Source organism: Pantherophis guttatus, chromosome 2, assembly GCF_059756535.1.
Source record: "Pantherophis guttatus breed Tessera chromosome 2, ASM5975653v1, whole genome shotgun sequence".
In the NCBI taxonomy this organism is placed as follows: domain Eukaryota; kingdom Metazoa; phylum Chordata; class Lepidosauria; order Squamata; family Colubridae; genus Pantherophis; species Pantherophis guttatus.
Window position 1 is genome coordinate 115083727 of NC_142064.1, and position 60197 is coordinate 115143923.

Sequence of the window (60197 nt, forward strand, 5' to 3'; positions counted from 1 at the left end):
TTCCCCAAACAACTGTTCTACACATGAATGGGGAATTCTTGGTGATATAATCCCAACACATCTCAAAGTCCTCAGAAAGGAGAAAACTGATCAAAGCTGCTGGCTATTATAACTGGAGTGATATTCCACAGTTTGTTCAGCTATGATCTGTTCCTGAAGAACTTTCTTTTAGTTTTTTCTTGCCCCTCTATTTCACCCAAATTCCTTTTGCTTTCATTTCTAATTGTTGGCATTCTCCAAATGGGCTACATATCCCGCTTGGGATAAGGGGAGCTGTAGTCTATTTGAATGACAAAACAGTTTGGGAAAAACCGTTTTGGGGAAACTGAAGAGAGGAATGAAAAAAGGATCACCTGCTTGCTTTGATTCCTCAACTCAAAGCCAAGCATGTGATCCTTTTTCATTTTTCTCTTCACCCCACTTTTCCCCTACTACAGTACTTACCTGGTGGGGAGGGAACTTCCTCATTGGAGTCTTCTGCTGGGTGGCAAGGCAATGATGAGCCATACAGGGCGAGCCTCTGCCTCTGCAGCTCCCGTTCTCGTTCCTGGACCTCCCGGACCTCCTGATCCAACAGAGACTGAGAGCTTTTGGCACGCAAGCAGAAAAAGGGGCTAGCCAAGGAGGCTCTCCCTGGCGTATGCTGCTTTGGTTCTGCTAAAACACCAGAGTCCAGGATGATCATATTGGACATCCGATTGAGCTCAGCAAAAGATGGTCCCCTTGCATTTTCTGTGCAGCTGTTGCTGCCGCTGCTATGCACCACCTTTTTGAAGTCTGGTGTCTCAGGGTGGGAATATTGCTCAAAAATCATCTTCTTCTCCTGCAGTTCTTGGGGTGTACCACGGTCATAGGTACCTCTCACCTTGCCCAACTGCACTAGGTCCTCTTCACGCCGACACTCCCGTTGAATCTCCCTCTGCATCTGGACACCAGCCCACTGACGCTCCTTCTCCTTCGGTTTTATGGAGGATGCCATACTTTGGTTCAAGATAGGTTTGATGCACACTTCCACATATTCCTGGGTACCTCGAGAACTGCCCAGGCCTCTCTCCCTTCGTAGAAGTTCTTCCCTTTCCAGATGTACCCGGATCTCTCGCTCAATTGGGGTCTCAGTAGTGTGAGAAGGGTTCTCAGGCTCATAGGTATTATTTCCCATCAGGTCTGTGGGGCAATCTGATTCTTCAGTCACCAAGTGTTCCTCAGCAGGAGGTGCAGCAAGAGTTGGATCTTCTGGGCTCACCAGATCTCTGCTACTGGCGGGGTCTGCAACATCAAGAAGTAATCCCTTTCTTGGTGTTGGATTCAAGCCAGAATTCTCTGTAGTAATATCTAACCCATTAGCTAAAGAGGCATTAGCTAAACCTCGAGAGTCTGCTCTGTTCCTGGTATCTAGCAGATCTTCAACACTGGCTAAAACCATTGCACCAGCTGCCTCTCTGGGACAAGTTGGATTACTTGTACCCGTCAGGCTTTGTGAGTCAGGAAATGCTTTGTCCAGTTTGTTGGCACCAGTCAGATTCTCTGCTTCCTCTGGCTGGCTGGTATTTTCTCCAGGCTCAGAGTCCCTGGTCGCTTCTTTTTGCCTCTCAGATTCCAGCACACACTCTGCTCCAACCTCACCCTGGGACTGATTATTATTGCCGGCTCCTCTTGACTCATGAATAGCCAATCCTTCCCTGTCTTGCCCGTCACATACAGGAGCCAGGCCCTGGTGGGCAGGTCCACAGGAGTCATTGGTTGCCACAGGAGACCGTGCCGACTGTTTCTGAGGTAGAGTGTCACAACCTGTACCTGATGCCCTCTGCTGGCAGCAGATGTCAACGTCTAGCTTGGAGCCTGCTAATGCCAGGGAAGATGAATTTGGACTGGAGGAAGAATCTTGGGTGACTTGCTCATCAGTTGCCTGAGTATTATCTTCCAAAGCTTTTCTCAAAAACTTCTCATTGACATGATTCTGGTAGTTTTCTGAAGGTAAAAGGTCATTCTCTCTATTGGGCATTATTTCTTCATTACCTGTTTCTGTAATTTTTTGGCAACTTGACTTTATTTCTTCATGAATGTTGGTAGGATGAAAGGTTCCCTGAAGTTCACCTGTCAAATCAAAATTAGAATGACTGGAGATAAAACACTCTCCCTCCCCTGTTTGGTTTTGACAATTGGTCTCCAGACACAACAAATTGAGAGATTTAGGTGAAGTGAGACCTTCGCTTTTCTCTTCACAGGCAGGAATTTGTTTGAGGCTACTGGAAAGTTCTGGTTTCTCTGGTGAATCTGAATACACATCAAAAGATTGGACAGAATGATCTACAGTGTCATCTTCTATCTTTTGATCTGGTTGATTAGAGATGTCTTTGGAGGTCTGTTGCTCTGAAGCAACATCTGAAATAGTTCCATCATAAACAAGAGGATTCTTTTTAGCCTTTTGGACACATTCCAAAGGTTTCAGGAAATCAGCAGGCACAACAGGAACTTTATCAGAGCAGTGATACAGGTTGGTCTCCACTCCTTGGACCTCTTGTATTGAGGTTCCATTTGAGTGCTTGAATTCTGGAAAAACATTTAAAATATTGTCATGACACTCAAGACAACTGCCAGTCTCTCCTTGTGCCAGCTGACATGAAGTACTTTCTTCTTTCTGCTGCTCTGAGCAGACATTTGGCATCTTGATCCGGCTAGCCTCTTGCCCTTGGTCTAGTTGGTTGTAGACAGGTGCCATATCCATTCCTTGTGAAAGCATGACTGGAGATGAGGTTTTCTCCACAGGGGCATCCTTTTGTATTAAATTGGATAATTCTTCTACTGTATTTTTTTTGGCAATGAGACTGCTGGCATCTTCAAGTGGGGGTATCAATGGATTACTGGGTTCAGAGGTTATGGAAACATCCTCAACCACATTCTTGGTTCCCACCATCTGCCTGAATTCATCCACTTCTGAGCTCTCCTGGCTGATGTGCTTCAGCCCAGAGCCAAGAGGGGGCAGGAATAATGCTTCTGTGGTCATATGGAAAATGGTTCTTTCTCCAACAGATCTAGAACAAAGAACATTAATCTATTTAATGTGACTTGTTGCTTTTCTGATATTCCCTTCATCTTATGGGCTTCAACTGTCAAATTAGTGCCTTATAATTTTATTGTTGTATATATTTCATGTTAATAATTTAGGTAATAACCTATTCATAGAAGACATAGAATCATAGGGCAGGAAGGAATCTCGGAGGTCTGCTAGTCCAACCCTCTATTCAAGGCAGGACCCTTGAGGCAAGATTGGGAGCTATACTGCCAAGCATCGGCACTTATGTTGGTGAAGGAGTGGATTAATTTGAGGAATATAAGATCACTAACACTGGAGGGTCATGATTTGCAATTGGGATGGCATGCCTTTCTATGGTACAAGAAGGGTGAGATACATACCGTAGCTACTTCCAGAGGCACTACATTAAGGAAGGCATTACTGTTAGTATGGACTAAAATCAAAGAGCTACATTATCAGAAAATACCAATTTGGTTATCTACAATGGAGGCGGTGATACACCCAAATCTCATAAATATGGAAAAAATCATAAGATATAAGGACATACTAAATGAAAGGGGAGAACTAAAAACTAAACAAGAACTAAACAGATCAGGGATTGACCTATCAGTCCAGATACGAAAAAGACAGGAAGGCATATGGGTTTTATAAAGAACCAAATGAGCTAGATCAGATGCTAATGGGAACCGATGAAAAATTAATTAAGAGGATATGTAACCATTAAATTGGAGGAAGAAAAAGTAAAAGAAACTATGATAATTTGTGCTAAGAATTTTGGCTATACAATTGAATTAGACACATGGCAGAAATTATGGAATAGAAACTACAAGCTTACAATGTCAACAGTGTATAAAGAAAATCTCTATAAAATGTTTTTAGATGGCACTTGTCACCTGCAAGAATAGTGAATATGTACATAGATAAATCTGTCAAATGTTGGAAATGTAACCAAACACCAGGTTCATATTATCACATGTGGTGGACATGCCCCAAAGCAAAAAAAATATTGGAAGAAAATTCACATATGGCTAGAAGTTATGATAAAACAATACATAGACTTGAAACCTGAGATATTCCTGTTAGGCATGCTACCAGAAAAGTATAATAAGGGTAATACATATTTAATTTTACATATTTTAACAGCAGCCAGGATTGAATATGCACAATATTGGAAAAATGAACAAACCCCCACAGATGAGAATATAATAAAAAGAAATAATGGAATGTGCAGAAATGGATAGGTTAATGCTAAAAATTACAGAAGAAGAAGATTCTGAATATTTTATGACATGGGAACTTTTTAACAAATGGTTAGGCGATAGATTCAGAGATCAGATGGATGGGTTTATAGGAAATATGGATTATATGAGAAAGAAAAATTGATTAGTAAACAATTTGATGCTTATATAATTGATGTTAATATGGAAGATAGTATACTTTATAACAATGATTGATAGTATCTACTATATGTTTGTATGTTGATAGGATCATAATGATTATGAGGATGTTTAAATTTTAACACTTTTGTACCTAGAAAACACACTGTTCAATTTAGAAATGGAATTTGTGATATAAAAACAATAAAAACAAATTTTTTAAAAAAGGCAGGACCCTTGGACTATCCCAAATGGTTGTCCATTCTTTTTTTTAAGAAAACCTCCACTTTTCAAAATTTGTCAGCCTTTCTGGCGGTCCTACACTTTTTAAGGAAATGAGAAATTTAAATGAGACAATGGCTCCCCCTTCTGACAGTAAAAGAAAAGAATATCGAAGGGCAAAAGACAGGTTTGCAAAATGTTGGTAGGGAAATATTCTGGACAGGATATGTGGACAGCAGAGCAAGAATAAATATTTTCTGCATTCCCTTATATTTTGGATACCCCTTGGATATTTATGCCTACATTGTTGTATGTTGCTTTTAATATTTGCCTGTCCACATCAGTAGAGGTTGAATAAGAAAGGGTCTTCCAGTTCACCTAATCTAATTTTCAATTATTGGCCGGGGCTGCCCTTCAGAGTAATAAAATGGGCACAGTTCTCCTGAAAACCACACCAAAAGCATGTCAGGCTAAGCACCGTAACACTTTGTTCGTTCAAATTACAAATATTTGCATTATAGTGGTCATATTTCTGGCATTCCCCCAAAAACCATCAATTAATTACCACCAATTAGCATTAGAAACTGTATGCCTCTTTTTCAGGTTCAATTCTAATACAATTCCTTCAGTGTTGACTCCAAACTTAAGAAAGAGCAGTTCCTCTCGAAGTATTTTCTGATCCTTTGTTTTCTATGCAGTTGAATAGAACTTTACAGCAAAATATTAGACCTATCACTTAAAAGGTTGCAGTTTTAATGAAAAGCCTCAAATACTCACCCAGCCTCAGAAAAACCAAAAAAAAAAAAAAAAAAAGAGTAGATGGACATCTTTGGCTTCCCTGGAACCAGACCAATTTTAAACTTCTCTCCTGGTTAGGAACTGGGCTTAGTGAACCATGTATAATAAATTTCCCTTGGATTTAAAAAGGCTGGTAAGTACCAACTGGTCTCCCCCTTTACCCAAATCTTTCTTCCCTCATACTATATACTTGGATACAAAAAACTTCCAACACTTGCCTGGAAAACTGAATGAAAAATCCATCACCTGACCTGTTTTTGGAATAAGATGCCAAACTTTAAACAAGCCATCTCTGACCATTCTAGAACTGTGCATGAAACAAAATGTTCCCACGAAAAGCAGATGTACCATTGATCAAGACTTGCCTTCCATAAAAACAGACCACGGTTCAGGAGAATGTTCTGCTAGCACTTGAGGAAATGCTCTTCCACCATCTCTTTCCTCCTCTGTCTCCTGGAATTGGGGAAAAAGGAGTTTGGAAAGTTCCTTCTTCAGCTATCCTCAACAGGCATTTAGCTTATCTTCAGAGTCTCCCAGAGCCTCACTTCATTTCATTACCCCCTGCAGTTACTGGCTTTATGGATTTTAGGCAGCCAAGGGGTAGAGCAGATGCTTTGCATAGCTAATCCAGTTTCAACTCCTTCCACTGATACAATTAAAAGCTTGCAACTGTATAATTAAGGAAATTCTCCATCTGCCAGCATAGATCTTGGTTTGGTTTTGTGAAAATCAGGTACAACAACATTTCTGTTCTTAACAGGCAGCAAGTGAAGTTCAGATGTAGGCGTTGGGGAAGAAAAAGCTCAGGAAAAGGGAGTGGAAAGCCTGTTCTTAGAAACAGACAAAATTAGATGCTAAGCCACTATTTTTAAAAATCCACTATTTTAAAATCCACTATTTTTTTTAAAAAAATTCTTTCCTATCTTTTAGTGACAAAAGCATTTTGCCTGAGAGCAATGGCTGTCAAAGAGAGGTGACCCACAATTGGATGCTTTGATGTACTTTCCTCCTGGCCAACAAGTTGTAAATTCATGAATGGTGAATAGATAAAGAGACAATGGTTTGGGGGATGACACAACTCCAATGTCTGCAATATCACACCTGAGTCAGTCTGGAATAATGGTTAAGGCACTGAAACTGGAAACTGGGAAACCGTGAGTTCCAGTTCTCCCTTAGACATGGAGTACAACTTTGGGTGAGTTGCGTTTTCTCAGCCCAGCAGAGTGGTTGTCGTGGGGAAACCAAACTTAATTACAGAAAATAAAGGCAGGCTATACATCTAATAAATAAATACGTTCTTAACAATCTTCTTTCTCTCACTCCTTTCTTCTCGTGATTCTCAGAATAATTACACAGTATGTAATTGCCTACATAGCAACCACCCTTTCTTTCTTCATCCTTTCTTTCCTGCAGCAATGCCCAGCAGGGGTTTCTTAGCAGCCCAGCTGGGATTTGTCTTACCTGCCTCTGGTGCTTTCGATCTCGCCCGGCCAGACTCCTAGACCCTTACTCTGTCCCAGCCAGCCAAAAATGCATCCAGTGCTTTGTGCTAAGTGCTTAGTGCCTCCCAGTGTTTTATGCTCAGCCACTCAGCCAATTACACGCCTGAGGCTAATCTGCTGGCAAGACTCCCTCAGCCAAGACTACAAAAAGAATTGCCAAGGAAATACATAACTCTGAAGCCCAAAACGCAGGTGTACAACCAAGCTCAGGCAGCTGGCCAGTGTTAAAGCTCAATCTTATGAAAGAACACATCTAGGATTCTTTAAAAAGCCAAGATGAACCCTTGCTTGTCAAAAGTTCTTCGCTATGAGATGAATGGAGCTTCCATGTACAGAAATAGTACAGCTCCTGATACTAAGCAAGCACTGCCTTCACAAGGGGGAGACCCTTGTCTTCCTATTGTGATTATGGATTTGGAGGCATTTGTCTGGTCACCCTTGGAACTGGGTAGCTAAAGTAGCGAGCCTGTCTCTGACCCAGCAAAATATTTGTTTGGGCAGGAAGGACTGCATTTGTTCACAAGCTAATAATTTGAGAAGAAGAAGGATTTATGCAGATAAACATTCCTGGCCAATTTTCTTAGACAGAGGAATGGGGAGGGGGGAAAGGGGGGAATAAAGTTTTCAGTGCAAAGTAGTTTTTTGTTTTCCTGTTCTATCCTTCCACAGGTAAAATTATTCCTCCTTGACTACAGCATTCCCCAGGGGGAAATGCCATGCCCCAATAAATTGGGAATCCCATCTGAAGACTTACTGACCCATGATATGAAGACAATGGATGGATAGAAAAGGCGTCACTCGCCTCCCAAAATAATGATTTGTGATCACCCTTATAGATCAAGAGCTTTCTATTTTTATTCTTTTATTCTTTTCTATTATTGTATTCTTTTGGTATTTTCTTATTTCTGCATAAAATGTCATGGCATGAGAGGTAACTCACTTGAAAAGTCAATCAATGCTGGAAGTGATCAGCAGAAAAAGGAGAAGGGGCTGCTCTAGTACCCAGTCTGAATACTATAAAGGATGATCCCAGGATGGCCATGGCAGATCTGAAGGAGTCAGTGAGAGACGGAGGGGCATGGAGAGTGCTGATCCATAGAGTTGCCAAAAATAAGTCATCACCGAATGGCTGACAATGATGACAACATATAAAATGTGCTACTTGTTTCCACCACAATCTAACTGTCAAAAGTCCAGGGGGCATTTGGGAGGCAAATAACAAAATGTACAGTATGTCATAAATGTACATTGAGACATCACAAGTCAAACCCACAGCTTACATACTTCCATCAAATATCTGGATGCAAGTAGATAAGGGTGGAGTTTGAGTCATGATGTTAGCCTGCATATATTATTTTGATACTATCTTGATTTGCCCAGATGTCTATAAGGGATGTAGTCCAATAACATCTGAAAGGCCACAAGTCTACACCACAGGTCAGTCTTAGTTGGATATTACCAGCAGTGCTTTCATTAACAAGCATTCCCAAGTATTTCCTTCTCTCCATTGAATTATTTTTCTGTTACTCAATTATAGCATCTACATGGTTAGCATAGATCAGCTGTGCTAAAAACAGCCATGCTCATGGCTTGAGAAAATGCAGAACAGAAGACAACTGGAAGAGAAAAGCTGAGCCATGAAATGTTTGCATGCTTAAATGAGCTTAGAGGCAAACCATCAAGTCATGGGACATCCAGGTTAGCAATCTGAACTGGGGATGTTCCCATGCTGAGAACTATGGCAGGAAAGTGGGAATAAATACAAAGAATTCAAGCTGTCTTAGAAATCCACTAATTCTAAGAAGCTCCATTCTGTGGTTTAAGAGCTGGGCGCCAATTCTTCTGCATCTTACAGAGTCCCGAGATGCTTCTGTTGGACCATGGAGGCTGCTTGACACCTTGCCGCTTAAAGGACCTGCTTGGATTAGTTGTCCTCTGGGACATTCCTCTCCCCTCTGTTTGGAGGTGGGACAGAAAGACTGAAAGAGAGAAAGATCAAATTCTGTTGTTTGGTAGGATTAGAGGACATTCAAGGGCTTGATTAACTAACACTCAGACTAGAGACTTTCCTGAGTCACCCTTTGCTGCCTGGCACAGACTGGATCCATCTGGAGGGGAGGGGAGAGGGCAGAGGGGAAGGCAAGGGCATGGCAGGCACAATCTATGGAGGTACCAAGCTCCATAGAGCTCTTTCCAGGGATTTGAGGTATAGCAAAGTCACCTCCTGTCCCAAATACGTTATTATTATCTATGCTGAAACCTGAGCAATCCAGATTCTAGAGCCTGTAGCAATGAGAAGGAAATGTTCCTTCAAAATGTTTCACGTCACCCTGGGGAGATTAGGATCAATTTGATGAATGGAAAAGAAGAAAAAAAAGCACTAAAGGAAGGAGAGAGTGCAAGGTCAACTATACACAGGGTAAACCTGACTACACCAAGCTCTCCAGCTATGCTGAAGAACTGATAGAGAACAAAATAGCGAGGGTGCCAATGAAGCCATAAGTGGGTTTAGATGTTCCCATACGCAGAAAGCTTGGATATACACAACGGCTGGCTTCGCACAATTTATGGGATCTGGGCCACAGAGTGCTGCAAGAGATCTTGGGATAGTCTCCTGAAGTAAAGCATAGCTATTAGACATGACTAATTTTTTGGATCTACATTGAGAATCAGATAAGACAGCCGGTTTGATTTAGTGGTGAATTCTATCAATCAGAAAACTGAATTCTACTTCCATTTTAAGCATGAAAGCCAGCTGGGTGATTTTGTGCTAGTCACCCTGAGATTATGATGTCAAGGTCAGGTAATAAGCCAATCAGTCAATTCCTGTTGCAACCAATGGATCAACACTCGACTGATTAAAAAAAAAAGTCAATCCTGCACTTGTGGGAAAACACTAGGAAGGAAATAATTGAGAACCACATGGCAGAAAAATTGCTGCTCCCAGCAACATGCCTTAGGATTCAATCCATGTACCATAACCACCCTATAATTCACAAATGAAAACATTCAGGTATTTGTAGCATCTATATATCTTTAATCATGGGTTGGTTTATAAATCACATTAAGCAACAACTTGCTTTAATCATGTTGTATTTATTAAACCTCAGTGGGTGTATTCAAGTGTTGCACTAGGGCTATAACTTCAGCACAATGGATGGATTCAAATGTTGTGCCAAGATAAAATTTAACACTCTACAATCTACAGGCTGGCCTCACTACACCACCATGCTAAGCCATAATAAGATGATGACCACCTCTTTTTCCTCCTCTATTTTGCCTTCAAATCTGTTTAAACTCCTGTAGGCAATATGTTCAGAAATGCTTTGCTATAGCCCAGTGGCCCCCAACCTTTTGGGCACCAGGGACTGGTTCTGTGGAGAGAGGTTTTTCCATGGACCAGAGCGGGTTTGGCTTCATGTGCTGCCTGCATCCCATAGATGGGGCTTCGCTTGTTTGCGTGGCCCAGTTTCTGGCATGCCCTGGACTGGCACCAATCCATGGACGAGAGGTTGGGGACCCATTCTATAGCCAACAAGAAACACATAGTTGGACAGTGAATTTCACAAAGCAGCAATTAAAATATGAAAAGATGATATGCAGCAGAGAAAGTGCTCTACGCATTCTACCACCTGCTTTGAAATGGGTAGTCCAGCTGTTTGTCAGACCCCTGTTGATGTCATTCTCTTCACCTGCTACATCCCCCAAAGTTAGAATCCCCCCAGTTCATTCAGTTCTTTTCATCTGAGAAATCCCATTCTCTATCCATGCCCATCCAAAGAGGCAGGCAGGCATGTAGGCAAGTGGCAAAATGACACAACCAACTCTCTGCAAAAGTCTAGGTTATATTCTGGGTTGAAATGAGAACATAGTAGTATTCTATGATGTAGCAAGCAGAAATAGGTTGGCATCACAAAACACAGTGAAAGCTCCAGAGAGGAAAATGAACTGAGCTTCAAAAACAATGCTGACATTTTGACTTGCAAATTATCCAACACATTCTGCATTTTTCTCTGACTGGACATGAAATTATGCTGTGATCCAAAACAACTGGAGGGCACCAGGTTAATTGCCTCCCACATACTGGATTGTGCTGGTAACAATCCTGCACAAAATTATTCATCAAGAATGTGTATATGGAGATTGAGGGAAGAATACAAAGAATATCGGAAAATTAAAAGGAAACAGTCTGCTTGTAATTAGTCTTGGATATTAATGGCCAGAGAGCAAGATACACAGTTATGGAGATATTAATAGAATTCATTCCATGTTAGAAGGGTAAAGAGGATAATAAGGCCTCCTTGCCAAAGTGCATTCACAAATGATGGTGCAAGTTGGGACTCAGTACATACACTGCAAGAGAGAATATTATCATCACCAGGGCTCTAAAATTAAAAAAAAGACCCAATAATTTTACAAATCCAATTTTGTATACAGCTTGAGTGTTAACACACCAACATCCACCAAGCAAGGATGTTTGCAAAGATTCTGGGGACCATGTCTTGAGCATGTATTCTAGTTGTGTGCAGGAAACTTATCTTCTTGCATACCGTGTCTATGGGATCTCCCTTCTTCCCAACACCCTGTAAATTAGCCTACATCAATGTATTTCTATTTCTGTCTTGCTAATCACCAAACCTTTCCTGGTGGGGCAGTGTTTGGTATACAGCTGTCTTTAGAAGACTAAGCTGCTTAATACTCCTGAGAGATGAACTTGAAGGTGTCAAAGGCATGTTAGGCAAACACAAAAAAATGCTTTTGATAGTTAAAAATAAAAACAGGTAACCAAGTGCCTTTAATGGTGGGGGAATGGAGAGAGACTCTGTCAGGAGCCAGATCTTCTGTTCTTTCTCATCTGGATGCTCTTCTCTTCTCCTTGAAGCCAGGACTGGCACCCAGGACGTTCACAGGCATATTTTACATTCTGAGGCTCAAATACACTGACATGGAAATAATTTGTGTGGTTATAGTGTATTGTAAAATGCTGCTGAAATCAAGAGTGAAAGAGCAACAATGGCATTCCATTGAATGCCTGAATATAAACATTTTTAACTACTTAAACATTTAATGAAAATGCAAATACCTCTGTTGGATTGCAGGGCAGGGAAAACTAGAGAAAAATACAAGATTTAGAAGAAGTTGTTCTGTCTCATAATATATGAAATACATAGAGAAGTAGATAGAAGAACATAAAACAGGCTGCACAGAAATCTTAACCAATTTTATTAATAAGTTTATTTTTAATGTAAGTTCCACCTGTTTCTTATGGCTAAAGATATTTTGGAAGAGAAGCTAATATTTAATTATTGGTTTGGAAAAGGAAGAATAGTACACCTTTTGTTTGGCATGCTTATCTAAACTTTGAGTCAAAAGAAAAACTGATATCAGAGATAGGAGTGTAAACTTTCTTGGTTGGAAACAGTGTGACTCAGTAGTCACAGAACCACATTTTCTTCTGAAAGATCAGATCCCACAGCAGTTTTCCCACTAAAGAGCTATGGAAAATAGTGAGAATGGGGAAGAGCAGGGTGTGTGCTCTGGAGAAAACTTTTGAAATATGGAGATAGCAGCAGTTGAAATGTGGAAAGAAGGCAAGTACTGTAACTAGGGAACTACATTTCTTTGCCAGCAGGGGTTGCAAGAGGATTACCGGTAATCACAAGAGAAATATTCCTGATTGCTATTAGAATCATAGGGCTGGAAGGATCCTTTGAGATTTTTCTAATCCAACTGCCTGCCTAAGGCAGGAGTCATTTATAGATAAGGAAGACAGATACATAAATGAGGAGGGTGACAGCATCAGGTTTAATGCTGCTGGTTCCAGCCCACGGTTGCACTGGGTTGGTTCAGTTTTATGAGCAGAACCTGCAGACCTTATAATAATAAATAACAGCTTAACTGATTCATGACTTACTGTGTGATTATGAAGGACTTCATTTGTGGTTTTATTTCTTCTTCACAGAATGCAGGTTAAAATTATTTCATGGTAAGCTTGCCAGATGTCCCAGGACCATAAAAAGACAGTAACAAAAATGCCATTGGCCCTCCATCTCAGTAGGACATTGTCTTGGCCACAGTTCCCCAAGGGTTCAGATGTTCTTTCCAGCACTACCTTGAGGCACTGGCGACTGAATTTAGAGCCTGCTATATACAAAACACATGACTTTCCCACCAGTAGGACAGGGGAATCTGTGATCTTATCAGTGTTGCTGAATTACAATTCCTAGCTCCTTCATCATTACCCTTACTGATTTCCCACCCTCAACTTGAGATCAGGTAAATAGCCAGGCAAACTGGTTCATAACCCTTCTGGTTACCTGAAATTGGATTTACACTTCAAACCACATTATATGGGTTTAAAGTATATCTATCACACATGGGCTGCAAAACCCTGGATGACCACTAGATGACAATGAGGCGTTAAAGGAATGTTTGCCTTCTTAGTTTGTTCGTCATAATGTCTTCGCTGCATGGAATTAACATGACAGCATTAATAAATCATATCTTCCAAACTGATGTAATCCATTAACTCCTTATTTCACTGATCATTTGATCCACATCTATTCTTTTTCTCTTCAAGTGCTGTCCCCATAAAACTGCATCAGCATGAAATTTGCTGTCCTGATTACTAATCCTTATTCTGCCACTGTTATATTGTTTCATGACAGAACAGTCAACTGACTTCTCTCTAGCATATAAGCATGATCACATCTATGAAATTTATACATCTGAGAGCTGCCTTAGATGGTGGCACAATAAACAGTAAAATACTACTGGTAACATTATGGATAATTAACATAATGCCACTTGTGGGTTAAGGTCTAGATGACATTATATGAATACAGCAGAAGAAAAGATGTCTTATTTGTGTGCTGATTTGATGCAAAGAAAGGCTTTAAGATTTGAAAGTGCTGTTCTAGACAAATGACAGGAAATATAAAAAACCTCAAGCCTACATGTTACGTTAGCTTCATAAAACCGCACACTAAACAGAATTAGAGTACCAGGAAGAGGAGGTAAAATGTAATTCAGGAGGAATATCTCATCATTTCTCAGATTATGATTGGTGATAAGACATTGTGTTTTGCTGATTCCCTCCAGTGATCTTTGGGAGCTTTAATAAAAGTTTCTTTAGATCACCATAAAAATCACAAAGGCTTTTGGCTTTTCTGCTTTTTAATGATAGCTGATTTGTAAGAATTAGATGAAAATGGAATCTGTGTTATGACAACTTTAACTTTTAATCGGTATAGAGACATCTGTCACTTTCTAGCTACATAAACTTTGTGAAATTGTTTAAGAAAATGCTAAAAATGAGTTCTTCCAAAAAAAGTGTAGGAATGACACTACCAAGGTTGAATATGTTGAATTGATGGGAATAGGCCATATGTGGTTGTGGTTGCTATTATTTACTGTAATACGGATATTTTGCTGTTGCTGTGAATGTTTTAATATTGTATACCTATTCTTGACTGCTAGGAATCTTGACAGAATTATAGCAGATTAAAACAAAATGAATGCATGAATGCATGAACAAATGCATTACAAACAAACAAACAAACAAACAAACTTATGGATGTTGAAAACCAGAATATTTGGGTGCAAGGTATGACGTTGGATCTATCAAGAATCACCAACATGTTCCCAAGATATGCACTTTTTCTTGTTCAGTTTTAGGAATTTAAGGTGACATACACAGCCATCATTTCTCATATTTTAATTCATAACCACAACCCTACTTTCTCCACCCACCTACTAACACAAAATAAATGGGTGAAGAGAGTAAGTGGTCCAAAATGAGTCACTGAGCTTCCATGGCTAAGGGAAGACCTGAATCTGGGTCTCCCTGGTCCTAGTCCGCATCTTATTGATTACACCAAAGAGAGTCCTAAAACAAAAATAACAAAGCCAATTTTGCTAATTACATGTTACCCCTGTATACTATATGAATTCAGCCAGCATGGCTTTCATATTTGGGGGGGGGGGGAAACAGATTTTTAGTATGCTACAAAAATCCAGGGACCAGTAAGATGGCAGCAAAGGTATCCCTTTGCTAACATCTAATAGTGATCCACATTGTTGCAGTCAGATCATGTAAACCCAGAAAAATGAGATAATTTTGAAAAACATGAGTGTGTTTCTGAAAACCCAATTGCAGAGTCTTCTGATAGCTGAACAGCTTTTGAAAAGAGAAATGATTGTAACATAAGCCCTTTGCCACACAGCTGATTTCATGAAATGAAAACCTTTGGCCATTTCATTTTTTTTTTTTTTTTGCTTTGCTTTGTTTCACTGAGCCATGAAAAAGCTGAGGAGAGCTTTGCACTGGGGGGAAAGGAGTCAGTTGGGCAGAAACGGGATGACCCAGAAGGAGGGTCCCACAGGAGCTGTGTATGGCCAGCCTTACCATTAAGGACCGGGTTTTATGCACAAATGGAGTGGGACCATTTGAGCGTCAGTGGCAGCCCTCTCTCTTCTTTTATTTTCTGGCCTTAAGATGGTCTCAGAGGGAGGGCAGAAAACCAGAAGGTAACCAAACAGCTCAGGAATGCTGGTAAATAATTCAGCTAGACAGCTGATAAGTCACTGACCCAGCAGTGGGGGGGGGAGGCTTTCAAGGGCGCCGGGGCCCAGCAGTGCTGGTGCTGCCTGTGGGGAAACTCACCTCCCTTCGCCCAACTCTGCCTGCCTCTCAGCTTTTTCCAAACTGAAACCGGCCTGACCAGCTCTGGAGAGCCTCATTTCTTCTCTCCTCTGTCTTTTGATCTAGGCACTCACGCACACACACAGAGAAGAAAGGCTTGGAGCCAAGTCAGGCCCTGCTAGGATGGTGGGAATGTTAAAAGATGTATGCGCTCTTTGACTTTGCTCTTCTGGCTGCATCCCACTGAGCGGGGCAGAAGCTCTCCCTACCCCCTGCTCATCTACTCCCTTTTGCATCAGAAGAAACTCTGCAAAAGACCACTGGCTGGCTGGACATCCCATGACTGAAAGGTAAGGAAAACACAGGAGGACTGGGCAGCTCTGGTTAAGTGCTGGCCTAAGGGCTTGCAGAGGGAAGGGGGAAAAGCAGAGCAGAATAACCAGGCTGGGCTGTTGGGTTAAAACCAGGCCAGAACAATTCACCCAGCAAAAAGAGGAGCAGGAAAAATAACCAAACTAGTTAGTCCTACAAGACCCCTGTTTTGCAAAGATCCTCATGCCATTTGTGACCAGAGGCAAAGACGGACAGCTGTGAATCCCTTTAATAATTCCATACATGAAAAGAGATAGCAGGTGGAACTTGTTCTATAGGGAGCAGCCAAGCTGCTTCGCTCAAATTGTTACGTTCCCTTTTTTACCTCCAGTCACTTAGCCGGGAAAACCCTGTCCTAAAGTGCCTCCTTTCTGGGCAAAGGAAATAATTAGGGCTGCAAAAAATAATCAGTGTTAAGGAAAGGATGGCCTTGATGTTCCAGACAGCTGCAGATGTTCATGAGTACAAGGGGTTGTCAAAGAAACAGGTGTACATCTTTTTAATCAGAACCCCCACTTTCCAATTTCTTCATTATGGGTGAAGTGGAGGCCACAATGATTCTCATGCATTGTGATATTACTGTACAAATGATGCAAACCCTATGATTTGCAATGATGTCATGACCCGTATGACATAATTTGCTCCACCCTATGGACTCCCAGTGGACACATGTTCCAAGGTCTCACTACTGGGCTACAGATGAAGTTTCAACGGAATAGCTTCAGCCTAAGGTGGCTGCTGGGAGGTATCATGCCCAAGTGTCTCCATACATAGGTATTTGAAGAATGCACACTGAAGATGACTTTTTATAGGTGATTTCTCCTTAAAATTCTTTAAATGTCCTGCTAGATGCACACTCTGTTTGGGTGTATTGATGTATGAAGTTTAATCAAAGCCACAAGCCTTTCACCCCTTTCTCAACCATAGTTCTGGATATGATCATGAAACAAAAGCATTAAGCTGTCAACATGCTAGTTTAAAGTGTACTTGGTTAGTTTCTGGCTCAGTGTGTTGTATGAACCCAACCAATAGTTGTTTTGCAATTCAATGGTCATGTACTATACATCCAGAAGTTTATGTCGATCATGGATATATCATATATAGAATGTATATATCACATGACCTAATTGTATTTTAATGGTTTTATATATAAATAAAGGCATGAAAGATCTTCCAGACCAATTTAACAACCGTAAAAGTGCCCAGTAGATCTGTCTCTTGTTTGTTCAGTAGCAGCTTTGTCCTTGGCTTGGCCTTGAAATGATTTAGTGCATTTGAGACTGGAAATGGAGCCTTCAGGCCTTTTGAAACTTGCTTAGCTTTGCTCATTTATTCGTTTCTCCCTGGGCCTTTTTCACCCCCACTGAAATGTACAGAGGAAACTGTGGCCCTCCTGATGTTACTGAGCTACTTGAGCAATCATCAATGGCTGAGGCATCTAGCTTGAAATGCTGCATATCAGCAGATTTTTCTATTTGTAATCATGTGAGAATACAATGGTAAAAACCCTCTGTCCTCTTGATTTAGGTGCCTAAAATTGAGATAACTAGGGAGTGGAGTGGGGGGAGACTGGGCAAGATTTGTTTGCAAAAGGACTTATATGAACATTGTTGCTAAAAATAATCCTTACCTTAACAGGCACTCAAAGACATTCTGTACCCCAATTTTGGGAGGATTAAAATCCAGGTTAATGTGCTAATTCTTGTATTGTCAGAGGTAAACATCTCATTACATTACACACTTCATTATGGCGCTTACCTTTCCTTTCAAGAAGTGTCTAGCCAGCCTTGACTAGTCATTGGTAAATTTCCTGGAGGATTCCTCTATTTGAAGAGGAGAGGGAGAGAAATTCCTGCTGTTGCCCATTCCTCAGCTAATTAACACCCTCCAGATAGGCATCCCACACCAGTAAGCACAACAGACTTTCCTAGCCAGACACCACAGCTGCAAAAATGAAGACCTCACATTTTCATTCCAACAAGAGGTTATATTCACTATAGCAAGAGCTGAGATATAGTAAGGATCTCTAGTGGGAAAAAAATATTTGGTTTGCTCATCCAAAGTGTTGGTTGAAATGTATCAAATATCCTATCATCCCAAGTATATGGATAGCACAAGAAACCTAGCTTTCATGGCATGCTGTTTCTAATTATTGACAGCTGCTTGTCAGTCATATTCTGAGTAACAATCAGGTAAGCATTCCTACAATTATTAGTCTAGCAGCTCTAGCCCATCTTCTTCCATTGCTTATTTATTGCCACTGTTCCAGCATTTGGTTAAAAAGTATTGCTTATGTCTGTTAGAAGATTATGGTTTCTTTTTTATTCATTAATTGGCTGTTTGCCATTCCATGATCTGATTCCTCTAAGAGAAATTAATAAGCAAGCTTATATTAAAAAAAACTATTGCGTCCTATTAATCATTGATTTATCCATGCCAGATGAAGCAGCTCTGGTGCGCCAGTTTTCCAAGTTTCCAATAACCAAGATGCCCTTTTCTGAATTAAAATTGGAGACTCTGTTCAGTTTGCGACTTCATCCTTCTGATTCTGTCACTAGATGAGTCATTGTTCCAAATGTGCCATTTCATTAGAAGTAAGTAATTCCAAAACAATAATTCACCCAGTAAATATTGAGTGAACAATAAATGATCCACATGTGCAAGAGATATCAACTCCCAGTAGAGGGCGTTTTATCATAGGAGAGACACAGTGGGAACCTTTTGAGCTAAGACTACCGTAGCTCACCGAAACCTTAAAACATAGCAGGAAGGGTTTCTACAGCATGCTAAAAGTATCTCTAGTCCTCAGCTTTTGTGTTTCCACAAAAAGAAGACTGAGATTGAGAAGCCCATGCAAAGTGAAGGAAGGGGCTGGCAAATCCTTGTACAAGAGAAAGACTGCTTGCTTTCCAGTTTTTCTGTGGCAAAAAAACAAACAAACCCCAAACTTGATTGCTTCTTCTAAGCCCTGAGATGTTATGCTCTGCAATATGTACATTCCAACTGTGTCTTTTATTACTTGGAGGGCTTTATCTTGCTTCCAATGACAAATCAAATGGCTACCTACCAGTTTTTGAGCCAACAGAAAAAAATGCCAGCAAATGTTTGCTGCTTGGATTGCTGATCTCTATGCTGCCATGATAATGAAACTCATAGTATCCTTATAGTTTTAATGCATGACAAATTAAGGAAAGCCATTGATAGAGTCATCTGATTTTGTTTCTCCTCTTATCAGTTCTTACCTGCCAGTAGGAAAACAGCTACCTAATGGAAGAAGAGTGAAGTGAGTGTAGTTTGGAATGGTTGGGATTAGCCACCTCTCTGTAATTTTGATTGGGATATGTTAGAACACAAGTTTTAGTGCACTTCTGAAAGAATGCTAGCCCCAACAGTACCCAGAGCAGAGGAATGTTGGTGAAGATGACGGAATTTACGGAAATGGCTAAATTAACCTCTTTGATAGAGGAAAAAAATACAATCTATATTTATAAGTGACTGGAACTCCTTATACTATAGATGTTTTGCACAAAATTGGAAAAAGTGCACTTATGGTTTTAATGATTAAAAAATAAACCCTGGATAATTTAAAAAAAAGAGGGACTTTTCTTTTGTAATCGTAGAGCATAATTTTGTAATTGTACTTATATTTGCTTTGAAAAAAACGGAAACATTTTTCTATTTCTTTCTGCACTTTTGCTTTTTTTTCTTCCTCCTTTTTTTCTTTACTGCTTTTACTCTGATTTTGTTAGGTTTTATGTTCTTGGTAAAACTTTTAATAAAAGTTTATTTTAAAAAGTCAGAGTGCTACACCCACTTTGAAAGCCCATGTCAACAAATAGCCTAGCTGAGAATTTGCAGGCATAGAATAGGGACACAAGAGGGGAGTGATTCATAAGAAGTGAGCACCCATTCCTGATTAGTGTTTTAACAAAAAGGCAGCTCTGACAGTTCTATTCTCATATAAGCAGCATCAGGAAAAAGGCTGTGGACAGCCCTGGAGACAGATTGGGGAAGGCAAGATGCAACTCCCCCAAAATAAACAGTAAAACGTCACACACATGATTTTATATATTTTATTTAAAACGTTTATAGAGCCACCCATCTTTCAACTGGCCCTGGGCTGCTCCCAATCTGTTGGTAGAAGCATTGGAAAACCTGTAATACGTACACTCATGCAGTACCAGCAATATAAAGCAGCTGGTTTACAGAGCAACAGTACAAAATGCTTCCCTGGTTTAAATGACTTATCTCTAGCACATAAACCATATGCTTAAAAGAAAATAAGTCTGTCTTTGTTTCAAAAGAGCTCTAAGATTATTTTCAAAGAATAGTTTTATTAAATATTTTTCTCAGATATAAAAGGTAAATGTAAGAATAATATGAAATAAAACAAGAAAGAAAAAGGGAAAAAAGTGTGTGTGGGGGGGAACCCAATTAGAAACAGGATAAGAAATATACACAAAGAAGCAACTCCTTACCTCCTTTATACCAGTTACAAGTAAACAAATCTTCACATCCCTCAGTTTAAAAGTGCATCCTATTTCCCTTTACCCATGATTTAATCCCCTTTAATCAACAAATTCATAAATCATTTTTTTCATTTCAGCAAAAAGTCTATAAAAGGTTATCAGTCTTTAGTAAAATCCCTGATCAAATAGGTCAATTTTGCCATTTCTGCTAATTCCATCGTCTTTACAATCCATTACTCCACTGTGGATATTTCAATATCTCTCCATCTTTGTGCAACCCAAAAACTAACTTAAGATGCCTCAATTATGGGTAAGGATCAGTGGTGGGATTCAGCCGGTTTGGGAAAAACCGGTTGTTAAAATTCTGCACTGGCCCCGCCCCGCCCCACCCAGTCACACCTCATCTTGTCCGCTAGCCCGGCATAGCTGCTGTTGCTCTCTGTCCGGCTCCCTCGCTTGCCTCGACCACACAGTCTCTGAGGGCAGCTTGCCTACCTTTGGCTGCATCCCATGCAGGGCTCTCCACGCCGCCCAGCTGAACTGCCCTGATCTGCCTGGGTGAATGACTGCAGGCAGCAAGGCCCGAATCCTGGCCTAGCTGCCTCCCACATGGCCTAGCCAGCTTGCCTGCCTTCCCCGCTGCCTTCCCTGCGGTCCCTGAGGCCCAGCGCGCTTGCCTGCCACCGCCGCCTCATTGCCTGCCTGCTGGCAAGCAATGGATACTGCGGAGACAGATTTCCTACATACCATTCCGAGCCCCTTCCCCCCCTACTCCTCAAGCTCCCAATGCCCGAACCGGCAAGCTGGAAGAGAGATTCGCTGGCTTTTATTTTGTCAGCCCAAGGGCAGAGGAGGGGAGGCAAAAAAGATACGTAGGAAATTGCCCTGTCTCTGCAGCATTGGTCATGTGACTAAGTGGGCGTGGCCAACTCGACATCACTCACAGCAAGGTGCCACCCCACCTTGCCGTGAGTGACGTCGAGTTGCCCATGCCCACTCAGTCACTTGACACCCCCCCAAGCCACGCCCACCCAACCCAGTCACTAGGAAAATCGGTTGTTAAATTACTTGAATCCCACCACTGGCCACGCCCATCCAGTCACATGACCACCCAGCCATGCCCACACAGTCACATGACCACCAAATCATGCCCACAGAACCGGTTGTTAAAAAAATTGAATCCCACCACTGGTGAGGATGGCATAAAAGTAATGTCATGAAGACAAGGCATAAAAGTGCCACGTCAAGGAATATATTAGTGTTGCATTAGGTGGATGTGATCATATCCTCTAAGTCTCACTTGTCTACAACTTTACTTTTTTGGGATACAGCTTGACTTCTCATACCTTTGGAATAAAGTGCCAGATTTTTAACTAACTTTTTAAGAGACTGATGGTGAAGGCTGAATGCATTCTTATTTGAAGCATGTTTCACAACTGTTATTCTGCTCACCTTCACATTATCCTGTGTCAACCATATTACAGAAGCCAAGTCAAGATATAGGAAACATGGCCTCAGCATTGGCAGTCTGCATTCTTCTTTCCAAGGTGGTCCTCCACTCCCTGCCTCCTTAAATGACAATAGAAAGCCTCCCAGAGAGCCTCGCTGGAACACGGATCAGGGAGCTGTGGTGGTTTCCTATCTTTGGTGCTGTTTTTTTTTTTAATTGATTTATATGCCGCCCTACTCCGGAGACTCAGGGCGGCTTACAGTGCATTAAGCAATAGAGGTTCCAATTTAGCACAGCAGGAAGGAGGGAGTCCATTTGGCATCAGTGTAAAAATGCCAATGGTCTCTGGCAGAAAAGGGCTTGGAGATAGTCATGCAGCTGAATTTGACAAGGCTAAAAAGCAGCACCTCATACTCTTAGCTGGCATCTGTAATGCATCTGGCTTCAGGGCTGAATAAAGACTCTCTAGTATCCATGGCATAAAATTAAAATGTTATCTATGGGCTTTGCTAATTAATACAGGGCGTTAGTCTCTGGGATACATTGGTTCACAGACCCATTCAAAATGAATGGGAGCTGTCAAAGAGAAAGCTCAGCACTAGCAGCCTAATGCGAAATCACTACAGGCACTGGCACTTGAATAGCATCAGAAATCTGTCCATTCTTTTGTTATTGACGCTCCAGTTTGCAAAATGGGCCTTTATCTAGATTGGTGACAGCTCATTGAAACAATTTTCCCATTGGTTTCTTCTTAGCTGGCAAAAAGCAGCATTTTAATACTGGTGTCTTGAATGATGTTACATAGCAGCCTTTCCCAGTCTGAAGCCCTCAAGATATGTAAAATTACAACCCTCAGAATTTGCAGCCAGCATGGGCAATTTATTTATTGTAATTTTTTTATCCTGCCTTTATTATTATTTTTTTACAAATGACTCAAGGCAGAAAACATACATATAGTCCTTCCTCCTATTTTCCCCACAACAAACCTGTGAGGTGGGTTGGACTGAGAGAGGATGACCCAAAGTCACCCAGCTGGCTTTCATGCCTAAAGCAGGACCAGAACTCACAGTTTCCTGGTTCGAAAGCTACAGTCCCATTATATTCAAAGGATATGAAATGAAGGATAGCTGTCATAAAGACTCTAATGCATGGGAGTGCCCTCTCATGCAGTGCAGGTTCTGCTATCCACTTATTGTAGAAAGTAAAGGGAATGCTTTGAAGGACTAAAGAAAAGCCAATACCAAGGCAAAAAGAAAAGAAAAAAAGAGTTCTGGCCTACATGGCATTAGTGTTCTAATCTGGTCTAGCTCAAAGTGTTGACATTATTCAAATGTTGAATTATAAATAAAATTTGTTGCAAAATTTTCCATGCTCCAGCATAACATAAAGGAAGTGGCCTGAGATAATGTATGTGAAATGCCTGGATCCTTGGAAAAAATAAACAGGCATGTTTATTGTTATTAAATATTTTCTATTGCCATATAAGCAAATGCCCATTTTTGCTAGGGTTTATAACAGTATTAGACCAATGTTTGTCTCTTCTCTTGATGGAAGAGACTGGTCTGTAGAATATTTCCTTAGTTGGAATATGGCAGAGGATCTTTCATGTGGATCATCTTTATGGACCCCATGTATAGTGTGTGTAGCTTCTCTGCAGATTACAACACTGCCTCTACTGAACTGATAAAATACGGCATACTGGAATACCCCTGACCAAAGATACAGTCTGCATGTGGGGCATACTCCTAATATCCCAAATCCACTTGCTTCATGTTCTGTTTGTTTGTTTGTTTGTTTAATTAATGTATTGGCTGCCCATCTGTAACTTTGGGCGGCTTACAGTTACATCTAAACTAAAACATAAAAAGTTAAAATCGAAGATTAAAACCAAAGACACATGGGAAAGGTGGGGGCAGAGTGGGGGGGGAGGTGGGATCTGTTATTATTCAATCAACCATCTCTATTGTGCTGCTCTCCCACTGGGACCCCAAGCAGAGTGACAGAACCACATCTTTAGGCCCTTATGAAAGGATAGGAGGGTTGGGGCCAACCTCACATTTGGGGTGGGTGGGTGGAGATGTTCCAGAGGGCAGGAGCAACAGCAGAGAAGGCCTTCCCCCTGGACCCCACCAGCCAGAATAATGCCTCCTCTGCTGGCATGAGTGGTACGGGCCAATCCCAATGGAGTGAGACAGTCCCTTACCCTTACTTTTGGTAAGAATCTGCAGATAGCGGTCCTCATATTCATCAAATTGAATTGTTCAGAATATTAAAAACTATCTCTGGCAGGATCAGGCCAAAACCATATAATCCTCCCAGGAGCAGACAGACAGATATCAAAGATTATGCGAGTTTCTACAAGCAACTCATGAAATTGAGAAAAAGAGTAAATGGCCTAAGCTACGCTTTCTGTGAATGACAAAGCTACCCATTTCTTATACTCTTTTCTTATACCATTAATTTGGATTTTTAAAAGAAATACTTTAATCTCCTTTTTTCTCCTTGACTTTCTTATATAGTAAGTCATCTTATAACCAAATAAAACTGACTGCTTCCTTGAAGTGATTATCAGCTAGCCAGAAGTCACACATTTGGGACATGTGATGCAAGGGGTTGGATTAGAAAAATGATTAAACTTGGCAAGTTTGAGTCAAGAGCAAGAAGTGGAAGACAATATGTAAGGGTCTGAAGAAATCGCTGGAATGTTCTTGAAAGCTTATAGATTAAGATGGGAGGCATTAGTCCACATAGTCACCAGGAACCTAGCTTAATACTTTATCATTTGAATGTATTGTAACTAATGTAGAATAGAATAGAATTCTTAATTGGCCAAGTGATTGGACGCACAAGGAATTTGTCTCTGATGTATAAGCTTTCAGTGTACATACAAAGCAGTGGTGGGCTGCTGCCGGTTTAACAACTGGCTCACCTAGCACCGAAAATGTGAGCGCGTGCACGGCCTTCCATGGATGTGCACGGCCTCAAAAACATGGCAATATAAGATGGGATAGCAGGGGGCTGGTTTGCCTGAACCGGTCTGAACCAGCAGCAGCCCACTTCTGCATACAAGCAACAAGTGATAAATCATGATCATAATCATAAAATATATTCATCATAAATCATAAGATACAACACTCAGGATACTAAATAAGCAATCAACATAAATCATACTAGAATACTAACTAAAACAATTAATATAATTCATAAGATACAAGCAACAAAGTTATAAGAAGATAGGGAAATAGGTAATAGGAAAGATGAGGATAATAGTAATACAGTCCTACTAGGTAGTTTGACATTGTTGTGGGATTTAATTGTTTAGCAGAGTGATGGCATGGGGGGAAAAACTCCTTGTGGCCAGTTGTTTTGGCATGCAATGCGCTAGTATGCCCTAGTCACCTGGATAGAAAACTCCACTTGCACTTGAATTATCTCTGTTTGCAGTTAGGGAGTTAAGGGAACTCATTAATGTTCCCAGAATTTCTATAATCCTATAGTTCATCCACCAAAATCAACTGAAAATCATGCTTTTGTAATCTGAAGGATCGGAGATTGCAGTGTATGAAATGAGATGTGCTTTCAAAAAAAAATTGTGAAGCTGCAGCTAGTGCTCTACGTGTCTGACCACTTCCTTTTGCCAAGAGTGCATAATTACTACTCCGTCAGTTGCAGTGACTGCTTTTCCAGTTTCTGTGCCCCGTACAGAGTTGCTGGTTTAATTTCTTTTGCTGTTTAACTTACAAGAGCAGGAGCTTCCTCCATGTCTTGATCCTTTGAGATCTGCTGGTGAATTTCTGTTGGGAATACTACTTTTGCCTCATTGAAGTTGCACAGTTAGCTTCCTAAAGTGCTTGAGGGATTCTAGTTGGTTTCAGAAGGCAAGTGAATTCTATTTTGTTTATGCAAGCATAATTTGTCATTAGATCTATCTAATCTAATCAATCAAATTACTATTCTCCATGTTTCTTTAAAGTATATGATGAAGTGTCATTGTTGTAAGGAAATGGATGTTGTAATTTCAGTCTTATCTATTAATTTAAGATGAGCTGAAGGAAGTGATCAGTTGGCAAAATGTCTGGAAGTCCCCTCTTCCCCCTAGTTTTGTCCTTAGATGTTTGAAACACAGATTTAATTACAGGAAAGTTGGTAATAGTGAATCTAGGGAGACTACCATGGTGCAATGGTCATGGTATTGGACTCAAATCAACTACTTTTAAGCTCCTTTGCTGTCTACATGAATATATACATACACTAGAAAGGGCTTGATCAAGCCAGGAATTAGCTATTTGAATCCTACTGAATTCAGTGAAGGAGTTAAACAAGTTCTTAAATGTTTCACTAAGCACCAAAGTGTTTAACTCTGGTGGGATTTACTGACTGCTGGTTTGCCCAAGCAATAAATAAATTAATAAAATTGAACTGTCTTTAAGCAATGATAAGCAAATCCTTATTATTTAATCAAATAGTGATAGTAGTACATCACTATTTTATGTACACTCTTTTATGTACACAGAGAGCATATGTACCAAGACAAATTCCATGTGTGTCCAATCACACTTGGCCAATAAAAAATTCTATTCTATTCTATTCTAGTAATAGAGGTATATTAAAAAATTCTGATGTAGTTTAAGCACCTCTTTCCCTTTATGAAGAATTGTATTTTTTTCACTGTCTACTCTTAAATTATTTTTAAATTTGTCTTTTTTTTTTTTTGTAATGTAAGTATATTATCTTTCTTAGCTAAATGTTTTGTGTCTGCCTGAAAAATCCAATAGGGAAAATAACTCTCACTGTAGTATGATGTTTGAGAATACAGTCCTACACATGGAAATAATGGGTTCAACGGTGTCCCTTTACCATCCAGCCAACCACTGAATTACTTGTACAGTTGGGCCAAGAGACTATTTGGTTGCTGGGGCTGCCGACTTAGATGATGGTGGAATCACTTTTATCCTAATTTGGAGGCCTGGCATCAGTAGCACCTGAAAGCACATTCTGTTCCTATTGGTTGTTCTTTTCACCCACATAACCTTTGGAATAACCGCAAGCCTCTCTTTCCTCTGAAGCAGCACTTTTGGTGGTTTGGGACATTAACCTTGTGGGAGGAGGCAGCCCAAAGGGCAAAGTAGCCATTTCAGAGCAGGGCTTTTTAGCAGAAGTTGGCCTCTTGCACAAGTGCCCAATGAAAGGTTAATGAGTGTCTGTTAAAGCAGGCAAGGCAAATGTTCTTTCATTGAAGGGCTGATCTCCCTTCTGCCAAAGAACAGACAATCTGCCTGTTGGACAAATGGGCATTCAATCAGGGTCATACTGAGAGACACATACTGATATTATAAAAAGCAACACAGCTCCATAGTTTTTCAGCATTCTTTTCAATGGGTTGACACCCAGAGGATCAGAGGATCAGGTCTCTCAGGACTGAAGGCTGAGCCCTCAAAAACACCCTGGATTTAGAATGAGCAAGCCCAGGGGCAGATAGGTTCCATGAGCAACATCTGCCTATATTTGCCTGTGGATCTCTGGTCTCCATAAGAAGCAGCTCTTTGTAAGATGTTTTGGTCAAAGACTCTTGTTCTTCCTGTTTGTATATGTACTTCTTGTAGAAAATGCCCTTTGGGAGAGGTTAATTTGTTCTTATACAGTATGTGTTTCTCCATATTTAGTTACATTTATAAACATTAACTACATTTCTGAATTTGTTAGTCACAAAGCATGACCTCATGGACAACATTCCTCCAGGCCTTCCTGTCCTCTACCATCCCCCGGAGTCCATTTAAGCTCACGCCGACTGCTTCAGTGACTCCATCCAGCCACCTCATTCTCTGTCGTCCCATTCTTCTTTTGCTCTCAATCGTTCCCAGCATTAGGCTCTTCTCCAGTGAGTCCTTCCTTCTCATCAGGTGGCCAAAGTATTTGAATTTTATCTTCAGGATCTGGCCTTCTAAAGAGCAGGCAGGGTTGATCTCCTCTAGGACTGACCGGTTTGATCGCCTTGCAGTCCAAGGGACACACAGGAGTCTTCTCCAGCACCATAGTGCTGGAGAAGACCTCAATTCTTTGGGGTCTCAAAGGCCTCAATTCTTTGGCGCTCAGCCTTCCTTATGGTCCAACTTTTACAGCAATACATTGCAACTGGAAAAACCATAGCCTTGACTATACGCACTTTTGTTGGCAGGTGAGGTCTCTGCTTTTTAGTATGCTGTCTAGAAAGCCATAGCTTTCCTCCCAGGAGCAAGAGTCTTTTAATTTCTTGGCTGTAGTCCCCATCTGTGGTGATCTTGGAGCCCAGGAAAATAAAATCTGTCACTACCGCCATTTCTTCCCCATCTATTTGCCAGGAATTGAGAGGGCTGGATGCCATGATCTTAGTTTTCTTAATGTTGAGTTTCAAGCCAACTTTTGCACTCTCCTTCTTCACCCGCATCAAGGGGCTCTTTAGTTCCTCTTCACTTTCGGCCATTAGAGTGGTATCATCTGCATATCTGAGGTTACTGATATTTCTCCTGGCAATCTTAATTCCAACTGTGATTCATCTAGCCCCGCCTTTGTCATGATGTGCTCTGCATATAAGTTAAATAGGCAGAGCAACAGTATACAGGCCTTGCTGAACCCCTTTCTCAATTTTGAACCGATCAGTGTATCCTTGTCCAGTTCTCACTGTTGCTTCTTGATCCGCATATAGATTTCTCAAGAGACAAATAAAATGGTCTGCTACTCCCATCTCAGGGATGAAATGCTACCGGTTCGGACCAGTTTGCCCGAACTAGTAGTAATAAAAGTTACCGGTTCAGCTACACCGATAGTAAAAAATGCTACCGGTTTGGATGAACCAGTATTTCTGATGATCAGCTGTGGCATATGATTTATATTCACTAGAAAGCAGGAAATCCTGCTTTCTAGCGAATCTAAAGTGCGCGGCACAGCTGTTCCCCCCCTCACTGTTCTACTTACCTTAGAAAAAGCTTCTTAAGCCTCCTTTTTCAGCGCTGCACAGTAGCGCCTGCGGTGTGCATGTGCATGAAGCGTGCATTTGGCGTGCACCACACATGCGCACATGCAGCAAACCGGTAGCAGACTTTGGAGCATTTCACCACTGTCCCATCTCTTTAAGAACTTGCCACAATTTGTTATGATCCAGACAATCAAAAGCTTTAGCATAGTCAGTGAAACAGAAATAGATGTTTTTCTGGAACTCCCTAGCTTTCTCCATGATCCAGCGTATGTTGGCAATTTGATCTCTAGTTCCTTTGCCTCTTCGAAATCCTGGTAGTTCTCGGTCCACATACTGCTGGAGCCTAGCTTGTAGGATTTTGAGCATAACTTTGCTAGCATGTGAAATGAGTGCAATGGTGCAACAGTTTGAACATTCTTTAGCATTGCCCTTCTCTGGAATTGGAATGTAAACTGACCTTTTCCAATCCTATGGCCACTGTTGAATTTTCCAAATTTGCTGGCAAATTGAGCGTAGCACTTTTACTGCATCATCTTTTAAGATTTTGAATAGCTTAGCTGGAATACTGTCCCTCCACTAGCTTTGTTGTTGCTCAGACTTCCTAAGGCCCATTTGACTTCACATTCCAGGATATGTGTCTATATAGACGTAGGCTGTGTACAGACAGCAGTTGTACCAGCAGTTGAGACAGCAGTTGAGATTCACTCAACTCACACCTGTTCCTGATTGTGTCTTGGTCGCAGTCACTTAATGCCACTCAGGCTTTCCTCTCTGTGGCTGGAGGAGTCCACCTCCCAATTCTTTATACACTTGTGAGGGAGAAGTTATTTTCTGCATCTATGCCTTCTGGGTTCTTCCCACCATATAAATAGAACTAATTACAAGGATTCCCAGCTATTGAGGATTTCTCAGTAATTAACAGTTTACAAAAACTGCCAGTAGGTACTCAGAAATGATTTAGTCAATCATCAGCTAGCATCTGCAACTATTTAGTAAAAAAAACTGCCATAGAGGAGACATATTTTATTGTTTGTGCATTTAGTGATTTAGCAGAAGCCAGTTTATGAGACTGAAAGAAATAAAAGGCTGGCTCAGGGATCTGACTTTCCTTGACCATTCTAGTTAGATCCCATAGATAGATATCCATGGTAGGTGAATAATCTCATGGACTGTTTATATGGAGATTCTCAGTCATCCAGGTCATAATTGTCCCAAAGGTGCTTTTTCAGGAGGCAACTGGACTTTCTTGTTTTTCTTCTTCTTATCCAAGAAGCTTCTTCAGCTCTGTTTTTCTTTGAAGAAAGAGAAAGAGCTGAAGAAGCTTCTTGGATGAGAAGGGAAACGTCTTCAAAGAAAAACAAGGAAGTCCAGTTGCCTCTTGAAAAAGCACCTTTGGGACAATCTCATGGACTGATCCATGATTGCTCTCATTTTGCATTATGCCTACGAGCCTCCCTCTGTGGGTGAGAACATGGCTAGTCCTGTGATTTTCTTGCCGATGGGCAGTTGGAGCAAGCCACGTAGGCCTCAACACTCATTTTCATCATCTTCAGCCTGCCCTGGTACTCGTGGTAGAAGCAGGACTGTCAGTATTAAGAGGCAGAAGGGAAGTTGTGGTTCCAAAAATCTGCAGGCTGAGATAAACTGATCATATGTTGATAAAACTGACATATGAAATGTTCAGTTAATTCCATTTGATTAAGATGGTATAAAAGTCCTGCTTTAAGCAGAGGGTTGGGCTAGAAGATTTCTGAACTCCCTTCTGGCTCTATGATTCTAAGATTATCTTGAGTTACCCACCCCTACATGACTCAGTAGCTTCTGGGGCTCTTTAGGCCTCTTCATCTATCCTTTTCACTTCTGTCTGGATCCTATCGTCCAGTGGGGGGGAGGGGGGAGGGAGGGAGAAAGAGAGATCAAGTGAGACATAAAAAAGGATAATCATTCATCATACACTAAATAGGAGGTGCTAAAACAGGAAAGATTTGCAAACATGAGAGTTGTAATGAAACTGAAAATATCTTTCACACTTCCTGTGCCAGCTAATTGAAATATACCTAATACTATATGCCACCGGTGGCTATCTTGCTTCATTTCCTCCTACATGCCTAGCTAGTGATGCTCTACTGTCTGACTCTGACACTCATGGTGGGTTTTCAACGGTTGGTTCTAATAGTTCTGTACCAAATGTACGTATATGGTAGATAGCTCATACTGTATTGTAAAACTGGGCACTGTTCCCTAATACCATTTTTTTCCACACAAGAGGTTTCAGTCTTCATTATATTTATATAATTACAAAACACTATTAGATAAACCCAGATGATCATACCATTAGAAATGCAAATTCTTCCCTCTTACCATCTATCCATGAGCAGGCATTTTAGTGGTGGTAAAATATGGAATTGCATTGCTGAAGCTGACATTAAAAAGGAATAATGGGACATGCCACAGAAACTGGAGAGAGAGAGGGAGAGAAGGAGGGAGGGAGGGTTAGATTGATAGATACCTGTTTTCCCCAAAATAAGACATCCCCTGATAATAAGCCCAATCGGGCTTTTGAGTGCATGGCAATAAGGCCAAGCGCTTATTTCAGGGTTCAAAAAAATATAAGAGAGGGTCTTACTTTCAGGGAAACACGGTAGGTAGGTAGGTAGGTAGGTAGGTAGATAGATAGATAGATAGATAGATAGATAGATAGATAGATAGATAGATAGATAGATACTGGTAGATACTGGTAGATACCGTAGATAGCAGTGGTGGGTTGCTCCCGGTTCGCACCAGTTCTCAAGAGCTGGTAGTGGTGACGATATGACGTCACCGAACCGGTTCTCTGTCTTCGGGAGCTGGGCCCTCCCACCGCCCCAGCGTTATGCCGACCTTATATTTCTTCTTTTTTCGCCCAGCTGAGAGGTGCGGCAGAACGGATTGCCGCACCTCAGCTGGGCAGATTCGCAACGCGCTTGCGCAAAGCGCAAGTTTGGTGCGAGCAAAGTGAGCTTGCGCACGTCGATCGTGTGCAAAGCGCACGACCAAAGAGGCAATCGCGCACGAAGAACCGGTAGTAGAGAACCGGTAGTAAAGCCGGTTAGAACCCACCCCTGGTAGATAGATACCGTAGATAGGTAGATAGATAAATAATTTTCCAGAATAATTACTGAAAATCATATTCCTGTAATTTGTCAGTGCAATCTCAGGGAGGGGGCATTCTGAGCTAAGGATAGTGCATGCTACATAAACTGTGTGCTTCCCACTTCCGGTTTACCACGTTTGTAGAATATGCAGAGTTTTGCACTGCAGTGTTTTTATATGTGACAATAGTGGTCTGAAAAGGGGTCCTTAAGACCAGCAGGAGGATTCATGCAGCATTCTCAGCACATGATTGGCCATTTCACACTGGTGGAGCCTTTAGTATCTGCCTATGTGGAAATTCACTTACCTTCACTACCAGTTCGCAAATGTGAGCGTGCACGCCTTCTCCATACATGCGCAGATCCTTCTGAGCATGCACAGAGGTGCATGCACAAAAACGGGACATGATGATGTCCAAATGGGTGGGCAGAGTCTCCCGCCGCCAGCGCTACCAGTTTACCTGAGCCGGATAGAACCGGCTGAATTTTATCACTGGTACACATGACATAGCTATGAGTACACACTTTTGGGGATGTGCTTCCTCTTTCTCTTTAAAATTTGACATTTATATTTTACCTCTTTAAGCTGAGCCGTGTTGGGATGCCTTCTATATAGGAACAATGCTGCTTGTCCATTGAAAAAGGAACACAGTGGTGGGTAAGGTGATAGAAGAAGTTAGAGGAGAGGAATCTGTCTGTATGCCAATTGTCCTACCTACCTTGCTACTGAAAGCCATTAAAAGACAATGACCAGCTGTTGGGAGCAGAAGAGAGGGAGAAAAGAGAGGGTCTATCAGAGTGCAGGGAATAGAGCATATAAGAACCTGAGATGGGAGTTGGGGGAGGAAAGAGGATGAGATGGTGAATACTGGCAACCAGTATCCTCTGGACATATCCCAAAAGGCTCTTTTTCTCTTTCAGAAGGAAAATGGCAGAAAGCTCCTTATTTGCACAGCGGCTGCATGCTATTACGGTAAGTGTGTTTTCCCATTCTCTCCTGTGGCATGTATGTAAAAGAAGCACTCCACATTATCAACCAACATTCTGCTGCAGGAATCCCCTCTCACCCACCATCCCAAAATGGGAGCTCGGAAGAAGCGTGGATTGGCAGTCCCACTTGGTCAGTTCACTATTTTCAAAGCCTGGAGCCTGTAGACATGGTGACTTGATTCATTTGTGTGTGGTTCTTGTGGGTTCAGCTTGGCGATAGAGAGATGGGGCATGAGTCTCAAGCTCATGCAATTTGTATTATGCTCCTGCAGCTCAGAATTCCATATTATGTGGTTTTAGTTTGGAATAGACGTAAGTTAAAGGCTGGTTTATGATATGTATCAACCCTCTGAGAGGCTCACTAAGGTCATCATGCCATTCACCCTGTGAGTGTTGCCAGATACGTAATCTCCCACTGAATAACAAAGTAAAGATAAGAATCCTGCAGGAGCAGAGGGAGCAAATGTTGATGGCATGTGATTCTAGCAGGGTCTGCTGATTGGATGGCAGTTTTGGAGCCTTTTTCCACTTGCACTTAACCACTTCACTGTTTTTTTCCTGCCATGTCCTTTCTCATCCCCTGCCCATTTCTGGAGTAGCTGAAAGTTGTCTTTAGCTATTATAGTATTAGTGTTTTCACTCCTTAAACAAGCAGCAAGTTGCAGTAGTTGTATCAGGGTTATTTAATGTGATTCACCAACCATGTGGTCATTGTCAGTCAGATGACCTCTAACTCCCTTGATCAATGGAACCTAGTATGGGGTGGTCCCTGCTTCTCCATATCTTCAAGGTCCCTTATGGGTTGGACAACAGAATACAGGTAGTCCTTTGACTTAACAACAGTTCATTTAGTGACCATTCAAAGTTACAAAGGCACTGAAAAAAGTATCTTATGACCATTTTTCACACTTATGACTGTTGCAGCATCACCATGGTCATGTGATCAAAATTCAGATGCTTGGCAACTCGCTCACATTTATGACAGTTGCAGTGTCCCAGGGTCATGTGATCGCCTTTAGTGCCATTCTGACAAGCAAAGCCAATGGGGGAAGCCAGGTTCACTTAATAACCATGTTACTCACCTAAAAACTGCTGGGATTCATTTAACCAATGTGGCAACTAAAGTAGTAAAATGGGGCAAAACTCACTTAACAAATGTCTCTCTTAGGAACAGAAATTTTAGGCTCAATGATGCTCGTAAGCAAGGACTATCTGTAGTTTGGTTCTTTCATACCAGGTTCTTCAAGTCAATCTGCAACCTGGAAATCTGGATTAGCCTGAGCAGCAACTGAGTATGGGGTAGACACAGTGGTGGGATTCAGCCAGTTCGCACCACTTCAGGAGAACCGGTTGTTAACTTTCTGAGCAGTTTGGCAAACTGGTTGTTGGAAGAAATCATTAGGGCAGAGAACCGGTTATTAAATTACTTGAATCTCACCACTGGGTAGACTGCATATTAGGGAAGGAGAGGAACAACTGTCTTTGTGGTGCATCATTGCACAAGTCTCCCCATTCCTGTTGGTTGTTGTTTGGGCTACTTATGGAATCATATTAATCCTATGTTCAAAAGGAGCCAACTGTCAGATGATATAATTTATTTAGTCTTTTGCTAGAATAGCCTGTCTCCTTTTAGTGCTATCCTAAAACAGAGTTATTCTAGAAGAATGCCAAATCCACATCCAGGTAATAGTTGGCCTCCCTTTGGATGCATTTATATATGTACAAAGCCAGAAGATATTTTGACAAGTGGATAAACTTTCTGTTAAAACTCACACCTTTCTCACTCCATTCCACATTAAGGTGAGCAATTGGTGGATTTTTTTCCCATTGGCTGTGATGTTCAGTGGCAGGGGAAGGAAGCTGAAAGAAATTCACCAATTCTTGTATTCAATATACCATGGAAAAGTAACAAAAAATATCTGCATGAACTAGTATTTACAGTACTGCTTTTACTCAACCAGACTTCTTCTAGATTTTTGGTACTGCAGATGTTCCCTCTTCCTCCTCCCAAAGTTTGCTGTATTCTTTAGTAATAGATAACTCCTATGTTCCTCAATATCACTGTTATGAGACACAGGGCCAGTTTTTATTCCTTTTTGCTTTCTGGCCAAGCATGCAAAGCAATGCACCAGATCAGTGGTGGGTTGCTACCAGTTCGCCCCGGATCGGGTGAACCGGTAGCAGCAGTGGCGGGAGGCATGTGCAGAAGTGAGCGTGAGCGTGCCTATGAGCGAACCGGTAGCAACGGGATTTGCAACCCACTACTGCACCAGACATGGTGGCAATGATCTAAGAATGACTACATGCAAAACAAAAACAAAATCCAACACATGCTCCCTAATTTTTCCCTAGTTCACTAAAATGTGGGAAAGTATAAAAGGGAGGAGCAGTATTACAATAATATTGCTATCAATGCTTCTTTTTTTATTCATGTGACATGGTGATTTCCTGAGTACAAAACAGCATTTGCAAAGGGGAACCTACAGTTTCGAATTTAACACAGATAAAACAACAAAGAAGGATCTTTTTGGACAACAGAACACAGAATGAAGGTGGTTCATTATAAGCAAGGGGAAGGAAACTGGGATTTTTTCCCCATCAAAATGGCCTAGTGGAGAACTCTTTGAGGCTAAGAACCATTTTTAATTGGTTTTTTGAGGGGTGGGCAGTGCAATGAAGCAAAATGGACATGAATAGATCACACACCCAGCCGTGTTTTGTAAAATGTATTGTGGTTTAATATATTTTGTGAATTCATCAAATTCCGGATTGATCAGAAAACTATGATTAAGCAAACTATAGTACCATTTGCAGGCCTAATTTCTGTCTTAGATTAAAAGGACAACAATAGTAGTGCAGCTGGATTAATTTAAAGGTTACTGAAATTGTGCATTAACTACAATTCTCAGTTCTCACTGTGCCAGTGGCTGCTTACAAAGCTGAAGAAATTGGAGCAACCATATAATTCCTTCCATTCACTAAAAAGTTGCCTTACTGGGGATGAAATTTCTGAGATTCTCCTTCCATGGGGAGAGGCAGAAGGGATATCCCTCTTGAGAATAACGGCTACTCTCCAGATTTCATTAAATCTTATTTTTGCTGGGAAAGGTTGCCAGACTCTTACTGATTTGTCCAAGGAATGGCTAAAATAAATGTCAGGAATGTCCCAAGTAGAAGGGACCTAGGTGCCAGCTGTTCTCCACTTACAGTCTTTGACTTTATGCCCAGTGGCTTGGGGTTTGTGCTAAATATGGGCTGTTTGCCCTGCTCCATGGGAAACCTGGGGTAACCTGAGTCTCTTTCTTTGGCTTATCCTCTCTTCAAACACATGAATAATTCACCAGACAATAGCTTCAACCTGAACCAAACAGAAGGAGAGAGAACTTTGGAGCCTTGCCCAGACTTTGGAGAGGCAGAGATTGGGTTGAGGTTGTTTCCTGAGCTGCAGCCCAGCTACCCTTGTGTGGAGTCTCACACACACACATCCTGGTAATGAGCTTGACATGAATGCTGCAGCAAATATTTATTGTCATATGAATTGTTTTGGTTAATGCTTCTATGCAGGGATCAAATCTGGACAGATTTTCCAGATCTGGACAGAGCAGAGTGCAGTGGGGGGAAAGAAGCTGTGAAACAGCCTTTGCACTATGAAGACACAGGAGCCTAGAGTATGCAATCAGTAACAGACACATCAATGGCCATATGTCTGCAGCAAGGTGTCTGGTACCCACACAGACTTCGTAAGCAGCAAGTACTCTTTTGCACACAGAAAGCAGACACACCAGAAGGTGCACGCCCAAATAGAAATCATTTCCTGGTACTCATTGGCACCTATTAAACTAAAGTCAACACCAGTTTTTATTTTCATTTATCCAACACCAATGCAGATATGAATCCCATTTCACCTGTTAGCAAGTACAACCCAAAATAAGGGCAGCCCAAGATAAACTAAACCACACTACCTCCTTCCTGCATATGTGATGAGGGATCATAGACAAGTCTCCTCCTGATTAAGTTCTTATTAAAAGAGCCTTTTCTCAGTGACCTGGTGCAATTTCGAGAAGCACTGTTGGCTTGTTTATTAGGGATCATATCTGTCTGTTTTCTGCTCTCCAAATCCAGTGTGGCAGGCAGGTGTTTTATTTTCCTTCTTATGCAGTAGGAATTGCTGTATATCAGTGGTGGGTTTCAAAGTTTTTTTATTACCGGTTCTGTGGGTGTGGCTTGGTGGGCGTGGCATGGCTTGGTGGGCATGGCAGGGGAAGGATACTATAAAATCTCCATTCCCACCCCACTCCAGGGAAAGGTTATTGCAAAATCCCCATTTCCTCCTGATCAGCTGGGACTTGGGAGGCAGAGAATAGATGGGGGCGGGGCCAGTCAGAATTTTTACTACCGGTTCTCCGAACTACTCAAAATTTCCGCTACCGGTTCTCCAGAACTGATGAGAACCTGCTGAAACCCACCTCTGCTGTATACCCATAGTTCCACATTAAATCTATGACATTAGGTAACTGATCTCAGTTGGCAAAAGGGGGAGGATCCTTCATTTCCTAGAAAGTCATTGCCAGTGAAAAGAAAGAGCACCATCCTCAATAGTTAGATGCTCCAGACAGACACATGAACATCACCCATCATACAATACCCTTCGATCGTAACTTGCAGGGAAATACCATCTCCACTTGACTGAGTCACTCTTAACCATCCCACCTCCGACTCTTTGCTTCCTGCTATAGAATCATTTTTCCAATAATTAAAACAAAACTCCAGGAATGGTGCCTGACTGCTTTTGCTTTCTTGTTCATATGAATGGAGTGAATCACTGGGCAGTCTGATCTGTTTGAATAAAACGAAGCTTTAACAGATTTCAAAAATATAGATCTAAATGGTTCAGTTCAAATTGCAAAAGGTTCCAAAATATTATTAGCTTGTTGGCATTGTCTGGAAAAATCATATATACATATTCAGACGTATAGGAGGAATATTTAGAAGCTACAAGTACAGTAGTTCGTAGTAAAGTTTCTTATTGTTAATGGAGTGCCTGACTCTTATTCAAAGTCTTCCTCTATCATCTGAACACACACCATTTTATGTTAACAGAAACCAACATTTGAATTGTTCCTTGAGCCTTGCTCATGAAGTCTGGTTTCTATTATCTCTAAATAGTGGCTGCTCCAGGGTCTGAAAACATGGTAATCTATGTTTTTGGTTAAAGCCATGTATGGAATGTGTGTGTGTGTGTATGTATATATGTAATATGGATATGAAAGATGCTCACTTTTAATTTGACTGTCTGGCCTTATGTGTGATGCAAATATTGCCTTAATTGGGACAGCAGGAGAGGGATTTCTGAGTAGCTGCACCCCTAGCCCTGAAATAGCCTTCCCAAGGATTCCCTCACTCCTAACTAGGTTAAAAAATATTTGGAAAGGCTGATCATCCAGTAGCTGTATGAAGATACAGTACTTAACGTGCAACATTACTTTGTCATTTTAAATTTTAATCCTGAAAATTTTAAATATTTTGATTTGTTACATTGTTTTCTGCCGATAGTTTAAAACTTGGTATCGTTATACTATTACTATTGTAAATCAGAATATGTACATTTGGTGTACAAATCACTCATTAAGTGCATAGGAAAAAAAAATAGAAGAAGACACCCAAAAGATGCTTCATAAGAAATCTATGCTAATACATTTGTTGGCATCAAAGCTGCTTTCTTAGCTTTCTATCCAAAGAGGAGCGCTCTCTGTTCCCAAGGCGTTTGTGGTTTCTGAGAAAACGAAATCAAAGTTGGTAGGGCGAGGGGGGTGCGGCACTCTCTCCCGCTCCCCTTAATGCTTTCACCGGACAAGCGTGTCAGAGTTATTCAGGGTGCGTGAATTAGGCGGCTGGGCAGTTTGGGAAGCCTGTGGAGAGCGGGAGTCCCCAAACCAGCCGGGGGAACGCAGAAGGAGTCGATCAAGCGCTGCAGGCGGGACTATAGTCAAGTGCAGGGGGAGCAGAGGCGCCGGGGAGATAAACGGGAAAAGTCTCGTTTTAAGCGAGGCTGATTCTGCTGGGATTAATCCACGGCGGCGTGATCGGTCAGGCAAACCAGAAGCCAGGTCTGCCGGTCGCCCACGTGGGCTCGGTCCCGCCCTGCCTCCCTCCGCGGCGGGCCCTTTGTCCGCCCTTTTGCAGGGCGGCTCCTGCCTCGCCTCGCCTTGCCTCTCTCCGCCTCCCCTCCGCCCACCCACCCCCGTCTTTTTGCTTTGCTGCAGGAGCGGCGGAGGCTGCAAGAGCGCATCCTAGCCACCCGGCGGGAACTGGAGGAAGAGAGACTGCGAGTCCAACGCCTCAAGGTACCACCCACGAAAAGGATACAGGAATGGATGGACCACCGAGAGGTGGAGATGGCTGTGCGGGGATCTGAAGCCAAAAGATGGGCGGGGAGGGCGGCATTGAAGTGTGGGGGGGGAAAGATACTTGTAACCTACAGCCGATCCTACCCCCACCAACTGAGGGGAAGGAAGAGGCTGTGATGCACCCTGCTGTGGGTAATACCGACTCTTTGGGGCTAGGTACATGTAGGCAATTCCAGAAGGCTGGTTGGGTTTGCACCGTATTCATTTTTGCTCGGCAGTCTTCTGATGCTTTGCCTTGAGCCAGTTTATTTGTTAGTTTTATATCCTATCTCTCCTTCTGGAGCTAGCTCCAGTTTCTCCCCAGAACAAGCTTATATGTGTGTGTGGTTAGTGGGGAGAGAGAGAGAAAGAATGTATGCATTATGGAGCTGAGTATCTGCACTGGTGGGTGTGTCCAACATCTGCTGTTGAGCGGTAGAGCTTCACATGAAATGTCATTTGTATAGGACCATATATGTGGGTGTGGCTGAACAAGCATAGGAGTAGATACATGTACGTGTACATATGCATGGGCTTCAGTCTGGAACTCATTTGTCTTGATGCATCCTGATGGCCCACGTGCAGGTCCAGTATGAAGCAGACCCTAAATGCAATCTCTGTCTCTGTTCTAAGAGGAAATCCCTGCGTGAACGGTGGTTGATGGAGGGAACATCCATGCCTGCTGATGACAAGGATCACATGTCTTCTCTTTGGGAGGCAGAGTCTCGCGTCCAAGACTTAGAACAAGATCTGTCCAGGTGGGTGTGTCCTAAGTGATGGTGGGTGTAGAGCTTTGGGAATACAGTAACTGGAAAGGATTGCACTTCTCATAATTTCAATCAGCCAAAGAAGCCGTCATTTCGTAAAGCAGAATGATTGTTTCAAGAGAAATGTAAGGGACACGTCATTCAAAGATAATTGTTTGCTGCTTTAAGGGAATTTCCTCCATCTGCAACACCTTTGGGATGTAGCAGCTGAGGAGAAGCCAGCCTCAGTTGCTGCTTAGATCACCCCGTCTGTGGCTTTTCTTCCACAGCTGCCTCAGGGTCTCTTGCCCACTCAACAAACAGCTCCCTTTAGTTTTACAGTACCCTTGATGCTTGCTATCCAGAACACTCCAGCTACCCACCACCCTTCCTGTTTCCTGAATTTCCTCCCCAGTTTGTGAAGAATTTCCCACAATCCCCAGTGTCAGAGTCGTAGAGTAGCCAAATGCACGTCTCCCTTTGGGAGCGCAGGAGAAGCGTCTCAGGAATATGCATGCTTTGATTTCTCCAGAACTCTGCGTTTGCTGTTTTCCTTAACTCATACCTTTGGTACCTGCCAGCCTGATAAAGAGCTGTAAAGAAGTCAAAAGCTTGCACATTTTTCTCTGTAATAAATGCTCTGCCCCGTTTTGAATTTGGGATGCTTTTCTTCATGAAGCATAAATGACTAAATGGAGCTTATCATCTTCTCCTGACTTCATTAATTGCATGAACTTGTTTCCATTTCATTCCCCTCCTCCTTTTGTTTCTTTGCATCACATTTTCAAGTGTAAGCCACCCTGGGCAGAGATTTTTCTTCTGGTGTTGGTTTATAAATAAAGACTCACATTTACAGCCATTTGTGATAGAGCTGCAAATTGAGACTGATGATGACATAGAGGTCCTCTGGGGATATCAGGGAGTACTGCTTAGTTGGACTTGGTGTCTTCCTCCTGCCTCTTTCCGGAAAAGGCTAAAAACAAAACTGAACTAAAAGTGTGTTTGGAGTGGGAGGTACCAACACACAAGAAACTTAAAACCACTATCTGGCCTGCGGGAACTGGAGAGAAGGAGGATGGAAATGCTGAAATGAGTGATGATTCAGCAGCCCTCCTGAGACAATGCAAAGATAACCATCAAGCATCCATGGCTGACCTGAAAAAGCTAAGCAGCATTGATTCTTGTTAATATTTGGATGGGAGGCCACCAGGTAATGCCAAGGGTGGACTAGACTAGATTAGACTAGACTAGATTAGGAAGTCGGAAAACCATTGTGGAAGAAATCCACTTCTGGGCCATTGTCAAGAAAACTGCATGGCTGAATCACAAAGATGCTGGAATCATATAAATCCTACCTTTTGAGAGGTGGGTGGGAAGCCATAAGGGAACATACATAAATCCCATTGTAAAAGTAGCACAGTTATCTCATATGCACACACCTTAAACAGCTACATGATAATTGCCCAAGAGAGTAAGTAGTGTTCAATTCACAGTAAAAAGGACAGCTGGGTGAATTGTTTCTCAAAGGGAATAGGATTTGAAATCTATTTAACCAATGAGACACATTTACTTTAACATTTTTGCCCCTCTATGTAGCCAAGGAGCTTTCCAGTGGAGATTACAAATAGAATAAGAGTATAAAATAAGGCAAAAATACCAAATCAATAAATAATAATTAACTGAGTAGTCATCTATACTGAAGTAATAAATTACATCCACTTGGTAGCTGTCTCAGCAGCTTTTGCAGATGTTTATGTCAAAAGCCAACTTGTTTAGTACTACAATCTTTAAAATTCTATATGGTGTGAATGTCTGGCCTTCTAGTTCTGGGAATTCCGAGTTCAGTAACATCTAAAGGGCCACAGGTTCTTTTATTCTACAGGTAGAATCTCCTCTCTAAAAATTCATATGGGTGAGGTTTGCAGATCAAATATTTCTTTAACTTTGTGTAGAAAGGCAAATTGTAAGAAATGGATCCTTCTGGCTTCCTCACAATGTCAAGTTTACTTTGACTGTTTTTCAAAAACCATCTTAAATACCTGTTCTAATTTGGCTCAAAGGTATTTTAGGAACACATCAGAAACAGACATTGAGTTGAACATTTATAGTAATCTGCTTTAGAAGATCTCAAAGCATGTATGGTGCCCAAGTCCATCAATTTCCTGCTAAAAGAGTCTTCTCTTTGCTAACAGGAATGGAGAAATGCATGCCCTTTAGATGCTGCTGAATTCACTTCCCAATGGTCTTGCAGCCTGGGAATGCTTGGTATGTAGCAGTATCCACAACAGTTTTCTCAACCTTGGCAAATTTGAGGTGTGTTCAGCTGCCAGAATTCCCCAGGTAGTATATGTATATGCTAGCTGGAAAATTCTGGGAATTGAAGTTCACACATCTTAAAGTTGCCAAGGCTGAGAAACTCCAATCTAGAGGATCCCAGGTTCTCCATCTTTGATGTAGAACTTGGCTCTCAGTATGGTCTGTGTTTTCTCTAATATCTCATTCTTTCTCTCTCTGAAGTCTTCAGTCTCAAATGCAGGACCTAGATAATATGGATCTTCCCCAAGGACAACAGCAGCAGTCTTTGAAGGAGGTGAAGCAATTGGATGGCATTGTGAAGGTACTTATTAATTTGTATGCTGCCAAATCTTGTAGCTTCACAGCAGGGTATAACAAAAGAGAAACAGAGTAAAACATCCATGGTGAAAGATGCAATACATTTTAATAAATCAAACAAAAAGACAAGTCAGATTAAATAGCTAATAAAACCTCATTCCAGATGGCATATAGCAGAGGTCTTCAAACTTGGCAGTTTTAAGACTTGTGAACTTCAACTCCCAGAATTCTCCAGCCAGCTGGCTGGAGAATTCTGGGAGTTGAAGTCCTCAAGTCTTAAAGCTGCCAAGTTTGAAGACCTCTGGCATATAGTATTCCCTAAAGATGCTCTGGAAGTGTATCACTATCTTCAGAAGGCCATTCTCTCTCCCTCCCTCCCTCCCTCCCTCCTTCCCTCTCTCCCTTCCTCCCTCCCTCCCCCCCCTCTCTCTTTGGTATAAACCTATTGGCATCATTTATTAGTTTATAACATAAAATTTAAAAATACAAAATCAAATAACAGGAAAAATAAGGGAGGGAAAAGGAAAGAGAAAAGTGTAGAGAAGAAGTGAAAGAAAGAAAAGGCATTGACTTCCAACTCCTTTTGTGCAATAGAATAAGAAGTAACATCGAACCTCAGCTTTTTACTTTTAAATAGTAATATACACTAGTCATTTCTATAACAACAGATCTATCTAATCAGTAAAACCCAAAATTAAAGTTTCTTTTTTTTTTGCACCTCAAGCACAAAGTCCAGAAGCAGTTTCCAAGTAGAAACAAAAGTACTTGTGGTTTTTTTTCCCCTTTAATCAAAGCAGTCAATTTAGCCATCTCTGCTAACTCCTTTTGCAACCATTTATCCATTGTAGGGATTAAAGCGTCCTTCCATTTTTGTCCATAAAGTAATCCTGCTACCATCAACATATATAACATCAAAGTTCCACATATTTTTCCAAGTCTTTTTCTATTAAACCAAAGGGAAAAATTTCTGGTTTTATCTTTATATTCACTTTGAGAAACTTCTGTATTAGAACATAAATCCTACTCTAATATTTCTTCGCTTTATCACACGTCAACCATAAATGATAAAATGTCCCTTTACATTTGCATTTCCAACATTCGTTTGAAATACCTTTATACAATACATTCTTGATAACTTGTCTGATGTTAAATACCACTGATACATCATCTTATAAAAATTTTCTTTTAAATTGTAATTTAATGTAAATTTTAACCCTTTTGTCCACATATTCTTCCATTGTTCAAGCTTTACGTTGTATCCAAAGTTCCTTGGCCACTGAATCATACAATGCTTTACAAATTCACTTTACCAATTCAAATTCAATAACATTTTGTAGACCTTAGCAATAATATGTTCATCACTACCACACAGTAGGATTTCCAATTCATTGTTAACAGAATCAAACCCATAATTCTTTTTGTATAATTTAAATCTTTCTTTCCATTGTAAACCAGTGGCAGACATGTCCTTCTGATTCTAGCTCTTTCTTAGATTTGATCACCAAAATTAAAAGTTGTTATTTTACCATAAATCTACCAGTCCGGCTTTGCCACCATTTCTTTTCTAAAAAAGCTTTCTGGGGAGACACCCAAAGAGATATCTTAATAGAAAACCTTATTTTATATTTGTTCCAAACTCTTAGAATGGCACATCTAGCAAAGTGATTGTTAAAATCAACATTTACTTTAACCTTGTCATACCATACATAACCGTGCCACCCAAATTTTAATTCACGACCTTCTAAATCAAGTAGCCTCTTATTCTGGAGGTTCACCTATTCTTTTAGCCAGACCAAATAACAAGCATTGAAATACAGTTTCAAATCTGGTAAACCCAACCCCCTTATTTCTTTAACATCTTGCAGTAGTTTATATCTAATTCTTTTTTTTCCCCTTGTCATATGCCAAACTTCAAAATATCCATCTCCCATTCTTTAAAGGGAGTATCAGTTATAAGTATTAGCAAGGCCATTCTCAAGGAGCTAGTTTAGCTTCTAACGGAAGTCTGTTCCAGAGAATAGGCATCAATTATTATCAGTTATAAGATCAATAAACAGTGTTTTCTGGCTTTAGTCCCCATCGCCTCATGAAACTGAAGTTCTCTGAAGAGACTGGCCAGTTCTTCTTGGAGTGGGAGATTCTGAAAATACCTAGAACCTATAAGTCAAAAGTAGCATGTTGAATTGCCTCTGGAAAGCTTTGCTAATTAGTGCAAGGCCTAGAAGATAGTTGCAACATGACAACAGCAGCTAGTACTAGTGGAACATTGTAAATATCTAATCATACAGTTATGGCTCGTGTCACTATAGATATAAGCAGATTAAGAGCCTCTCTTTGCAGCCTCAAGATTTACAAGCATGTGATGGTGACCTTCCAGAAACTATTGTCCAGTAGGAAGTTTTAATTCACATTAGAAGTCATTGTAGCAAAAAAATAAAGCTGCCTTTGAGATAAAAATGTATCCAATTCCTGGTGACTAATATGGATACATCTGTGCAGTTGTCTTAATAGAGATGTCAAAGTCATTTGCCATATCTTTCTTCCATGTGCTGTTTTTTATGAAGGTTCTCAGTCTACCCTACAGTCTTGCATTTTCCTGATTTTCTCCTTCCAAGTACTAAGAAGGGTTTACCATGTTTTGCTTTCTATATTATTAGATACATTGATCTCATTTCACTATTATTTTTCTCCCTTTTAAAAATCTTATTTGAAGCTTTTGATTGCACTGTTCAGCTCAAGAGGCCTCTCTTTTCATTCTTCTGCCATTCTAAAAAATGGTATCAGAAGCAAGGCATTCACCAGGAAAAAAAACCAGACAGACAGACAGGCCAAGCTTTGAAATTGGATTATGCTTTTTGTCTTTGGGAAAAGCAATCCATGCTGATGGTGAGGTTTTTCTAATGGAAATAGGCTTCAGCAGGAACATTTGAACAAAATGTTCTATCACATTTTTCATGAATAATAAGCCAAGATTATGCAGAATTCCAATTTAAAGTTTTGTACAAATGAAGCTACATCATGTTACAGCTAGATTATGCTAAAACAAAATTAAACAATCTGTATTTGCACAATCATTTCCAGATTAGGAGCAACATCTGAATTTTAAGTACTGTGCCAGGACCTATATTTTAAAAAGCAAAAACTATTTTTGATTTCATTTAAGCTTTAAATATAATTAATATAATTTCACCCTCTGTTATGTTTAAAAAAATCATACAATAAACAGTTTTAGTAGTGTCTGGGGTGTGATTTGCAGGTTTTGGGGAGCAAATTTGGTACGTGAGGCTTTAGGTTGGGCACTTTAGAGTAGCATGAGGGATGAACCTGATGTACAACCTGTTAAGTCAAGTAATGAGCCCATTGTTTTAAAGAGTTACAAAACTGCTGTGGATGTTGCACAAATGGTATCCAGATAATGACAAAAATTCTGGCCGAAGGCTCTGATACAATCTGGCAAATGTCCGTCATTTGTACCCCTCCCCACACAAGTTTAACCTTGAAAAGGAAAATGATTGTATTCCTATTCATCATGATGACAATGTTCCTCTGAGAATGATTAATAAATATAGATAAAGTGCATTTAGCTTATTTATACAAAATCCCCTTGATTATCGCCTTATCAAAAAAATTCTTTTGTTTTCAGATTGATGGGACATCTTCCTCTTCTCCAGAAAGTGAGTAATTTTCTATTTGGTAAAATGCAGATTGCCTGGGGTACTTTGTCACACTTGGCACAATCAGCCTGGAAATTCTTTTATGTACTTGCATTAAAATAAATTAGACTATTTATAGACTAATTAGTGGAAGAGATAACTAGTGGTAATTTCATGGAATTTGGGCTATCTAAGTGGGTCACACTTGATGATTTATATTCTCTTTAGCATTGTCTGGTAGTTGCAGACCTACTCCTCTGCTCATACTTATGGACCAGTATAAAAAGTGCCTTGCCCAAGCAAATGGTAGTGTTATATCTCATCTGACCTCAAAATGTTGTGGTCTCTGACTAAATTTCTAAGTTTTTAATCTCTTTCACCCAGCTAAAATATCAAAATGTCCTAACTAAAGGGCAAACTATTATTTGCAAAGTTATCCATAAGGTTGATTAGCACACAGGGGATGATTTTTTTAAACATTCACCTGCAAGCTTATCTATTATCGGCTAAAAGAACAACCCATTTACTAGTACAGAAGAAAGTTTTTAGAAAGAATTTAAGGAAATATTTTCTGTAATGTACCCTGTTTCCCCAAAATAAGACATCCCCTGATAGTAAGGCCAATCGGGCTTTTGAGCGCATGGCAATAAGGCCAAGCGCTTATTTCAGGGTTCAAAAAAATATAAGACAGGGTCTTATTTTCGGGAAAACATAGGTAGGTAGGTAGGGAGAGAGAGAGAGAGAGAGAGAGATACTGGTAGATACCGTAGATAGATACCGTAGATAGATAGATAGATAAATAATTTTCCAGAATAATTACTGAAAATCATATTCCTGTAATTTATCAGTGCAATCTCAGGGAGGGGGCATTCTGAGCACCTTAGCAACTTAAAGCATTTTTGGCTAGGGAATTCTGGGAAGTGAAGTCCAGGCATCTTAAAGTTGCTAAGACTGCGAAACGCTGCTTTAGTGGAGGGTAAATTGGTTCTAAATTGGAAATAGTTCAGTTAACTGAAATTCTTATAACTTTCATCTCAGTACATATTGTTAAATCCGAGTTTGAGACCAGTTAGTTTTCCTTGACTTTGAACTGTCAATCTTAGCAAGGGTACCCAAAGGCCTAGATTGCTTTATCACCAGGCTTTACCTTTTGAACTACAAAAAACTTCTTTTGGCTCCAGCATTCTTCCTCTGCAAAGGGACCTGGTTAAGCTAACTGAAAGTAATGCTTTCTTTACAGAGGGAAATACTACTGAGACCAAACTTGAGTTGGCTTCTGTTTCTCCTCAAAAGCCCATGGAGGCAGCAGCCAAAGAAGAACTGGAGAATGGAGATATGTCAGGAGATGGTGGGTATTAGCCTTTGGCAAGGTCTGCCATTAGGTAAGGGATCAAGCCAGATCCTTGGATGGTGATAAAAATGAAAATCCACAGTCCAAAGGACAATTGGCAAAACTGCTGAGCAGGTTTGCATCTGTCACATGATTTCTCACAAACATGGACTTTGAAATAGCGTGGTAGAAAATTTGCCATCACAAAAGTCTTGATTTCTGCTGTAAGCAGATTGCTCCTTTTGGGGGGTCTGCGCTTTTGAAGGCTCAGGAGCTCTTTAGATTTTCTTGCTGAGAAAATCACCTCTGAAACATAGGCTTGTTCGCTGTTATTGATTGCTAAAATGCTAACACTTGGGGAGGATCCAGTGTGTATTACATGCATTTTAGCTTCATGCAAAATTATGGTAAGACCAATTTCATGAAATGCTGGTTTATCCTATACTGTTTGTAAAATCTGCTGCATGGAAAACTTCTAGTTTGTAGGCCTCATGAAGTCACATGGTCCAGACGTGTGTCTAGATAGTCCCTCCCTCATAAGCCTCCCGCTTCTGCCAAAGCCCTGATCTTTCCACCCCAACCCAGCCCCAATTTCTTTCAGAAAGATCTTATCTCTGATTAGCAGCTGATCGGAGATAACGCTCTCCATGTGCACACAAGCACTATTTGTACCACAAACAGCTTTAATAGCCCCTATAGAGATAATGGAGATATTTTAAAATGTCCTTATTAAACAGTAAAAGAGGTTTTTTTTTCTAAAGACAGAAGGAATAAACTGCCTTTCCCAAAGGTGCCTTTGACCCAGTTCCACAGTAACTATCCATAGAGATTGTTCTATAGATTTATTGAATATTCTGTGAGGGTTTTGTATTAGTGTAAATGGTATATATAGGAAATGTCAGGCTGAATATTTATGTATTAGTGTAAATGGTATATATAGGAAATGTCAGACTGAATATTCTAACCACTGTGCATAGTGGCCCAGTGGTTAGAATGCAGTACTGCAGACTACGTCTGCTGACTACCGGCTGCCTGCAATTTAGCAGTTCGAGTCTCACCGGCTTGAGGTTGACTCAGCCTTCCACCCTTCCAAGGTCAGTAAAATGAGGACTGAGATTGTCAGATTGTTAGCAATATGCTCACTCTGTAAACCGCTTAGAGAGGGCTGTAAAGTGTTAAAAAGTGGTATATAAGTCTTATTGCTATTGCTATGTATATTACGTTCTGCTGAAGTTTGCTTGCCCTCTGGAATACTCTTCAAGGGTGACATATGGGCTGTGGCTATTCTGGGCGAAACCTAGCCAAAAGTATTTCTGGTTTTGTGCTATTCTCTCCCTACTGTTTCTGCCCACTCCTCCTTTCTCTCCCCCTTCTCTTCCTACTTGCCCAGGGGACTAAGGAACAGCGTCGTTTTCCCAGAGGATGCTTTTAGAGAGCTTTTAAAATGAAGCTTTAAGCTTTAGCCTGTCTCCCTCTGTGCTGCAAAACATGGGGGGGAGGGGGTGTCATTACAGATGGGCACTGGAGCTTCTACAATATGGAAGCTGTAAGCATTCTTTGGTGGAAGGGACATCTTCTGTGAGAAGGATTATCTGAAACTTTTAAACATGAACACCATCACATGAAAGTGGCGTTGAGAAGATAAAGTTATTGTGCACTTTCTTCAGTGTCATCAGTGCATCTGCACTTAATGGAGCTTCTTGGCTAGCAGACAGATCCCTACCCAGGAGGTTACTTGCAGAGTTGGAGCTGTATATAAGAGAAATAGAGATCAGACAAAAATGGGGAGATAGATCTAAATAAATGCAGCAGACTATACCACGAATTTGGAAACAGGGATTAAGGGGCTAAATTGAAGGTTGCTTCATCTGCTATGTAGTGGGGTGCCTGAAGTACAAATTCTAAATTGCATTATCCACTCCCATCAATGCACAGTCCCTTAAGGAAGATCTCTGATGCAAGCTGCGCTGAAATAAATAGAAAGGGCACAACTGCCCAGACATAAATCAAGATAGGAAGATAAACCAGATCATGGTGTAAATATCAATCTTTGGGTTATACTCTAGCGTCACTGATGCTGCAAGATCATTTTATATCCTCATGGAAGACTGTCATCCATTACATAACTGTGTGGATTATCATCTTGGTCTTGAAAGAGCCTCATCTTAGTTAAAAGAAAGGGTTCTCAATGTCATTATTAGGAGCGACCCTGGTAAAACTCCACCTTGTACAAAGGAGGGCTATAACAGAGCCTTGGGCTATCTCACTGCTTACTTCCCTCCAAGTAGATGTAATTCCATTAAAGACTATACATTCAGTGTGGTTTGTCAGCCAGTTAAAAATCCATCTGGTGGTGATGTCTATGTCACATTTTTTTAGCTTACCAAGGAACACGTTGTTGTCCACTTTCTCAAAGGCTTATGGAAATCCAAGTATGCTATGTCCATCAGCATTTTGCTGGTTCACTAATTTAGTCACTTTGTCAAAGAATGCAATAAGGTACCATGTCCAAACTAAGGACAAAGAGGATTGGGCATCATCACAGTGTACCAGATGAATGTGAATCTCCTTCTCCATGTCAGACTGAGAGGTATACTTTTGTCAAGAAGCTATCACCCTCATAACCTATAAGACCCAGGTTTTGGAGGCAGGTGGAGGTCAAGAAAGCCATAATATAGCAAACCATTATGTGTACTTATTTGCCAAAGTCAGATGTGTTCAGTGAACATAAATTAATTCTAAGAATTCTAAAACTTGTAGTTCTCATGCATATGGAGGACATCAAATTGGGGAAGGTTGGCTTCTATATTATTGGAGATATTTAAAAAGAGAATATAGATCAGGATCAGAATATCTGACATTTCCTTTTGTTCTCCAAAGGTATTTCTGGCAATGAATGCAGCTCTGAAAAAACAGGAGTCAAAGTAAACCCTGTGACTATAGAAGGTGGGGACTTTCAGCCTCATCAAGGGAAAATCGAGGCTGCTCCTACTATGAAGAATTTGGATCCTAGTGAAGCCCCTACTGCTCACCAAAGAAAGCTGGCAGTTGAAAAGATGGTCATCAGAGATCATTTGGGGCAGGAAGTGGGAAGCATGGATGCTGTTGGGCAGACACAGAACTTCATTAGAAAAGAGGATGAGTTGGGAGACCATGATAACATAGGAAATGACTGTGAAGAATGGAGTACTTTGGGTAGTTTTTGCAATGTGGTGGATCAAAAGAAGACTGGTTGTGTTACCAAAAACCAACTGGACTGTGATCTTGGTAGCCGTGATGGCCCAGAGGGAGAGTCTCCAACTTCCCACGATCAACAAAACCCTTCCAACTTTCTGCAGGACAGTGCTAACTGCCTTGATTTCCCCAGGAATCAGGGAGATAGTGAGCAGGAGATAGCCTTGTTGGTCAAGGAGGCAGTTCTGATGGAAATGGGGCAGAAAGAATTACCAGAACAAAATGCAGAGGAGGCAGAGCCTGCCAGAAACCTGGCAGTCTGTGATGTTGCTACAGAAGAAGCAGCAGGGAATCAGGCAAATCATAGACAGAAGGAAGAGATGCAAGAATGCCATGGATCAGACACAATAATGCTGGGAGGAGCAGAAGAGGGGGAAGAGACCAAACAATCTGTTTCAGACCAGATCGCTCCTGGTCAAGAAACAACAATTCTGAACCCTTTGGAAGAAGCTAAGCTAGATCCAGTAATGACTTCATCAGATCAGATTCCTTCTCTGTCAGATACTAAAGTATCCCTTCCAGAACAGAATCCATTATCTTTTCAGGAAACTGAAATTCTATTCCTGCAGTCACAACAGTCGTTACTACCAAATCAGAGTCCATCACTCCTTTTGGACCAATCTGTTTCATTGCAAGAAAATAAGGATTCTCTTCTAGGTCAAACCCCATCTCCATTGCCAGAATCCTCTATAGCATCAAATCCATCATCTTTGCAGGACCATTTTTCTTCTCCAGAACAGAAAGCATTCTCATTACAAGATGATAATACTCTTCAAGAAGCTAAAGTCTTCTTATCGGACCAGACCCCATCATCCATTCATGAAGCTAATGGAAAAAATCTGGACCAGATCTCAACTGCTCTTCAAGAATGTAGTGATTCTGTAGTAGATCAAATACTGCCTACCTCTCCAGACCAGCTCACATCTCTTGCAGAAAAGATTCCATTACATGAAGGGCAGAGATCACCCCACATCTTGCCAACTGTTCTGAACAAAGAACAGTCTGTGTTGGAGATGAAAGGTCCCCTTCCAGATATCGCCCCTTCTGTTATTAATCAACTCTCTTCTCTATCTGATCAAATCATTCCCCTTGAAGAAGCCAATAATTCTTCCTTGGGAGAAGTTTCAGTACCTTTGCAAGTCCAAATGCCAACTGTTACAGAAACTCAAACACTGCTTCTTTCTGAGGGTGATAAATTTCCTTCAGGCCAGATCCCATTATCTGAGAATGAAAAGGAGACACCAACATCTGGGCCAGATGGCAAGAAGGTGACAGGATCTCTAACTGATCATTCACCACTTCAAAATCAGGCCCCTTCCTGTCTTCCAGAACAATCACTTAAAGACCAAGCTCAACCAACAGTAGTGGAGCACATGTCAGTCTCTCTGCAGAACCAAACCTCTTCCCTTAAAGAAACAGAAGAGACTCTTCCAGGAAAGACATCTCCAATTCTTGTGGAAAAGACGCCCACACTGTTGGATCAAACTCCAACCCCTAACAAAGACCAGAGTCCAAAACTACAAAAGACAACTGTTCTTGATGCTTTGTCAACTGTGAACCAAGATTCTGCTCAACCCCTTCTGGATGCAACTGTAAATTCACAGAATCAGGAATTGAAAGAAGATAGAGATGCTAATTTGGCTTCAGAAGCAGAGACCACTGAGATCCAAGAAAATATTGCTGCTGAGCAACAACCTTTGTTGAATGAGCTGAAAACCGCAGTAACCCCCCAGGACATTTCTCTAGGAGATCAGCAGCAGTCCAAGAGTGGGATCCAAAAGCATCAGGGTGCCTCAGTCCAGGAGGCCCCAATTTACATCACCACTGATGGCAATCCTGCCTCATGCCACCTCCAACCTGCAGCATCACACCAGGAGGAGGGTCAAGAGCAGGGGCAGAACAGACGCAAGCAGAAGACATGCCAGTGCTGCTTGGTCATGTAAGCTTGGCGTCTTTCACCTAGTTGAGGAGAACAGGTGTCATTGATCTGGTCCTAGCAGCAGGCTCTGAAAGTGGTAACATGCCCTGCTAATCATGTAGTGTAAGCATCTCACACATTCACGCATGCGCATGCACACACATGCATACAGTACACACTCCATGGAGGGATTTGAAGGCAAGTTGCATAGATGGGTCCATGGAAGGCTTGCTGCGTCACGAAAGAGAGAGTGTTCAATGACAGGATTGTTTCTCTTTATTGATTTCTCATAGCTCTCCTCCCAGTTTTCCTGGAGGCAGAAAATGAGGGATACCCTGCTTGGGCAGATTGTATCGGCCCACACATTCTCCTGCAGCATGCACACTTCTCCCTACACTAGTAGTGTAGACCTGCATTTTTCTTGGCACTGTCAAATACTGTATCACCATTCCCTCCACTTATAGTTTATGTGCCTGCATGTCATCCTTGTTGTGCGTGCATGTACATTACACATTTAGAATGCACATGTGTGTGCACAAAGGTTAATAACATGCAAACCGAGATAGAGGCATATCCATCTTTTCTTCCTTTGGCTTGCAAGGCATTTTCCTATCTTGGAAAACACCTGAGTTATGTGCCATTACAAACCTACAGGCTTCCACAACCTTTTCACAGGGCTGGACACAAAGGCTACAATATGCATGCAGAACTCCTGCCATCCACATTCTCCGCATGTGCCTGAACCCCGTCTGCTGAGTTGGCATGACTCACCAAATCAATCTGGACCCACTCCAGACACTGAGCAATACCCTCTTCCTCCTGTTCCCACCTCCTGCACCTCTGCTAAGATGGCCAGCTGGACACAATTCATCTTGCAGGGCAGTGACACATACGACACAAGAGGACTTCCTGCCAATAGGCAGTGCATTGCAGGGACTTTGGACAAGGCACTATTGGAACCTTCTCTCCTAAATGTGGTCTCCAGCTAAGATCTTGTGTGTGGTAGACTCAACGTTCTGCCTCCCAAAACGGGACTGAGAAACCTTTCCTAGCTCTGACTCTTCCCTTCCTACAAAAAGCCTGGGTTTGTGTCCCGCTAGGCCACAAGCTCTTCCCTTAACCCTTCATGTCCTCCTTTTGGTGACTGTTTATTCTATGCACTTTGTTTCGATTTTAGTTATATAACTTCTGTTAGGGCCACCACCTAAGCCAGTAAGAGCCTTTTAAATGTCAGTTTCTGGCTAATACTGATTCTCAATTAAAGTCAGATGCAATGACAAGCAATACCTGTGACTCTGCTTGGGTTGGGACGTGACTTGCCTCCTGGGCTTGGAAATGGGGCAGGCTAGCAGAACTGTCTGATGATCCACTTTGTGCCAATTATCAAAGACCCAGGGTGATCTGGAGGTAGACGGATGAAGAGTTGTGATCCTGTCTCTTGTTTTCCAGTCCTGGGAAAGAGGTAGCAGTTAAAAGCCACTTCACTATCCCTCCTTTTCCAACAAGGGCTTATCATGAATAATAAATAATACATTATATTTATGTATGGCTTTGAAAGTGCTGAAAGTACATCCCATGCAATCTCAGTCATACTTAACAATACAGTTAAGTAGGTCAGTGCTCCATCACGTTAGAAGAATGGAGTGGGGAAAGCAGAGGCTGGAAGAACAGATCCCTTCCTTAAAATCTCACACCATGCCTCAAACTTGTAGCCTTTTCCTTCTGGTTATGGTGGTTGCATTCCAGGTCTGAAGTATTATAAGGAGTGAGCACAAGTAAGCATTGCTGGATTGAAGTTTCTTCCAGGGGTCCAATTCCAAATGTCCCATGGGGAGAAGAAATAGCAACAAAAATCATCTGAGATGCCTAATATAAATATACGAAGTGTGTTCTTGGCAAAGCTGAGATTTGGAACTGGAATGGTAGTGACGAGGTAGTCTTTTCCTCACTCCGAATAATTTGTTAAACTACATTATGACAGCAATACATATGTGTATAGAACAGATGAAATACTTGATATCAAAATTGTTCCAGTTGAGGAAAAGCCAAGTAGATGGTATTTGTTTGTATGGCAGGAATCAGCCATCCATGTATCATGCCCGGCTCCATCAAACTGGTCACCCAAACTGCTGATTTCTGATGGCACAACGTGTGCAATGCCACACATCAAACAAATTCTTAAGGTTTCATTTTAGAATAACAGAGTTGGAAGGGATCTTGGAGATCTTTTAGTCCAATCTCCGGCTCTTATTTATTTATTTACTTATCTTATTTAAGGGAAGTTTGAGCTGCGGGTGCAAAGAAAAAAAAACACCTGCCCACTGTCTTGTGTCAATATAAGGACAGAAGTGGCATCTGAGTAAAAACAGAAACTGCTCAATTTGGGGGCAAATATAATACACGTAAAATTCACAGTGCTAAGATTACAACATATATTTATAGACACAAACACTCATACTGTACCTTCCATTTCTAACTGACCAAGGACAAAAAGTGATACAAGAGGAAAAACCACAGGAAAGCAAGCTTGATTCTGAGCCCCATTATTAGATCTGCTCATTCCTGTCTGCGCACAGGACCATCTTTTGCTGTCTGTGATGATTTTTCCACCCATCCAATATCACTGTTGGCCATTTTGCCTGTAGGATATTCCTGCCTCATATTTTTCGTGGCATTCTCCTCAAGGTCCTGTGAAATTTGTATGACCATGTAGGAAATCATCCAAAATGATGCTTACGTTGGCTTTCCTACCCAGTCTTGTATTTCTGCAACAGATACTTTGATTTTCTCACTGGAGCATTTTCCTGTTGAAATTTAAGGCAACTTCCAACTTCCTTCTATGTTTCAGAAGTATGATAGTTGTGCTACGCAGCCAATACAGGTTTTGGAAGCTCTGAAGGACAGAAGGTGAGGTTGGAGGTTTCATAGTGTACAATGTGTGACTCCCGACTTAGGCAGGGAGGGAGAAAGCAGAGGGATTTGTTAGGTTTCTAGCCAACCAGGGCTCCAAAAGTAGGGATTCACCAGACGTCTTGGAAGAAGAGTTCCTTGAAAGATCCTCTTGCAGACTCAGATCGTACAGACTCAACTTCGCAAGAGATGTGAAATTGATCAAGCCACGCCTTTGTTCAGTGCCCAATGAGGCAGTGGGTTTGACAGCTTTGAGAAACAAACACGGCATTTTAATTTTCACCGGACTCTTTTCTCATGGTGCCATTTGATTTTACTAAATCATACTGAGAAAAGTGAGCCCAGAAGTTTCTCTTCCCAGCTTGATCTACCTGGACATGTCATTTAGCAAGGCTGCCAAACTCTGCTTTTACCCAAATCCCAAAGCCACTTGCTTTAATGTGACAGCAGTCACTTTACCAATGCCATGGCTAAAGCACTAGGCAGGGACTGATTTTATGTCTCCTTCATGTATGCTCTTTGTCAGGCTTCCAGGAAAGCAGCATCATTTTTACTTTTGATATGGTAATCTTGCAGCAGTCTGACATATTTTCCATTCCAAATCTGGTTCTTAGCATTTGGCATGTATTTATAACATATGATCCAAAGTCACATTATTGTTTCTGACAAGTAAAGTCATCATGGAAAGCAAGATTTACTTAACAACCTGATGACTTGTTTAACAACCACAGTGATTCACTTAACAATCATGGCCACAAAAAAAAGGTTAGTAAAATCAGGTGCAATTCAACAATGGAAGTTCCAGTCAAAAGTGTGGTCATAAATCAAGGATACCTATACAGTATTTGCCTTTGTACTGTATTATAGTGATTATACTTTTTGCTCCCCACTAGTAAGCAATGTAAGATCAGTTTCATTCTTACTTGAGTTTGTCAGCCTTAGATGACGCCCACAAATTAAGCCTGATAGATTGTATTCAACTTTATCAGAATTTGAACTCATGATCTTTACAATATATAGCAAATATCTTCACTGAAATAGAAAGCCATATAAATTCCACACTGCAGGGAGGACCTGAGGTTTCTAGAATGAGCCCCAGGCAAAATAATAACTATAACTGAAGCTGAATTGATAAATTTGACTTATTAGAAAAAAGATTTTTTTCTAATATTATCTACATTTATTGGTGCCTGGAAGTCTCTTACGGACTTTTGCATAAATGTGGAAAAATGAACATGATTCATGTCTTTGATGATTAGACAGGATAAATTATGGAAAGGAAATTCATGATGTAACTTTAGAGAGAGTGGTTTAAAAAAACCATCTACTTATGGCTGCTGTGAAGAATTTCGGGAGCCATTTCTTTATATTGATTTCTTTTCTACTTTTCTTCAGGTTTTTTTTTCTTGCATATTTTTCTTTTTCTTAGTTTATTAGTTTTTACCTTCTTGTTTAAAAGTTTAAATGAAATTATATTTTAAAAATGTACCATTCATAACATCTACCTGCATTTCCCCACTTGCACCTAACTGTGGAGTCAACATTGAGTCAATAACCTTCTATTCCCTGCCAGTTATTGACTAAATAATTTAATTTCTAGGCTGCCCAATGACAGAATAACTCTGGGTGTCTCCACAAAAGTAAAACAATATAATGTAAAAAAGACACCACTTGTCTGAAGGAAAAACATCTCCCTTCACTTAATGGGGTCCACCCAAATATTGCCTTCATCTCATCTCCAACCTATACCTGAGCCAACCTAAAGCAATAACCAGATTTTTAAATGCCAAGTAGTGTTTTGCCCTTTTGACAGGGAACAAGCTAGATCAGCTTTGGCACAGATGCTAGTTAACATGTCTCACCATATTGCAGTTAAGTGAGGTTAGCCTAGCACTTCTTGATCATTCAAAGCTGTTGCAGATCTTTCTTTGCTAGCCTTGAGCACTATCTTCCAGGGCCATTCAGCTGTGCGTGGTGAGAAAGTCCAGTTATTTCAAACTGGGCTCTGTTTCTGACAGGCATCCAAATCAATTCCCAAATCAGTCTGAACAGCATCTAAGCAGCCAGAATAGAATAGAATAGAATAGAATAGAATAGAATAGAATAGAATAGAATAGAATAGAATAGAATAGAATAGAATAGAATAGAATAGAATTCTTTATTGGCAAAGTGTATTCCTTGACACACAAGGAATTTGTCTTTGGTGCATATGCTCTCAGTGTACATAAAATAAAAGATACATTTGTTAAGAATCATAAACTACAACACTTAATGATAGTCATAGGGTACAAATAAGCAATCAAATCATACTAGGAAACAATCAATATAAATCGTAAGGATACAGCAACAAGTTACAGTCATACAGTCATAAGTGGGAGGAGATGGGTGATAGGAATGATGAGAAGATTAATAGTAATAGCAATGCAAACTAAGTGAATAGTTTGACAGTGTTGAGGGAATTATTTGTTTAGCAGAATGATGGCATTCGAGAAAAAACTGTTCTTTTGTCTAGTTGTTCTGGTGTGCAGTGCTCTGTAGCATCGCTTTGAGGGTAGGAGTTGAAACAATTTGTGTCCAGGATGCGAGGGGTCTGTAACCCTTTGAATGGTGTGGGAGTAGGAATGGATTTCCAGAGAAAAATTGCAGACTACAGGAACCAGGAGCGCTACTCAGGTGACCCTGAGGACACAGATAAACCTCAAAGTGCTTCAAGGACCCTCTAAAAGGATGCAAATAACCAGCTGTCTGCAAGGAATATAAATCCTTCCATTCCCCACTATCCTGTCAGAACTGAAGAGGCTTCTTGGATGAGAAGCGAAATGTCTTCAAAGAAAAAACAAGAAAGCCCAGCTGCTTCCTGAAAAAGCACCTTTGGGATAAGCAGCCAGTAAGCACCAGAGATGTAGGCTGAAATGAAATGCAATGCAGACAGCCAACCTCTGTTAGCTGGTTGGAAATGAAGATTTACCACTCTTCTGGGGATCGGGTATAAGTTTAGTGCCACTTCATCTTAACAGTAAATCTCATCTAGAAGTCTATATCTTAAAAGCAGGCCAAGTGAATAATCTTAGTATGCTGAATGGAACCCATGAGATAAACTTGAAAGTGAAGACTATAAGAAACAACAAAACCTTTAGGAAATAACCAACTTCCAAAAAATATCCAAAATATTAGAACTGTCCTGCCTCCTAGTGGTGACAAGGGAAATATTGCTACCATTTAAAACGTTGGTTAGTGCTACCAAACTCTTGCTTAAAGAATAAATATTTAAAGGATGCATGGAAATATGCCTGGGTGTAAGCAGCAATAAATGATTGCTTGCCTTTTTCAGTACTGATATATCTTACTCAGACATCTTGCCTTATAACTTGTTTTTCTGTAAGTTCTTCTACTATTTCAGATAAGTGACTGTTCTTTTGGACAGTCACTTGTCTGAAATGGTATAGGGCAGTGGTGAGTTTCAAATTGTTTACTACTGGTTCTGTGGGTGTGGCTTGGTGGGCGTGGTGTGGTGGGTGTGGCAGGGGAAGGTTACTGCAAAATCCCCATTTCCTTCCGATCAGCTGGGACTTGGGAGGCATAGAATAGATGGGGGCGGGGCCAGTCACAATTTTTACTACCGGTTCTCCAAACTACTCAAAATTTCCGCTACCGGTTCTCCAGAACTGGTCAGAACCTGCTGAAACCCACCTCTGGTATAGGGTCTCCTGCTCGAACAGAAGGCTGGACGAGAAGACCTCCAAGGCCCCTGCCAGCTCTATTCTGATTGGTTGATTGAAGTTCTTGTATCGCTAAACCTTGTGATTTGACCAATTTTAAAGAGGGCATCCCATTTTACTCTCTCCCTCCTCATTAGCTACTCAAGAACCTTCTCTCACTGTCTTTTCTACTATAGTCTGTGGCCTACTAGCACCCTAGAGCAGTGTTTCTCAACCTTGGTAGCTTGAAGATGGGTGGACTTCAACTCCCAAAATCCCCCAGCCAGCACTGCCCTAGAGGGAGATGCTGTTCAAAATTACAGCTCTATACTGGAAAATTCACAATTGTTACATGTTTTTCTTAGATTAGATTGATTACAAAGGAGACAGAAGTGAGTCTTCATAAAGAGAAAAACACCAAAGTAAAATTGTATCCACTTGCAGATAGTGTTCAGCCAGACCTCTGCTAGTTCTTACAAAAATAATGAGAGAAAAATGCAGGGATTATCTGAGCATGGCAAAATAGGAATGACTGCTGAAATAAAACCTGGGTTCACACATCACATTAAACCATAACGTTATGTGTTTGATTTTTGTTTGATGTAAACCCACCCCTTACAGTTTAAACCTCTTGGTGTTAGAGAATTATAATGTGTTATTATGTGGGTGTCAACTCTTAGTGATCAGGTATAATTTTTCCCAGGAGGATTTGTCCCCAAAATGATCCTTCAGGTGTTCTAAAGGTGCACCCATCACCACTATAACTGAG

The 60197-nt window shown here is 41.1% G+C and overlaps 2 protein-coding genes across 8 annotated transcripts in view; one reads left to right on the forward strand and one right to left on the reverse strand.

Annotated features, from left to right (window-relative positions):
* The window catches only part of MISP3 (MISP family member 3), a 14983-nt gene extending 8000 nt beyond the window's left edge, over window positions 1–6983 (reverse strand). Inside the window, exons 1-2 of one of the 4 annotated variants that reach the window (XM_034434419.3) lie at window positions 6892–6983; window positions 445–3032 (exon numbers count right to left, since the gene is read on the reverse strand). In XM_034434419.3, coding sequence (XP_034290310.2) covers window positions 445–3004 — 2560 coding nt within the window. In that variant the 5' untranslated portion in view covers window positions 3005–3032; window positions 6892–6983. Of the gene's footprint in view, window positions 1–444; window positions 3033–5795; window positions 6082–6891 lie in introns of those variants that run through there. The other 3 variants (XM_034434420.3, XM_087888594.1, XM_087888595.1) reach the window with 3 other exon arrangements.
* An 8259-nt stretch (window positions 6984–15242) lies between these two features.
* PALM3 (paralemmin 3) lies at window positions 15243–54104 on the forward strand. Of its 4 annotated transcripts, none has more exons than XM_034434413.3 (9): window positions 15243–15486; window positions 15703–15926; window positions 32872–32923; window positions 39204–39284; window positions 39960–40084; window positions 42590–42689; window positions 46329–46359; window positions 47579–47686; window positions 50549–54104. In XM_034434413.3, exons 2-9 carry the CDS (start codon window positions 15916–15918, stop codon window positions 52843–52845), a joined length of 2805 nt encoding a protein of 934 aa, XP_034290304.2. In that variant the 5' UTR covers window positions 15243–15486; window positions 15703–15915; the 3' UTR covers window positions 52846–54104. The 4 variants fall into 4 exon arrangements, with proteins under 4 accessions (XP_034290304.2, XP_034290303.2, XP_034290305.2 ...); XM_034434412.3 differs by having other exon boundaries at window positions 15275–15461; XM_034434414.3 differs by lacking the exons at window positions 15243–15486; window positions 15703–15926 and adding an exon at window positions 18524–18542.
* The last annotated feature ends 6093 nt before the right edge of the window (window positions 54105–60197 follow it).

Coding starts and splice junctions, on each gene's coding strand:
- PALM3 (XM_034434413.3), top strand. Junction 46,360..47,578: donor ATCTTCCTCTTCTCCAGAAA/GTGAGTAATTTT, acceptor CTTTCTTTACAG/AGGGAAATACTACTGAGACC. Junction 47,687..50,548: donor TGGAGATATGTCAGGAGATG/GTGGGTATTAGC, acceptor TGTTCTCCAAAG/GTATTTCTGGCAATGAATGC.